At 44.8% G+C, this 69,635-nt stretch overlaps 3 protein-coding genes and 1 long non-coding RNA gene across 4 annotated transcripts in view; 2 read left to right on the top strand and 2 right to left on the bottom strand.

Annotated features, from left to right (window-relative positions):
- The window catches only part of KLHL17 (kelch like family member 17), a 20,702-nt gene extending 15,772 nt beyond the window's left edge, over nt 1-4,930 (top strand). The window contains exons 8-12 of the mRNA XM_087914922.1: nt 615-782; nt 1,589-1,677; nt 1,988-2,061; nt 2,634-2,815; nt 3,219-4,930. Coding sequence (XP_087771048.1) covers nt 615-782; nt 1,589-1,677; nt 1,988-2,061; nt 2,634-2,815; nt 3,219-3,447 — 742 coding nt within the window. The 3' untranslated portion in view covers nt 3,448-4,930. The remainder of the gene's footprint in view (nt 1-614; nt 783-1,588; nt 1,678-1,987; nt 2,062-2,633; nt 2,816-3,218) is intronic.
- A 6,964-nt stretch (nt 4,931-11,894) lies between these two features.
- On the top strand, nt 11,895-51,628 carry PLEKHN1 (pleckstrin homology domain containing N1). The gene is made up of 16 exons (XM_087914919.1): nt 11,895-12,156; nt 16,673-16,772; nt 28,393-28,539; nt 28,728-28,808; nt 29,970-30,057; nt 32,742-32,866; nt 34,044-34,193; nt 35,058-35,138; nt 41,563-41,632; nt 42,329-42,483; nt 43,434-43,619; nt 45,039-45,299; nt 46,070-46,222; nt 46,689-46,910; nt 47,678-47,726; nt 49,300-51,628. The coding sequence occupies exons 1-16, from the start codon at nt 11,945-11,947 to the stop codon at nt 49,473-49,475; spliced, it is 2,256 nt and encodes a 751-aa protein (XP_087771045.1). The 5' UTR covers nt 11,895-11,944; the 3' UTR covers nt 49,476-51,628.
- LOC148124470 (uncharacterized) lies at nt 18,871-42,333 on the bottom strand. Its single transcript, XR_015739837.1, has 3 exons — nt 42,162-42,333; nt 26,098-26,201; nt 18,871-19,039 (listed from the first exon to the last, which is right to left on the bottom strand). It is a non-coding gene; the product is annotated as an uncharacterized LOC148124470 (long non-coding RNA).
- A 5,192-nt stretch (nt 51,629-56,820) lies between the features above and the next one.
- PERM1 (PPARGC1 and ESRR induced regulator, muscle 1) lies at nt 56,821-68,754 on the bottom strand. The gene is made up of 5 exons (XM_026715705.2): nt 68,458-68,754; nt 66,899-67,322; nt 64,697-66,055; nt 59,325-59,438; nt 56,821-58,131 (listed from the first exon to the last, which is right to left on the bottom strand). The coding sequence occupies exons 2-5, from the start codon at nt 67,320-67,322 to the stop codon at nt 58,049-58,051; spliced, it is 1,980 nt and encodes a 659-aa protein (XP_026571490.1). The 5' UTR covers nt 68,458-68,754; the 3' UTR covers nt 56,821-58,048.
- Between the last annotated feature and the right edge of the window lie 881 nt (nt 68,755-69,635).

The raw sequence follows: 69,635 nt of genomic DNA, 5'->3' as shown, positions 1-69,635 counted from the left end.
CTCCTTCTCCTTCTCTCCCCACTCTCTCCCTCCCTCTCTCCCTCCCTCCTCCTCCTTCTCTCCCCACTCTCTCCCTCTCTCCCTCCCTCCACTCTCTCCCTCTCTCCTCCCTCTCCCCCTCCTTCTCCTTTTCTCCCCCTCTCTCCCTCCTTCCTTCTCTCCCTCTCTCCCTCCCTCCCTCCTTCTCTCCCTCTCTCCCTCCCTCTCTCCCTCCTTCTTCTCTTCCTCTCTCCCTCCCTCCTTCTCCTTCTCTCCCCACTCTCTCCCTCTCTCCCTCCCTCTCTCCCTCCCTCCTCCTCCTTCTCTCCCCACTCTCTCCCTCTCTCCCTCCCTCCACTCTCTCCCTCTCTCCCTCCCTCTCCCCCTCCTTCTCCTTTTCTCCCCACTCTCTCCCTCCTTCCTTCTCTCCCTCTCTCCCTCCCTCCCTCTCTCCCTCCCTCCTTCTCCTTCTCTCCCCACTCCCTCCCTCCTTCCTTCTCTCCCTCTCTCCCTCCCTCCACTCTCTCCCTCTTCCTCCGCTCTCCCCTCCACTCTCTTTCCCTCCCTTTTTTCACCCCCTCTCCCTTTCTTTTTCTCCCTCTCCCTCCCTCCCTCCCCTCTTTCTCTCCCTCTAGCTATGACGGAACGTCTGACTTGGCCACCGTTGAATCCTACGACCCCGTCACCAACTCATGGCAGACGGAGGTCTCCATGGGCACCAGACGGAGCTGCCTTGGGGTGGCAGCCCTGCACGGCCTCCTCTATGCTGCTGGGGGCTACGACGGAGCTTCGTGTCTGAACAGGTAAAGGGTCCTTCAGAGTTCAAGAAGGTCTACCAGGTTTCCCCATCCCAAGGAAGCTCTTAGACATTTGGAATGCTTTTACTTTTATTTATGTGTGTGTGTGTGTGTGTGTGTGTATATATAAATATATATATATGTATGTATGTATGTATGTATGTATGTATGTATATATATGGCATTCAGCTTTGTTCGGGTATTTTCCCACGTCATTGTAGTTGTGCTTTTAAAGTTGTAGCTCATTGTAGTTGTGCTTTTAAAGTTGCCGTGGAAAATACCGAACATGATCCATCACATTAATACCAGCGAAAACTTAAGAAAACATATATTTGTTTTCTGAGGTTCTGCGGGTATTTATATGTGGATCTTTGGTTATTCAGGTTTTCTCCCATGTAAGATTGGAAGTATCTAGGCAACGTTTCGATGAAGTCTCAGCACAGAGCCGAAGACACAAGCCTGAAGATGATGAATGAGACTTCATCGAAACGTTGCCTAGATACTTCCAATCTTACGCGGGAGAAAACCCGAATAACCAAAGATAGATAGATAGATAGATAGATAGATAGATAGATAGATAGATAAATAGACAGACATGCTTTTAGTCCAAAAGGCTGGTGACCCCTGGACTAGGGCAAGGGCGGGCAGGTGGGTGGGGCCAGAAGATTGCCAGAGCAACCGGTTCACCTGAACCGGTCCAAACCGGTACAATCCTACTCCTGGGTTTTTCTTTGTGGGGCATCTGTTTCTTGATTTTGTGAAGGCCAGGTCACAACATACTGATTGTGCTGCTTTCTTTTCATACGTCCCAGTGCTGAAAGATATGACCCCCTAACTGGCACCTGGACGAGTATCACGGCTATGAGCACCAGAAGGAGATATGTCCGCATAGCAACCTTAGGTAAGTCCAGCTCTGTCATGCCCCTGTTGGAATCTGATTCCGAGGGAGAGGTGGAACAGCTGACAGGGAGTGGTAGTGCGGCTCTGGAGATTGTGGAGGAAACTGGAGAAGGGCACAGTCCAGCTGGGCCTTCAGACGAAGACCCAGGCCCACCCCCTCTTCATCCTAGGGCACGCAGGGAAGAATGGATAAGGGAGCCACGTGGGTTACGGGGGAGAAAAAGGCCCTGATTCCCTTCATTAGCTGCAGCTGGGGGGACCACTGGGTGATCTATTACAAGTTGCTTTCCCCCCCTTCTTCTCCATCACAGATGGTAACCTCTACGCTGTGGGAGGATATGACAGTTCCTCACACTTGGCAACGGTGGAGAAGTACGAACCGCAGGTAAATGGTGTGGGGAGGCAAAACGTGGGCCAGGATTCTCACACCTTTTCTCCTGCTCCAATGGCATGAGCCCCAGGGGAGAGGTGGAGAGTTTAGACTAGAAAAGGAGGCACGTGAAGGAAGGAAGGAAGGAAGGAAGGAAGGAAGGAAGGAAGGAAGGAAGGAAGGAAGGAAGGAAGGAAGGAAGGAAGGAAGGAAGGAAACACAGGTCGGGAGGGAGGGAGGAAAAAAGAAAGGAAAGAATGAAAAGAAAGAATGAATGAATCAATGAAACAGAAAAAAAAAGAAAGGAAAGAAAGATAGAGGGAGGGAGGGAGGAAAGAAGGAAGGAAAGAAACACAGGGGGAGGGAGGGAGGAAAAAAGAAAAAAGAAGAAAGGAAAGAAAAAGAAAAGAAAGAAAGAAAGAAAGAAAGAAAGAAAGAAAGAAAGAAAGAAAGAAGAAAAAGAAAGGTCTGAAGAAACTCAGGGTCCTCAGATGTATCTCTTACAACTCTGAAAAAGGAGAAGAGGATTTTTTGGAAGCTGAGAGGTTTTTTCCTCTCTTAATTCTCCTTTCTCTCTCCTCTGCCAGATCAACACCTGGACCCCGATTGCCAACATGCTGAGCCGCCGGAGTAGCGCAGGGGTGGCCGTCCTGGAAGGGATGCTGTACGTGGCCGGAGGGAACGATGGGACCAGCTGCCTTAACTCGGTGGAGCGCTACAATCCCAAAACCAACACCTGGGAAAGCGTGGCCCCCATGAACATCCGTAGGTAGGGAGCAACGCCCCAAAGATCGTGGCACCCCAACCGTTGGGTCCTCTCTACTTCCCACCAGATCGGGGCTTCTTTCAATGCTGAAGCCCAACCACTTTAGCGGAAGGGAGTCATGAAACAAATAGAATTGGTTGTTCCCTTCCCACCAAAATGGTCCCTATTTTTCTACTTGCATTTTTTTTACATGCTTTCGAACTGCTCGGTTGGCAGAAGCTGAGACAAGGAACAGGAGCTCACTCTGTCATGCGGCGCTAGGGATTCGAACCGCCGAACTGCCAACCTTTCTGATCAACAAGCTCAGCGTCTTAGCCGCTAAGCCCACTGCCATAGCCAGGCGTTCTCCTGCTTCCGGGAATTCTGCAGTCCCTCCTAACTCCGTTCTTTTTTCTTCTTTTTATAGAAGCACCCATGATTTGGTGGCCATGGAAGGCTGGCTCTACGCCGTGGGCGGGAACGACGGCAGCTCCAGCCTCAACTCCATCGAGAAGTACAACCCGCGGACCAACAAGTGGGTGGCAGCCTCGTGCATGTTCACCCGGCGCAGCAGCGTCGGGGTGGCTGTGCTGGAACTCCTCAACTTCCCACCCCCGTCCTCGCCCACCCTGTCGGTGTCCTCGACGAGTCTTTGACGAAGGACCCTGCCGTTCCCCGCCTCGCCTGGACTGCAGCGTCTGTCGGAGCGCGAAGCCGGCTTGGTCCGGCCCCTCCGGAAGCCGATCTCTCTGAAGGAGGGGTGCTGCACCCAGAGACTTTCCCCGGGGAGGGCCAGCCTCCAGCTCAGCTCCAAAAGGGGAGTCTCCTCGAAAAAAGACCTACTCGAGAAGAAGACGAGCGATACTCTGCGCGTCCATTGTTGATCTCATCGCAACTAGACCAATGCTGCCTGGTTTCCCGTAGGCCAGACTCCACAACCTTAGAGTTCCACAATTGGACGTCGGATCGCCGGATCCATCTCATGCAAAGGACCGTGAGATTGGTTACGGGCAAAAATCAAGGTGCCACCACGAGCTCAGCCAACGACGCCAACCCCTGGAGTTCTTCACGTAGGCGGTGCGTGCCAACTTGCAGAACCTTAAGCGGTGAACATCACAATTAGCCAAAAACTTCTTACCAAAACTAACAGTATACGGTTGAAGGCGTGTGGGGCGGAAGCAGGCCTCTCACCTTGGTGTCTTGCGAAAGGATGCCTTATAACGCCAAAACAGGGCTGAGATGTTCCACAGGGCCTCTCCCATGTTCTCCACATCTCTAGGCCATCCATTCAGACATCCTCCTAGTATCTTTCCCGGCACGTGTCTGGAGCTGTCTCCACGGGGTGGCTTAGCTCTTCGTCTGAACCAGGAAGAATTCGGTCAAAGTTGTTTGGTGATTTGGGAAAAGTGCGGGGGGGTCTACTGTGGACTCCGTGGAGTTGATTTTAACAGATTAATCAGAGTTGGAAGGGACCTTGTAAGTCATCTAGTCCAAACCCCCACCCAAGCAGGAGACATTGCACCATTTCTGACAGACAGATGGCGGTCCAATCTCTTCTTGAAAGCTTCCAGTGATGAAGCTCCCATCACTTCCAAAGGCAACTTCTGTTCCATGGGTTGATTGTTCTCACTGTCAGAAAGTTTCTCCTTATTTCCAGGTTGAATCTCTCCTGGATCAGTTTCCATCCATTGTTCCTTGTCTGGCCTACAGATTTTATAGTTCACGGTGCGCCAGTAGCATTTCCTTCACTGCTTTCCCCTGTTCGAGTTGTTAAAGAGTTCTGATGAGGGGTGGGTAGGGGCTTTAATAATTTATTTTGCCAGCCAATCTGCTCCCTTCCAGCCTGCCTTCTCCCTATTTATTTCCTTTATTTATTATTATTTAAATCGGAGGGTTTTCAGGACAGAAAACGGCAGGGCGGAGCTTTGTTTAATCTACGGTGAGCCCAAACCGTGGCTGCAATCTACGGAAGGAAAACTTTTGTGGGGGAAAAAAAACTATCCTGGTGGATTAACCAAGAGTGGCCTAACCACAGCCTTCCTTTTGAATGGACCAACTTGGCATCTTGTCTTTTTGGCATCGCTACGGGCCAGACTTTTGTTCCAGAGCCTTGTCCCAACAATTCCTGTCTAAAAAGAATAATAATAATTCAGAGTATTGTCTGATTTCAGAGTATTATCCTGCCAAGCCCGTTCCTTGGAAGGGAGTGTGAAACTTACATAATATTAACTGCATTATGTTGGATTTTGTTCTCAAAGCGCTAAGAAGGCGGTCAAAAAGAAATAATTCTCGTGGAGGGTAACACGGCGGCACTTCAACGGGGAAGGATTATTTTGAAAGCAAGAAAATGCACTACGTTTGAGGGACTTGCCTTGAAAAGCTTCTAGCTGTTGTACGCTTCTCTCCCTTTGGATGGGGTTTGGACTACAAAGCCCAGCTTGGATGCCAGCTACTCTGCAGCAAAAAATATTGGTTGTGGGGGAGAGAGAGAGAGGAGGAAAGGAAGTATGGCTGATCTCTTTGTCTTTGCCATTTTGGGTGCAAAAAAAAAAGAGAATTCTGTAGGAGAGGCTACGACGTGAAGGCTCTTGTAAGTCAGCCAATGCTTCTTGTTGGTTTTATTCTACCAGTTACCACTTTGCTGCTTCTGTTTTCTGATTTATTTTGTTGGTTTGTGTGTTGGTTTATTTATTTTGTCACTGTGACGCTCACTGGCCAGTTTGCAACAATGCTGGATGAGGTTGGAGCAGGTTGAATTGATCGTCCCGACTCACAAGCTTCAGAGAGTCCTCATATGAATGTGCTTCAAATTGGCCCCAGGTTTGGGGAGGGTCAGAAGTGGGGTTTATGTATCAAGCCACGATTAAAACATGGCCTTCTATGGATCTGCTTTACGAACTGCAATCGGTGAACTAACTTCCCTAGCCGGATAAGCCACAATCAAACAGACTCTCCAATGCTTGGTGCCACATTTTGTGCAGCAAACCACAGTTATGGGTCCACTTCTTCGATACTCCAGCCCGTATGTCCGCGGCTGGGAATTCTGGGCGTTGAAGTCCCAATTCCCTCCTACCGTTCGTAAGCCATGATTTGAAAAAAATAAAACGAAAAATAAAAACAAACCGTGGCCTGCTTGCTACCAAGGATGAATCCAAAAGGCAGCTTTGCTGGGCTCCTCTGTATCCATGATTTAGATTTATATAGGCATCGTGGCTTCGCTTCGAAGGCGTTTTTGCAAAAAAAAAAGGACGTTTCCAACAGACGTTTTCTGTAAATCTGTATTTCTTCGCTCATCTGGCATTGTGCTCGGCCTTCCTAGCCAGAAACATCGTTTTGCAAATCCTGTGTGCTGTAACGGGGTGGGACTGAGAACCATGTATCAGGGTTCAACCCGCTGCATTCATTTTGGGAAATTTGTTTTCATAGTGTTTGTTTTGTTTTGTTTTGTTTTATAAGTGCCTTCACTTTGCTTTTTGGGGTCCTTCAGTGGGGCAGGTTCTCCACGGGGGCCTTCTCATCCGTTTGTGCCGGAGTGGGGTAGAAAACGTTTGCATCGGAAGATGTCGATAAAATTCCTTTTCATGCTGTTACAGCGGTGTTTGGTTGCTTTAAGACGCGTGGACTTCAACTCCCAGAATTCATAGCTGGCTGGAGAATTCTGGGAGTTGAAGTCCACGCGTCTCAAAGTGGCTAAGCCTTAGATATACTCAGCTAGGACTTTCTCCAAGCAATATTCATTTTAAAAATCTTTCTGGTCCACGGATCAGATATTCCCAATTTATCCTAATTAACAAGGGATTTTTGCCCTTCTGTAATTTATCCTTAAATACCTGCTTTTTCCCCAAGCAGCTTCTGAATTCCGGGAGTTGAAGTCCACAAGTCTTAAAGGCGCCATCCTTTTTGCTACACAGTTTCGGCGGCGTCTTTGGAAGAGAGACACTACAACTCTCAATGTGAGATTGGAAAGCAAGCGAAGATGCTGGGTTTTGCAATGATGCTGGGATAAGGTAGCCTTAACCACGAAGGAATTGGCAGTGGTTATCCTTTCACTCACCTCCTTGTTCCCACCCCCAACCCCAGTTTAATTCAAAACTAGCTTTCAACTTCCCACCTGAATTACATTACAGGTAGTCCTTCATTTAATGACCACAATTGAGCCCCGAATTACAGTCGTAAAACAGGTCGCTGTTTTTTTGGCAGCTGTGGGTGTTTTGGGGTTTTTGGGGGGGCTGGAAGTCAAAAGGAAAGATTGGAAACTGAAAATGATGGGTCATTTTGTGACGGTGGGATGCTGCAAACGGCCATAAATGTGAACCAGTTGTCAAGCGGGATGGATGAATGGATAGGGAAGGAAGGAATCCCATCGTCCTTGTCTCCGTTGAAATACAAACTCTTATCCATGGTGCAAATCCTCAGCTTATTCACCCTGGATTGGAGATGCCTTGAGGAGGGGTTTATGTGTTAATTTATCTGTATATGTGCGTCAGATTTATTTATGTGCCATTAAAAGGTCCACTTTATTTTGTGTTTCTCAATTTTTGCACTATAACAAAGATGGGAGGGGAATAGGAGCAATAGAAGCCAGTGTATAAAATAAAAAAATAAAAAAAAATAGATTTTTCTTGACTCTCTGACTCATTCTCCGTTTTATTTTTATTTAATTTTTTTTAAAACCTGCCCTAAGTTTGACCCTAGAGGTTTGCTATAAAGGTAACAGCTTCCAGCCAAGGGGACTCGGTCCAAAACAGGATTAGAGGCACGGATGACTTTCCAAACATGTATGCCAGGTATGTCTGTCTGTCTGTTCGGAATGGTAAGCATGGATTGGTGACCCTGGCTGGTTGTGTGTCAAAATGCCTTGCAGGCAGAAGGTTTCGGAGGTCAGGCAAGAATTTTAGCTCCTTCTAAGAGGGCTAATTTTATACAGGTAATCCTCAAGGTACAACCACGATCGAGCCCAACATTTATCTCGTGAAGTGAGAGATTTTGCGAAGTGAATTTTGCTCCGTTTTGCGACCTACCTTGCCTCAGACGGCCCATCGCGGGCTTTAAACAGACTCACCTGTCTGCAACATTTGTGTGTTTTTAGACGTCTCCAAACTCGGCCACTTTAAAGCTTGTGGACTTCAACTCCCAGAATTCTCCAGCCATCTGGCTGGAGAATTCTGGGAGTTGAAGTCAGTGGTGGGATTCAAAAAATTTTTACTACCGGTTCTGTGGGCCAGAGGTGGTATTCAGCCAGTTCTGATCAGTTCTGGAGAACCGGTAGTGGAAATTTTGAGTCGTTTGGAGAACCGGCGAATACCGCCTCTGGCTGGCCCCGCCCCATCTATTCTCCACCTCCCAAGTCCCAGGTGATTGGCTGACTCTTCTTTGGTTGCCCTGCACAGGAGAACAGAGCTGGAAAGCAGGTTAGTGGGGTGGGAAGGGAATAGAGATTTTGCAGTATCCTTCCCCTGGCACGCCCACCATGCCACGCCCACAGAACTGGTAGTAAAAAAAAACTGAATCCCACCACTGCTGTGGGTGTGGCTTGGTGGGCGTTGCATGGCTTGGTGGGTGTGGCAGGGGACGGATAGTGCAAAATCCCCCTTCCCTCCCCACCTCCCTAACCTGCTTTCCAGCTCCGTTCTCCTGTGCAGGGCAACCCAAGGAGACCCAGCCGATCAGCTGGGACTCAATGGGAGGCAGAGAAGAGATGGGGTTGGCGGGGGCCAGTCAGAGGCGGGATTGGCTGGTTCTCCAAACTACTCAAAATTTCCGCTACCAGTTCTCCAAAACTGGTCAGAATTGGCTGAATTACCACCTCCGGTCGAAGTCCACAAGATGCCAAGTTTGGGGACCCCTGCACTAAGGCCAATCGTTTTTGTTAATTTGGGGTGTTGTTGTTTTTTTTCAAAGCAAGATGAGGAAGAGCTCTGTGTGACTCAGACACTTTGCATTCCCGTTTCTGCTGGAAGATTCGCATGCGGAGGGGAAAATGTCGATGCAAATCACGCTGGAAAATCTTTTGGGGATCGGTTAACAGAATTCTTTCTCCACCTGCTCTGCATCGCTCCAGACTCAAAAAAACGGCTATAAATAATCACCCGTTGCATAAAGGGTGCGCAGAGAGAAGCTGTCTGGCCAACGGAGCCCTCTTTAAACAGACCCAGGAAACAGAAAGTGGGTTGCAGAAGACGGCCAGGGGTAACTTTCTCGTAGACTCTGCAGTTTCCACCGTGGGAAAATGCAGGAAACAGGTAGCACGATTTACCCCCCTTCTCCCCCCCCCACCCGAAGGAATCCAGAACATTCCGGTTTCAAAGCCAGAGCTCTGGCACGCATTTTGATGCCGTTTGCAAAAAAAAGTTCAAAGCAAACCATGAAACGGTGTGAGAAAGTGTCGTAATGACTTTGGCATCCTTCCTGCCCTTCACTTAAAAATCATGTTTGCTGGGTGGAGGACGATAGATGGATGGATGGATGGATGGATTAGATAGGTAGGTAGGTAAGTAAGTAGATAAATAGATAGGCAGCCAATAAATTTAATCTAGATTAGATAGATACACAACTGATAAATTTGATAGGTAGATTAGATAGATAAATTGATATTCTGGGAGTTGAAGTCCACAAGTCTTAAAGTTGTTGAGTTTGGAGACCTCTGGTTTAGTACATTATAACAGTGTTAGCGGTGAATTCATATAAATAGATATAGTGTCTTCCTTAACATTTGTGGGTCAGTCAAACACACTTTGTTGGTTCCTTCTCTTAAAACCCTTTGGAAGCACATTCTTCCCAATGCAAAGGAAAGGAAATTCAGGTGGGCAAGGCCCATGTTGGCACTAATTTTAGGAAGAGAGAGAGAGAGACGAACCTGAAATTTGGAATGCAGCCTGAGAGTGATGGTCATGAGCTCGTTTTCCTGCCCCCTCCCAGGCAGTATAAATACCATCTTGGATTTGGAAAAGAGAGGGAAGAGAAACTTTCATGGTTTTTAAAATTAAAAAGGCTTCTTACCGTAAAATGGTTGGAAGCAGAGCCGTGTTCCTCAACTTCGGTGATTTTAAGACAGGTGGCCATAAACTCCCAGAATCCCCCAACAAAGCGTGATTGGGATCAATGTAGTCTGAGAGGAAGCATCTGTTGGGAGAAAGGATGAAGTTTTCATTGATCTGCAGGTTATTCGATCAAGGAAGGAATGGATTTATTCTCTGGGACTGGATTTTTTAATTCCAGAAGGATTATCATCATTATTCTGTATTTTCCTTTCCCTTTATTATCAATTTCCCTTCCTTCTCACTGTTTCCTCCCTCTTCCTTTCTTCCTTTCCTTCCCTTCCCCCTTTCCTTTCCTTCTCTTCTCTTCCCTTCCTCATTCCTTTCCTTCCCTTCCCTCTTCCTCCTTTCCTTTCCCTTCCTTTCCCTTCCTTCCCTTTCCCTTCCTTCCCTTTCCCTTCCTTTCCCTCTTCCTCCTTTCCTTTCCTTTCCTTCTCTTTGCTTTCCCTTTCCTTTCCTTTCCTTTCCTCTCTCTTCCCTTCCCTTTCCAATGGGCTTCTTCCTGTCCTTAAAGAAGTATTCTGAAAAGCAGGGTGTTGCACGTGCAAAAGACACCACCAGCAGACTCCACCACCCCATCCGTGTTGTTTTTCTTGGCGTAAAAGGGGGTTCTGAAATTCCCTTCTGCTGGTGCTATTTTTTCCAGCTTTGTGGCTAGGATCTCCTGATGGTCCCCTTTTGAAAGGCGACACAGGCCCAACCTTGCCTGTCAAGGAGCAGAGCCCATTTATTGATTTACTTATATATTGGTAAAATGGATGAGTTGCCCATCTCGCAGCCCAATAACTCAATCCGTTGCCTGCAACCACTGGAAGGTCTTTTCAATGCTCTCGGGATAAAAAGGTTGTAATTCAGCCGATTCTGAGTGGTTCTGAAGAACCGGTAGCGGAAATTTTAAGTTTGGAGAACCAGCCAATACCGCCTCTGACTGGCCCTGCCAACCCCATCTCTTCTCTGCCTCCCACTGAGTCCCAGCTGATCGGCTGGGTCTCCTTGGGTTGCCCTGCCCAGGAGAACGGAGCTGGAAAGCAGGTTAGTGGGGTGGAGACTGGGGAGGGAAGGGGGATTTTGCAGTATCCTTCCCCTGCCAGGCCCACCAAGCCACACCCACCAAGCCATGCCACGCCCGCCAAATCACGCCCACAGAACCAGAAGTAAACAAAATGTTGAATTCCACCACCGCCCTAAGTGGGATTCATTAAAAAAAAAAAAATTAGGCACGATGATGGACACAACTTAACGTTGGCTCTGCATAGATGCCAAACCTAAGGCCACCCTTGGAGTATTGCATCCAGTTTTGATTGCCATGATATAAAAAAGAGGTTGAGACTCTGGGAAGAGTGCAGAGAAGAGCCCCAAAGAGGATGAAGCGACCAGAGGCTAAAACATACGAAGAAGAACGTTTGCAGGAACTGGGTACGTTTAATTTAACTGAAAGAAGAACCAGGGGAGACATGTTAGCAGTGTTCCGATATCTGAGGGGCTGCCCCAAAGAAGAGGGAGTCAAGCTATTCTCCAAAGCACCTGAGAAGGCAGGACAGGAAGCAATAAATGGATGGAAACTAATCAAGGAGAGGAGCAACTTAGAACTAAGGAGGAATTTCCTGACAGGGAGAACAATGGACCAGTGGAACAACTTGCCACCAGAAGTTGTGGGTCCTCCAACACTGGAGGTTTCTAAGAAGAGACCGGACAGCCATTTGTCTGAAATGGTACTATAGGGCTTCCTGCCTGGGCAGGGGGTTGGACTAGAAGACCTCCAAGTCCCTTCCAACTCTGCTAATGTGTTCAACCAGCCTCAGAGAAAACAAGAAATGTGGTCTTCCCTCAGGTTTCAATTTGTCTCTCTTGCAAGCAAAAAATTGGGGGCCTGGAGAGAGAATCCCCTCTAGTTCCCTGGCCACAAACAGCAAACCTGCTCAAGTGTGTGTGTGTGTGTGTGTGTGTGTGTGTGTGTTGGCACGCTCATTTGTGCTCCTGTGTGCGCCTGTTATCAGTTCTCAGGAAGCCAGCGCCCGAAAGGATCCCTCGGCCAAAAAACGGCTGAAGTTTTCTTCACCAAGCACACACGCCCCAGAGGATCATTCTCTCGGAGACGGAAGTGAGGAAGCCTCGCATGACACACGCACACCAACAAAGCACACACCTTCTCGGTTTTGCACACGGGAGCCCGGGGGCTCCCACACGGTCCGCCTGCCTCTCTCGCTGCTTCTTCCTGCGCCCTGAGACTCTTCGCCCCGACTTGGAGATGGGGAACATGGCTTGCGTTCCCCAAGCGCCCGGCCGATTCCGGTATTCCTTCTCTAGGAAGCCCTCCTTCAAGAAAGAGTGAGTCCCCCATTCAAACTCTTTCTTTCCGTCTTTCTCTCAGACAGTTTTTCTTCTCTCTCTCTCTCTCTCTTTCTCACCCCTTTCTGTCTCTTTCTCTCTCCCCCTTTCTCTGTCTCTCCCTCCTTCTCTCTTTCCCTTTCTTTCTCTTTCTCTCTCTCCCTTTCTGTCTCTTTCTCTCTCTCTCTCTCTCTCTCTCCCCCTTTCTCTGCTTCTCTTTCTCTCCCCCCTTTCTCTCTTTCTCTCCCTTTCTGTCTCTTTCTCTCTCCCCTTTCTCTGTCTCTTTCTCTCTTTCTCTCTCCCCACTTCTCTCTCTCTCTCTCTCCCCTTCTCTCTCTTTCTCTCTCTCTCTCCCTTTCTGTCTCTTTCTCTCTCTCTCCCTTTCTGTCTCTTTCTCTCTCTCTCCCTTTCTCTCTCTCTCTCTCTCCCCCTTTCTCTGCTTCTTTCTCTCTTTCTCCCTTTCTCTCTCTTTCTCTCTCTCCTCCTTTCTCTCTTTCTCTCTCCCCTTTCTCTCTTTCTCTCTCTCTTTTTCCCTTTCTCTCCCCCTTTCTCCCTCTCTCCCCCTCTCTCTTTCTCTCTCTCCCCCTCTCTCTTTCTCTCTCTCCCCTTTCTCCCTCTCTCCCCCTCTCTCTTTCTCTTTCTCTCCCTCCTCCCTCCCTCAAAGGGTTTCGGCTGCCCGTGTCATTTCCTCCCAAATGAGTTATATCTCCCAAATGTTCGCTGAATACGACCCCATCGGATCGGGAGGAACGTCGTTTGACTGCAAATTCTTTACTTTGGAAAAAAAAAAAAAGTTTTCTTCTGCAGAGAGAAGAAGGCGTGCAGGGTGGTGGTGAGGGGGGGGGAGTTTTATTTTAAGTTGTCTTTTCGTTTCTGTCGCTTCTGTGGGCATTGCCCCTTTTAGACTACGACCCTTTTAGTCGTTTCCAAAGGCTGCCCCACTGGGAAATCGGAGCCCCAACTCATTCAAAATGGACCATACCGATCTGTGGGGCTTTATGATCCCTTGTGTTCAGTGGAGGTTTATTCCTTCTTCGGGGCTTTAACTGTTGCCTAGGATGTTCGGTTCTGTTGTAACCGTGTTTTTTTCCTTAGGGGGAAAAAACCCAACAAGGTTCAAGTGAACCTAGAATGCAAAGTTTTGTGGTCCAAGCGCTTCTCTTGGCTTATAGAGACTGGCTAAAAATATACCGCTTTCTTCCCCAGATCCTTCTAAGTTATTTATAATCCCAAATATTTCCTGCAATTGCGAGAAGATTCAGAATTGCCTTAGCGGAGGGGAGGGAGGCTTACAAAAAGAAAATTTGTAGAAGAAAAGGCTTTCCAGAAATCTTGAAAAGTGTTTGGCTTTTCTCTTCCCTTTTAAACAGACTTGGGTTTTTTTTTTTCCTGTGTGTGTGTGTGTGTGTGCGTGCGTGCATACGCGCATAGCTACAAAGTTATGCTCACCGCCCAAAGTTGGGTGGCTTGTAAATGTAATACCTAATTATTATTTCAGAGCGTGTGTTTTTTGTATTTGCCTGCTTTTGCACAGCGTGGGAAAACACACACCTCGACCTGCATATTCCTTGCCATACCTGACTAATTTAATTGCACAGGGGACTGAGTGAAACGGGGAAGCCCCTTGCAATTCTGAAGCTGGTCCATTTCCACTGGAGGACCCTGTTCTGTTTTAGCAAACAGCAGGGCAGTGTTAAAAAGAGCAATATTGTCCGTTTTCTTATTTTCCTTTTACAAAAGTCCACTCGCTCCGCTAAAACCCCACAAAAACCTGCCAGTTGTCGTTGGGCCTTCTTGTTATTTCGTTCCACCACCCCAGAGGCCAGACTACAAATTTCATCATTCCCAGCTAGCACAACTCATGGCATGGCTAGTCATATAAAAATAGGATGGTTTTTTTTTTTTCCCCTCACCCGGTTTGAAAATTATGGGTGGCCGAATCCCTCTCAGCTTGCGTGAAGGGAACCGAGTGTCAGCTTCAAATTGTTAGACGCCTAAGTAACCAGACACTTGGGCTCTCTATCACTCTGGTGTGTGTGTGTGTGTGTGTGTGTGTGTGTGTGTGTGTGTGTGTGTGTGTAGGCATGCAACTGCTTTTAAAGGACAACATGAATTAGAATAGGCTGTGGGCACTGGAAAATATTTCACCATTTCTATGGAAAGTCCAGTTTCCCACATGTTCCTGATTGCAAAAAAATTGTGCACTCCGCGGGCCATGTGGATGTGCTTTTAAAAACACAGGTCAAATAGAAGACCCGGTTTAAATTGTACCCTGCTCAGCTGCAAGGCATGGGGACCGTGTGCTTATTTTATGTGACAGGGCTGCAAGGAATTGTGCAACTGTGTTTGAAGGAAAGCGGCAGGCTTTCAATTCCCTCTTTGCAAAACGGGATTAAAATAAGGATAGCTGTCTTGCAAACTTGGGGTGGGACTTGCTCCCCAAAACCATCTCAGAAAAGAATTGCTAAAATTGCAGGCGCAGGGAACGTGGAAAATTTTGTGTGTGTGTGTGTTTCAGTCTTCCTTTCTCAATCCATGGGTCCCTTTTCCAATTAGATGGTTGCATTTATCTTAGTTTCGTTTGTCAATATTATCTATCGCTCCCCGTGTTCTCTGGTGAACTGGATAGGGAAATGAGATGATGTCATACCGAAAGTTGGCTCATTTTGCTTGCTTTGTTAATGTTTTTGGTTGTGTAGTTTGAGTTCTTATTCTTTCTGATGGGCTAGGAAAGATTGACACAGACTGATAGGAATCAATCAGAAGCCTGATGGCTTTTAGGTGTGGTTCAGTTTCTCGAATTTCAAGGTTTAAAATCTTCCCCTGATCTCAAAGGAGTGGGAGATAATGCTCTTTTAATCCTGCCACGATCACCTAAAATTGACTCCTCCTAAGAACAAAGAGGGATGTTTAATAATTATTCGTAATATCAAGAGAAAGCCCATTGCCCTATATCATTTTTGATAGTTGTGATTTATTAAGATTCTCAGATCTGGGTTGCCAAAATCTCAATGGCCACTTGGGGGCAACTTAGAGAGGGGGAAAAAAAAACCCTGCCCCCTAGTGGTCAATAGGATTTAGGCAACCTGGATCTGATCACTCTCAATTTATGACATGTGGTGTTGTGTTCTTTGCTTTTCCCATGCTGTCACATTTTTAAAAATTGCATTTTACCACATGAAGTCTGCTATGACACTGATTTCAATGGTGGTGGTTAGAATATGGGGTGAAGTGCCTTTTTATTTTGCTGCTTATTAGTTGTCAGCCTCCCTGGTCTGGATTCAGGAACTAACCTGGGTCAGGAACTACTTGGAGGAAGTGGGGGAGACGACTAAGAATTGCCTACAGGAATATATATATAGCAGACTTCATGTGGTAAAATGCAATTTTTAAAAATGTGACAGCATGGGAAAAGCAAAGAACACAACACCACATGTCATAAATTGACAGTGATCAGATCCAGGTTGCCTAAATCCTATTGACCACTGGGGGCAGGTTCCCCCCCCCCTAAGTTACGTTATATATGTATATGTATATGTATATGTATATGTATATGTATATGTATATGTATATGTATTTTAGACATCGATTTGCATCAGGCCCATATCTAGGTTGGCTCAAAGCACAGTATATGCTTAAAGCTGGTTAGTTTTCACTTTAATTGAGGTATGTATGTTGGCCTAGTTGGGTTTTATGATTGAGTGAGTTACTACAAATCCAGAATGTAGGTTAATTTGGTAATCAGGAAACGTATATTATGCAATGCCTATTAGCATGTATGCAATAATTAAGCTATTGTTCTTCCCTGAGACCAATGTCACAACTTTGTCTTTAGACTTTCCTTCCTTCTTTCCTTCCTTCTTTCTTTCCTTCCTTCCTTCTTTCTTTCCTTTCTTCCCTTCCTTCCTTCCTCCCTTCCTTTCTTCTTCCTTCCTTCCTACCTTCCTTCCTTCTTTCTTCCCTCCCTTCCTTCTCATTTCCTCTTTTGCTTTTAGAGCTAGAAACAAGAAGTTGTTTTCTGACAGAACGATTAATCAATGGAACGACTTGCCTTCAGAAGTTGTGGATGCTCCATGATTGGAAGCATTTAAGAAGAGATTGGACTGTCATTGGTCTGGGATGGTATAGGATCTCTTGCTTGAGGAAAGGGTTGGACTAGATGGTCTCCAAGGTCTTGTGCAACTATGTTATTCTGTTATTTCCTTCCCTCCCCTCCTCTCCTCCTCCCTTCCCCCCTCTCTTCCCTTCCCCTCTCCTCTTCTTCTCCTTCTCCCTCTCCTTCTCCTCTCCCCCTTTCCCTCAAACTGGATAGACTCTCTCTAGTTTAACCTGAACAAGACAGTAAAGCAAAGCTGGGGCGATGCCCCTCATTCCTTTTCTTCGCATTTTTGACGGTTGGTGAGTTGCAAACGTTGATGAGCCTAGTGATAAAATAAATTGCTCCTTCCCCCCTTTTTTCCCCCTTTTGTTTGCTCTCCTTGATGTTTTTTTGTGGCCCTCTTTTATTGCCTTTCAGACAAGAGAGCAAGAAAAAACTGGCCGGGCTCTTTGGGTTTGAAGCAGAGCAGGAGAGAGATGTGACTTCAGACAAAATACTCCAATATATCCCTGCCAAAGTAAGTCATTTTTTTTGTGGGGACAGATGTGTAATTCTCCACCTCCTCCTTCGTCTGCAGTGTGTGAATCCCTGCACAATACGGTGCTAAGGCAAGGTGGGATGCTTTAGGGTTCAGCACCCGCCCGTTTCCAGACAACGTGTGGCAGAGGATAATGGAACCTGCATTCCTCACCACATGGAGGTTACAGAATGGGGGGAAAAAAACTTTTGCTTGGTCCCCAGAGATATAAACCCTGGAAAACTTGATCATTTTTGCTTCTGGATTACCTCCCCACAAAAAAAAAAACTGTTCTAATCTCCAGTCTCCTTCTGTTTTTGAAATGTTGGGAAAAGAAAAGAAAGAAACATACACAGAGAGAGAGAGAGAAAGAGAGAGAGGAGGAGGAAGAAGGAAGGAAGAAAGAAAAAGGAAGGAAGGAAGGAAGGAAGGATGGAAGGAAGGAAGGAAGGAAGGACAGAAGGAAGGAAGGAAGGGAGGGAGGGAGGGACCAACAGACATACAGAGAAAAAGAAAGAATGAAAGAAAAAGAAAAAGAGAGAGAGGCACACGGAGAGAGAAAGAAACAGAGACAGAGAAAAGGAGAGAGACAGAGAAAAAAGAAAGAACGAAAGAAAAAAATAAAAAATAAAAAGAGAGACAGGAACAGAGACAGAGAAAGAAAGAGAAAGAAAGAAAGAGAGAAAAGAAAAAAATGAAAGAAAAAAGAGAGAGAGACACACACAGAGAAAGAAACAGAAACAGAGAGAAAGAAAGAAAGAAAGAAAGAAAGAGAGAGAGAGAAAAGAAAAAAGAAAGAAAAAAAGAAAGAAAAAGAGAGAGAGACACACACAGAGGAAAAACAGAAACAGAGAGAAAAAAGAAAGAGACAGAGACAGAGAAAGAGAGAGAAAAACAGAGGTAGAGACAAAAAAAGAGAGAAAGAAAGAAAAAGAGAGAGAGAGAGAGAGAGAAAGATAAATGCACACCCATGGACAATTTTCTCTCTCTCCTATTTACTGTAATTTCCCAGGGAAAGTGCAACTCAATTGCTGCCCACACAAGGTGTTGCAGATGCACAACCTCAGCTCTTATCCTGAAACTATACTTATACAAATGAGCCAGCCCACAATCCGCCTCTTATAACAAAAATTCAGACTGGAGACCAGCACTCTTCTTCCTGGTTCTCACGCCAGGCTTTTTCCTGGGTGGCGACACAAAATACCTACTCCCTGATCCGTAGAACCGGAGTTCTTTGCCAAAGCCACACCAAAAAAAATACTTTATGGATTAGTTTGTCTCGTTTAACGCAGGGCTGCAGTCAGACGAGGCCTATTCTCAATCTTGGAACCTTTAACTGGGCCAAATAGCCCATCGCAGGGTAACAATTTTTGAACCAAAGTACCTCAAATGGGCTAAAATGCATCCAAAATGGATGGATGGATGGATAGAGATAGATAGGGGGGAGGGGGAATGGATGGAGGTTGGATAGACAGACAGACAGATAGATAAGGTAGGTAGGTAGGTAGATGATTGATTGATAAGAGATAGATAGATAGATAGATAGATAAGCGAGATGATAGATTGGTAAGGTAGGTAGAGATGAGAAAGCTTATTTCTTTCAATCACAAGCACAAAAATCAGGAGCCATGTCCAAGTTAAAAGCAGAATTAATATTTCTTTTGGATAAAGCAATTAATTTAACCATCTCTATCTTCCTTTTTTTGGCTGTGGGAAAGAGTATATATTTCTCTTTATACCTATTAAATCTTTATAAACTACCATCATTCATATGAATATAATTTACTATGCTCTCTCGAATTGCCATAGAGCTTGGAGAGGATTACAAAAAAGAAAAGAAAGTCAATTTCTTTTCACAATCCCATCCCGCCTTGCACACACCCTGAATCAGAAATAATCAGGGAAAGCACCCAACAAACAGCACCTTCCTATCCTTTGGTTATTATTATTATTATTTTCCCCGTCATCTTCATTTATGATGCAATGGACCGTCCAAAGGTGACATCCTCGCCTGGCGCCAATTCCCAGTGATTAAACCCTCAGTCACTCCAAAGCCATCGCATTCCTTTCCTGGAGTTTAACTTTTAACTTGCCTCACCTTTCTTCCTATGAACGAAGCCAAACATGTCTCTGCAAACCGCACCTGGTCAGCCTCAGCCAAGAGAGCAGATTTCGGAAGGGAAACCAAACTAAAAGCACGCGAAAAGTGTGTCCATTGATCCAAATACCGAATAAATTTAACGTATAGAATCCACCCCGACTGGATGCTGGAAAAAAAGAAAAGAAAAATCAAGAAATTCTCCTTGCCTTTTACACACACAAACACACACAGAGAGAGACAGGAGAGAGAGAAATGATAAGTAGGTAGGTAGGTAGGTAGATGATAGATGATAGAGAGAAGAGAGAGAGATGGTAGTTAGGTAGGGAGATGATAGAGATATATATATGATAGATAAATAGATAAAGTAGGTAGGTAGATAATAGATAGATGATAGATAGAGATAGATAGATAGAAGAGCGAGATGATAAATAGATATGGTAGGTTGGGAGATGATAGATGATAGAGAGAGAAGAGAGAGAGATGGTAGGTAGGTAGGGAGATGATAGATAGATGATAGAGATATATATGATAGACAGATAGATAAATAGAGATAGATAGATAGATAGATAGATAGATAGATAGATAGATAGATAGATAGATAGATAGATGGAAGAGCAGTCAACAGGTTAAGCTAAACATTATCGTAACCAAATCCCTCTGTTAACCATCTGTTATTGTATTTTGCTTGTAGAAAGTCCACAAACGGTTTCCAGTCTTTTATAAAACTGTTTTTGTTTTGTTTTGTGTTTTACCTTTTATAGTAAAATAAACATACTTAAAAGGAAAACGTTTATATTGAGAATGGTGTGGGGGGGCAGAGAGAATGTGGTGGAAAGAAAAAGGCCTAGCAGTGTACAAATAGGATGAGCTGACTTCACTACAAATCCCGGTTAAATGTGGTTGTAAAAACCAACAGTCTGTTATTCTCGGTTTTTTCTTGCTTTTGGTGCAGGGAGGGAGGATTGTTTGCAAAGTTTGAGCCCCCACCAAGCACCCCAGGTAGAGAGAGGCCAGGAATTTGGGGGCCGCAATTCCCCTTGGCAGGGAGGGAGGATGGGATTTGTAGTTGCAGGGGTGCATTGGTGTATCGAGAGCGTGGGGTGCCTGCTTCCACACACTCCTCCCCTCTTAGCCGCAGGTGAGGTCATAGATGTGAATTCTTGAGTAAGATACCGCTATAGTGTGTGAATGTTTTGCCATCATTAAAGCTTTCGGGGAGCCGAGTGGATAAATTGACGGAACCGATACCGGAAAATCCCTCTTTTGTTCTTGGCTTGATAAAAAAGGCAAGGAAAATGGGGCAAAATTACCCACTTTCCTGATCTTCTATATTGGGGTGGGAATTGCCCAGAGTCAGTTTTGATTTGAAGGAAAACTTGCAATATTTCTCTCTGTTCTTTCATCTTCCAGAGGTTGATGAGTCTGTCTGTCTCTCTCTCTCTCTCTCTGTCTCTCCCTCCCTCTCTCTCTGTGTCTCTCTCCTCCCCGCCACTCTCGGGAAATCTTTAATAGCGTTAAATTACTGTTGAAAAAAACGGCCTTTGAGGTACCCCAGGGCATACCTCGCAGGGCTGCTGTTTGTCTAGGAGTCAGAAGTTTCCCTCCCCTTCTGCAGGCGTATAAAACTCCGGGCTAAAATAATGTTTCAGTTCAGGACACGTGAGGGGTTTTTTGGTGCGTTTTATTTTTTTTTGAGTTTCCAGAATGAGTCATGCTGACTTCATGATCGTATGGAAAGACGGCTGAGGTGTGGGTATCATGCCCCTGCTCAATTTTGGGGCAGGCCTATTGTTTAAAGGAGAAAGACACCTCCAAGGGATGCTTGTTGTTATTATTATTATTATTATTTTAAAAAAAATCCATTTCTTTCCAGCAAACCCTCAAACTTGTAGGCGGCCGCAAAATGCAAAACCGAGCATTCCCTTGGCACATCCTTAATTGGATGCTTGGATTTTTGGATCGAGGCAGATATAATCCATTGCGTTTCAATCCTGCCCAACCAGGTTTAGTGAGCTAATGAGGTGACGTGGCTTCATGGATTAACTCAAAGCAGGTCTGTGCTGAATTTTACCTGCTCGAGAGCCTGGGAACCTGGTTGCCATTCGAAGAAGGAAGGGTGTCTCTAATTAGAGGTGGAGATGCGGCTGTCCTTGATGATGTATAAAAGGGCGGTGTGAGAGAAAGTGGAAAGGAGGAAAAATAACAATAATAAAAGGTTCCCAGGCCTTCCTTTCCACGGTCCTTCAAGCTAGCAACATCTGGAGTTATTCGCAGAGCGAGGCACGAATGCATTACGCAGCTTGCTAAATGCTACGTTGAATGGAGAAGATGAACAGAGTTGGAAAGGGACCCTGTAGGTCATCTAGCCCAACCCCCCCCTGCCCGAGTAGACCCTACACCATTTCTGACAGGTGGCAGCCCAGTCTCTTCTTGAAAGCCTCCAGTGATGGAGCTCCCACAACTTTTGAATACAAGCTGGTTGATTGTTCTCACCGTCAGGAAATTCTTCCTTATTTCCATAGCTGAATCTCTCCTTGTTCAGTTTCCATCATTGTTCCTTGTCTGGCCTTCGGGTGCTTTAGAAAATAGCTTGACCCCTGTCTTCCTCTCTGTGGCAGCCCCTCAGATATTGGAAGGCTGCTATGGTGTCTTGGTATGGCATTGATTGGTCGATGCAAGGCTTAAAGAGGGAGAGGATAACAGATATTCAGAATTGGAAGGGACTTTGTAGGTCATCTAGTCCAACCCCCTGCCCAAGCGGGTGACCAAGCGGGAGAAAGTGCCACTTGCTATTATAATTCATGTCTTATCTTCCTTAATTAGAAATAAAAACCTTTTTTTAAGGTGAAATGTTTCTAGTGTCTGCGGCTAGCCTAGGGAACAGGTTCCACGAACAGCAATTTCCCACTGCCTGAGCATCTTGTGGGGTGGAGGGTGTCAAGAAAAATCTTATTTTTAGCAATTTGCTAAGTGCAAATAACAGCTGGGTTCCCCCTATCATGCTAAGCCGCCAAGTATTTCAACCCAGGCCTTCCTTCCAAATCTGGGTAAAATCCCCCCTCTCCCCAAATTGTATAAAAGTGGTTTTTCTTTCCGTCATGACACACGAAGGCATATGTTTTTCTTGTGCAGCGAAGTAAGAAGGATTGTTTTAAAAGTTTGGAAAGCCCTGGCTGAAGCCAAAATTGGTGTTTGGTTATTTAAAGCGTTTATATCGCTGCCCATCTTGTAACAAACTTGGGACGGCTCCCAAGCCCCAAATTAAAAGTAATATAAAAAGCAGATGAAAACGACTCAAAAACTAAAATGGAAAGTTTGGCTTCAGACGCTAAATGAATCTCGGCTTAGTGTCGCGCGTAATCCTCGCCCTATCCTAAGCATTTTCGATTGATGAAAGTCAGACCAGGGATCTTTCAATCAGGACTTCCCTTGCAAGTCCACAGGTCTCGCATCACGCTTTTAATTTGGATGCCGGAACTGAGCCAGAGGGTTGGGCTTGATGACCTCTAGGTTACCTTCCAACCCTTGGATTCTAGGAACACAGCACCAGGCATTGGAATATATTATTGCCACACTTTTGTGACTTTGCTGTCATGGAGATAAGCTGGGCCTGTGTAGGTCGTCCTCAAATTATTAGCTCATTTAGTGACCATTTGAAGTTGCAAATGGCACCGGGAAAAGTGACTTATGGCCATTTCTCACACTTATGACCACTGCAGCATCCCCACGGTCACGGGAGCAAAAATCAAGACGCTTGGTCACTGACTTATATTTATGACCGTTGTCCCAGAATTATGTGATCCCCTTTTGTGACCTCCCAGCAAGCCAAATCAGATGGGGGAGCCAGATTTGTTTAACGACCAGGTTACTCACTTAGCAACTGCAAGTGATTCACTTCACAACAGTGGCAAGAAAGGTTGTAAAACGGAGCAAAATTCAACGATGTTTCACTTAGCAACGTTGTGGCTCAATTGTGGTCGTAAGTCGAGGCGCCTGCCGGTCTTTGCGGGGTGGGGGGGGGATGCTTTTGAAAGCGCAAGGAAAATCAGACAAGAGGGCAGGACGGAAATACATTTTCCCCCCTCTGGAATTTTTATCCAAGATTGTAATATTAGGAACGGCAATAAATTAGGATCAGGTCTAATATTCCAAAATGCAAGCAGGAATTGCTCTTATACAGGATGTCCCTTCCTATCTCTGCAGGTAGAAAGCTAGTTCCTTTTTCGCCCTGTCGGAATCTGATTCTGAGGGGGCGGCCGAGTAGCTGACAGGGAGTGGGAGTGTGGCTCCATTGGCTGTGGAAGAAACTGGGGAAGGGCAAAATCCGGCTGGGCAGAGCAGGGGAGAGGTAGAACAAGGCAGAGGGAATTCGGAGGAAAACCCAGGCACACCCCCTCTTCATCCTAGGGCATGCAGGGAGGGACGAAGAAGGGAGCAACGTGAGTTGCCTGGCTTACGGGGAAGGAAAGGGCCCTGATTCCCTTCATTAGCCGCAGCTGTGTTTAAAAATGGAGGTTGTGCACAGCAACTTGTTAGAAGCAAGCCATGAGTTTTCTGTTATTGTCGAGGCTTATCTGGGTTCCTGGCGTCTTCCCAACTGTGTGGCCTTTCAAGTCTGCAATTCCTTCTCCTGCCCTGTCCAGTTAATTACCACAGCATGGTTTGTGTGGATTTTTAGTTACAGTTTGTATGTATGTACTTTGTTTTTGGACTGAATTTTCTCCACTTAAAGACTTCTTGGGAGAGTTTTTTTCTCCAGCCGAAGGTAACCTGGACATTGGGGGCAAAGTTGGGGGTATTAAAGGGATTCTTCTGGCTCATTTGACTGTGTTGCCTTTGTGCCACACCCCGGGTCATCCCACCCTGATAGGCTGGTTTTCTGCATTCAGGGATTTCTTTTTACCCGATCTGGAGAAAGACCCAATATTTTCCCCACGTTGTGTTGTGACTTGCCGGCTGTAATTTCACTTTATCTTCCCCAACAGTGGCAGCCGATCAGTAGAACTCAACTTAATCTCTGCTCTTGGATTGCAGTTTAATTATCCTTTTGGGGGAAACAGATTAATGGCTGCTTTGGCAGCTTCTATCTCCACCGAGATGGGAATTTACCGATGTCGTGGGAAAGCTGACCGCTTGCCCATACAACAGTTTCAGTGGACCCAAAATAGGGAAGGTGGCTGCGGGCTGAGTTTTTGAGTGGCCGGTTGGAGACGGGAGAAACTCGACGAAGCGTTCTGTGCCATTCGAAAACTTTGCACGGCTTTTGCAGGGACCGGCCCGCGGCTAAAAGCAGACGATCCCTTTGCAATGTTCAATATCGAAACCTTCCCTCCGCTACCGTATCCTGTTTCAGCGACAGACAGCCTGCTGTGCTAAATTGAGCGCTAGAGAAGGGAAGGAGCGGGGTTTGCAACGGGTCTCGAAGCATCGGAGGCAGGGGTGCAACCGGTTCTGTGCCCAGTTGCGGGGTGGGCGTGGCCATGGTGGGCGTGACCTAGTCGGCCTCCTGCGCCATGGAGGGGCAGTTTCACCCTTCCCGGGCTCCGGAGGCTTTCCTTGAGCCTCCGGGAGGGTGAAAACGGCCTCCCTTGGGCTCTGGAGCCTCTGGGAGGCCCGTTTTTCGCCCTCCGTGAGACTCCACAAGCGCCCTGCATTTACCTGCTTCCAAAACGGGCCACGTGGAAACTCCTGGGAGGGAAAAGGTGGGCATGGCCAGCCAGGCGATGGGATTTGCCAGTTCACCAAACCGGCTATAAAACTAGCAGCCAGTTCGCCCCAAAGCTTCCCAAAACCAGCCAGGTTCTCGCACTTAACTTCTTCAATGAAATCAGTCTGTATTTAACCACTTGCATCCGAGTTCCGGCGTTGTAGAAGAGACGAGGAACTCCGTCACGCTCCAAAATCTGCTTCCTTTCAGCCATCTAAAATCTAATTCCGTCCTGAAAACTTGTCCTTGTGGCATTCAGACTTTGGTTAAGGTTCAGTAGCCAGACACGCTTTGCCAACATGTTTCCTGTAAGCCAGGCTGCGCTTTTAAAACAACCCTCTCATTGCTGTGGTTTTCTTCCTTTTTTTTTTTCCTCTTTCTCTCTTTTTCCTGCGGTTTCATGAAATGCTATTTAGAATAGAATAGAATAACAGAGTCGGAAGAGACCTTGGAGGTCTTCTAGTCCAACCCCCTGCTTAGGCAGGAAACCCTACACCACTTCAGGCAAAGGGTTATCCAACATCTTTTTCAAAACTCCCAGTGTTGAAGCCTTCACAACTTCTGGAGGCAGGTTGTTCCACGGATTCATTGTTCTGACTGTCAAGAAATTCCTCCTGAATATCTGCCGTGTCTCAAAACGGGCTTGTGTGAATTTGGACCTGTGGATGCTGCCCAGATGGTGGGTTTTTTTTTTTTCAGCCTGCCACCTGATCCTGTTCAGTCCCCCGCCTGGGACGAGTCGGCCTTGTGATGGGAAAAGAGCGAAGACAGCTGGGAGAGGCACTTCCCTGGCTAATTACGGGAGGTTTTGTTTTCGGTTATTTTGGGTACGGCTGTTTCCCTGGAATCAAAGTGGGGAGGGGGGGGCAGGAGGAGGAGTGAGGGAGAGGACAATGAGTAGCCAAAAATAGATCTGTACAGATAGTCCTCGAGTTACGATCACAATTACCCCGGGTACTTATTATCATATGTGGCGGACATGCGTGAAAGCAAGATAGATAGATAGAATTCTTTATTGGCGACAAGAGAAGAGAAGAGAAGAGAAGAGAAGAGAAGAGAAGAGAAGAGAAAGAATAGAATAAAGAAAAGAGAAAAGAATAGAAGGAAAAGAATAAAATAGAATAGTAATAGAATTCTTTATTGGACAAGCGTGATTGGACACACAAGGAATTTGTCTTTGGTGCAAATGCTCTCAGTGTACATAAAAAGAAAAGATACATTCATCAAGAAGATTATTACGTGTATTAAAATCCCCCTCCCCTCCTCCCCTCCACGAACCTGCTTTCCAGCTCCGTTCTCCTGGGCAGGGCAACCCAAGGAGACCCAGCCAATCCGCTGGGATTCAATGGGAGGCAGAGAATAGATGGGGTTGGCGGGGCCAGTCAGAGGTGGCATCTGCCGGTCCTCTGAACTATTCAAAATTTCCGCTACCGGTTCTCCAGAACCAATCAGAACCGGCTGAATTACCACCTCTGGTTAATATGCAGCATTGTGCGCCAAACCGAATTAAAACTCACCCTTTTGCTGGAGGCATCATTTCTGTTTGGCAACATGTGTGTTTTCACGCAGTAATGGTCAGCTGTTTTGGGGAGTCTTGACTTGAGGGCTATGCAAGTTGTGCCTGCATTTTTTAAAAAAAGAGAGAAATTGACCGAATCTTACTAAATACATGGGTTGCAGCTGGGGAAGTGCGGACAAGTATCTTAACAAAATAACAGACTTAGAAGGGCCCTTGGAGGTCTTCTAGTCCACCCACTGCTCAAGCAGGAAACCCTATACCATTTCAGACAAATGGTTGTCCAATCTCTTCTTAAAAACCTCCAGTGATGGAGCATCCACAACTTCTGGTGGCAAGTTGTTCCACTGGTTAATTTTTCTAACTGTCAGGAAATTCCTCCTTAGTTCTAAGTTGCTTCTCTCCTTGATGAGTTTCCACCCGTGACTTCTTGTCCTGCCCTCAGGTGCTTTGGAGAATAGCTTGACTCCCTCTTCTTTGGGGCAGCCCCTGAGATATTGAAACACTGCTATCATGTCTCCCCTAGTCCTTCTTTTCATTAGACTAGACATACCCAGTTCCTGCAATCGTTCTTTATATGTTTTAGCCTCCAGTCCCTTAATCCTCTTGGATCATTTGTGCTGGGCCTCAGATCAATGGAAAGGCTTATAACAAGATAGGCAGCGATCCAGAGTCCATTAACTGAACTCAGTGTCCCAGTGATATCATTACATTTTTTCATTTTTCGTGGGATTTCAACTTTCCCAGCTGAGATAAGACCTGCGTGGGTTGGAGGGCTTCACCGTTTAATCGGGAAGGCTGAGGTTTAAAAACTTTTGGCCGAGAATGTAGCAGGCTTGATGTTTTAGTCAACCTCCCTTCAGCCTATCTTATCTCCGAAAACTTTAAAAAAAAGTGTTGTTTTTTTTCCTTTGCGCCAGGACATTAGGATACACCTTAATGAGGAAATAAAGAATTTAGACTCAGAAAGAATTTGCTCATATCAAGCGATGTTGATCTGGAGCGTAATATTGATGTAGGAATTAAGCATTGGGGGGAAATTAAAACAACAGAGGTTTGGAAGAAAATGTCTTTGCAGAGATACAGAAGCATAAATAAATAGGTGAAGTTTATAGGCTTGTAATGATGTTTATGGAGAGGGAATCAAAACTGTCCACTATTAAAAGCAGCCGAATTTGGAAAATTGGCCAGTCGGCATTTGAAAGTTCTGATTTTGACTCTTCCTGGACGGGTAACTTTTCATTTTGGGTGAAATGAAGAGAGCGAGACTGATTAATCGCCATATAGAAGAGATTAAAGCTATTATGGAGAAGTCAACAACTGAACGGTTGGGCAAATGGTAAAGATGCCGTTATTTAAAAAACAAAAAATCAAATTTAAAATCGTCAGCTGGCACAGAGATCCATCAACGAATGCTTTTCCCATGGCATTTGACCTTTGGGGAACAGCATCTCGGCTGAATTTAGAGTTGCCAACTTTTTGATCTGGGGAAAAATTGCCTCGGGGCGGTGAATCTGGGCAGGATGAGAAGAGCCACAGAGGGAGTTTCTGCCAGGAAGAGTTTTGCCAGAGCTTCTGGTTTTGGGGAAGGCATGTCTGTCTTTTGGTCTTTTGATAAAGAAATGGTGTTTTTAGCCCCGGGAATTGTGCAAAGTTGGGTTTTATTTACCTTTGGTTATCCTGGTAATGCTGGTGATAAGAAGTACATTATATTTAGAGAGAGAGAGAGACAGAGAGAGAGAGAAAGGGAGAGGGAGGGAGGGAAGGAGGGAGGAGAGTGCATGTGTATCTATCTATCTATCTATCTATCTATCTATCTATCTATCTATCTATCTATCTATCTATCTATCTAATCTTCCTTCATTTCATTTCTCCCTTCCCTCCCTCCATCACTTCTACCTTCCTTCCTTCCATCTATCCCTTCCTTACCTCCATCTCCTTCCTTCCTCCCTCCCTTCCTCCCTATTTATCTATTTATCTCTTCCTTCCATCATCTATTCTTCCCTTTCTTCCATTATCATTCATTTCTTTCTTTCCTCCTTCCCTCCCATCCTCCTGCCTTCCTTGCTTCCTTCCTCTCTGTCATCTCTCCCTTCCACCCATCCATCATCTATCCCTCTATTCATTCCTTCCATTTATCCCTCCCTCCCTTCCATCTTTCTTTCCTCCCTCCCTCTTTCCTTCCCTCCTTCCTTCCTGACATCTCTCCTATCCATTGATCCATCCATCCATCCATCCATCCCTTCCTTCCTTCCTTCTTTCCTTTTTCTAAGAGCGTTTTTCATTTTTGGTACAGAACTTTGCCAGCCAGGAGAACGAAAAGGAAAACTTTGACCAGCGCTTCTCCAGCCTATTCAAGAAAGGACGGAGGAAGACGGTGGTGCGGAATCTGGGAAAAATAATCCACTATTCCAAACTCAAATTTAAGTTTCAGCACTGCCAGGTGAGATTCCCCCATGCCATGTCAGATGCCCGAAGCTTCTGAAGGCCTCTGGGTCGGTGCGTTTGCGACCCATTGGTTTCTTCTGCTTTTCATAGCGTTCAATTCTTCATCTTTATTCGGCGCGCCAGCATCCCGAAGACTGACTGAAATGAATAAAAAAGATCTCCATGTCTTTTTTTCTTTGGCAGGAAGCCAATGACTGCTATTTGGAGCTTTTTCAAGAGTTCCTCTATTTTCAGGCACTCGGCCCCAACGGACACAAGTATCAGGTAAATGAGGATTTGGTTACCCATAATTTTGAAACAACCACTACCTCTGGTTCCTGCTTCCATTCTTAGCGTTTCTGACCATAGTATGGGAAGCTTCCCGTTAGAAAACCCCAAAGCCATGATGGCGAACCTATGGCACATGTGCCACAGGTGGCACGCAAAGTCATTTGTGCCGGCACACAAGCTGCAGGGAAATTTACCTCACTGTGCATGAGCGCGCCTCAAAGCTGATTTTCGGCTGGTTTGAGGCCTTTATTCGCCTCTCAGGGGCTTGAGGAAGGCTTCTGCAGAGTTTTCAGGCCAAAAACTAGCCCCGTTTCATCACTTCCTGTTTTTCCAAAAATACCGGAAGTGGACGAAACGGGCCTAGTTTTCGGCCTGCAAACCTGCAGAAGCCTGCAGAAGCCTTCCTCAAGCCTCTGGGAGGCTGAAAAAGGCCTCAAACTGGCTGAAAATCAGCTGTGAGGCGAGTGCAGGTAAGGGGAGGCGGGGAGTGGGTGGGTAGGAATTGCGATGCGCAGGGGGGATGGGGGGCGCGCATTGCCTTCTGGGTGCTGGCACGTGAGCACGAGCATGCAAGCACGCGCCCAACTTTTAGCACAAGAGCCCAAAAAGGTTAGCCACCACTGCCCCAAAGCAAGTCATGGTGGACCATAATTTGCTCAAACAAGCCATCCCAAACCTTTGTGAGACAATCTCTGACGCTTTAAAGCAACCCTGTTTTTCCATAAGTTTTGGGTTCATCATCCCCTCTTTTTGGCCTCTACCTTTCAGGAAACTGACTGAAGTTTCACATTTGTGATTCATTTCAGTGACACAGGCTGCAGAACGAAATGCTTCTGTTTGTTGATGCTTTTTAAGGGTATTTTTGAAAGTCAGAACTGAACACTTCCATAGCCTCTTTGCTGCGTCTTTTCCATGTAGGAAGTGGGTTCCCAATCCACCAATTTTAGACCAAGTAGACTTTGAATAATGTCCCCCTCTGGGACACCTTCTTGGCAAAAGTCAGATCCATCCTTAGAGATTATAGTCTGAGGTCTTTTCGTTGCCAGTGAACTGTATTTTTGCTATCCAGAAAATGAAAAGTGCCTTCATCAACTTGATAAAAGACAATTTGACCATGGAGATGAGGTCAACTGCTGACTTTTTATCCTCCTGCAGGGTTTGCTACCCCTGACCGAACTGCAGCTGACCAAACTTGAAAACGAAAACGGAATTCAGGAAGATCTCCACGCTTTTCAAATTGCAGGTGAGGACAAGTTACAGGTCAGGACAGAATAAGTCTGAATCCTTCGCAAGCCGTCCACAGCCTGTTCTGGCCTAGGCTTTCCCCAACAGAACGAAGCCCATTCCTCATCTCGATAAACCCCTTTTATTTAGTTTACAGTAAATTCCTCTCCAGCAAAGTCCTGGTCAACAGTCTTTCAAGATTTTCCACAATTGCAGACCTTTATCAGGCTTGGAGAATTGCCAGGCTGATATCTTTCAGATGCCACAGTGTAGCAGACAATATTTGGCAAGAATGCAGGAACAGATCTGCACCCTAATAAACCAATTGTCTCCTTCAAAACCCCACTCCTCTTTCGCTCCTCTTTTATTCCCTTTGGAAAGGGCTATTCATTGTCCACCTGTGGCTTTACTCCCAAGTCGACCCTTGTTCCTTAGCTGTTTCCTTCTTCTGGCAGCTCTGTGTAGGCGCACACTGGGAACAGGCTCCAGCTGCTCTTCTGCCCCACTGATGTCCGACTCTGAAGGCAGCTGATGTCAGAAGGCCCTGGCCTCACCTCTGCCTCCAACACTCTAGAGGACTTGTCAGAATCTTCCCCAAACTCCAGGACTGGCACATGTTCCTCCCCAACCTCCTCACTGTCCGAATATTTGAAGACAAGCTATCATGCCTCTTGCAACCTTCTCTTCTGCTTCTAACCTCGCCTGGGTTCTTCAACCCACTCCTCATAGGACTTGGTTTCCATGTCGGGTCCCAAAATATTTGAGCGTAATCTGTTGCTTTAGTTTTCATCTAGTCCAGAAGCACGTAGGCTGAGCGCATAGGCGAGCACATTCGTAGGTGTTCAAGAGAATCCACAATCTTTTTCTACGTCACGCCCTTTAAACTATTATTCATAGCGGCAGCAGAAACACTGATCTCAGCATGACTAAGGAACCAGTCTTATTCTCCCAGGAAACAGTTTCTGCTAAGGATCATGATTCAGAACAAGGCGAAGCAGAGAGAGAGAGAGAGAAAAAAGAGGGGAATTTGACAGACTAAAATAACTGCAGAGTTGCAAGCAGTCGCTCAAAGATGTATTGGGTCCAGAACTCTTTCTTGGAAAGAAGAATGGAGCTCTTGAATTCAGTTGTCATATAAATAGCATGTTTGGAAACAGTCTCAGACTTGTGGGAGAAACTTTTATGGGAAAAAGGTAACTAAATTCTGAATCGGCTCTGCACTTTGTTTAGATGGGAAGAAGATGCCCGTTCTCTAGTCAATTTCACACTGGGGCTTGTCAATTTCAAAATTCCTTCTAGAACTGGTAAAAAAAAACAACAAAACCACAACCTGGCTTGATTTACCTGTATTTTTTTTCCCCACCTGGTGGATTTTATAAATTCTATTAGCATTGCCCATTCACAAGTAAACTCAAAACAGCTTCCAAAGAGGGTTGAAAACCTACACCAAAAAGGCAGTAGTAAAACTGCAAATCGACAACCTTTCAAAGTTTTTAAATGTTTTCCCTCCAGTTTTTTTAAAGTCTAAAAGACAGCAGAGTTAGGGCTGCACAAACTGAACCAACACTTTCCCTTAATAGTATTATAATGAATAAAATAGCGAGTACTACAACTTTGAAATGCAATTTGCTCCCTGGTAGGACTGAATCCGTTGTTGTGCTAACACAGGCAGACTGCTCTGGTCTTTACTAGTCCTCTTCCTCCTTTATAAACTGAATGACTACTATGATATTTATCAGGGTGTAGTTTGATAAGGGTGGTTGTTTTTCTCTCCTGGAAATTAAAGACGGATTGAACGGGGTTGCTAAGGAAAGGGCCTGACAGCTTCACCAGAAAAATAAACAGAAGGATGCTATGTTGTCCTGTTATGACAAAGTGACCATTTGTGGGTGCCTCTAACGGTCAATGAGTGGGAAATATATCTCACCCTCCCCCCTGTTCTCTGCCTCAGTTTCCCCAAATTGGCACAATATGTGTGCAGGGGGGGGGGAGTTGCAGAACAGGGAAGGCGTTTAATTATTCTCTTGTTTGTCTTCAAACACCAAGGGGCAATGCCAGGCCAAAGTACTCATTCTGGCGATAATGGCTTGTTATGACGGCTTGTGGCGGGTCTGGGCTTATCCTGGCGTCCAAGCAGCACCGGTTATGGCCCGTAATTTGTTTGGTTAAGAGGGCAAGGCAGGAAATGATTCAGGTCTGAGCTGAGGTTTGGACGGGGATCGGCGTGCACGCCACTAAGCAGAGTTTCTCTGTTTACCATTGGAGCTGGGTAAGGGGACCAAGAGGTGATCCAGCTCTTTTTCCAAACAGCCCTCAACTCTCTCACACACTGACAGGACACTAGCCAGATGGATACCGACGGATGCTAGTAGGCAGAGGCAGAATTTTTTCCCCCCTTATTTTCCCCCCCCCCCCAAAACTAAACCCAATTACATAGTTTCGTATCGAAGCACGGGTATCGAGTAAATTGATAAGATGAAAAGTTTTGGTCGTGTTTGTCTTCTGGTTGCACGGACAAGGACTCCCTTCCTGTGGATAATTCCTAAGGATAATTCATTTTCCTTTCCAGCTATCGGGATGTGCTCCTAGTCAGTTTGTTCCTTTGCACACACACAAAAAATCAACTGTGTAAAAACTCACAAATGAAAAACTGTGTAAAAACTGTGCAAATGAACTCAACACCTCCCTCTCTTGCTCTCCAAGGTCCCTTGCTCTCCCCGATGACCCTCTACTGCCCTAGCCAGGCAGAGCTGAAGCACTGGCTCTACTACCTGGACAAACAGATCAACTTGAGTGGAGGACGGCCAGATTTGACCCTGGAGACTCAGGTGAAGATCTAGACGAGGCGACTGGGAGACCAGGCCAAATGGTGGCGCCGATGCCAGAGCTCTGCACAAGATGGGATGGTTGGGCCAGGCAGTGCGCCCTCCATCTAGGTTAAAGAGGGAGGGAGGGAGGGAGGAAGAGTGAGAAGGGAAGGAAGAGGAAGAGAAAGAGGGAGGGAGGGGAAAAGGAGAAGAGAGGGAGGGAAGGAAGGAAGGAAGGAGGGAGGGGGAAGAAAGATATAAGGGAAGAAGGGAGAGAGGGAGGGAGGAAGAGTGAGAAGGGAAGGAAAAGGAAGAGAAAGAGAGGAGGAAGGGGAAAAGAGAAGAGAGGGAGGGAGGGAAGGAGGGAGAGGGGAAGAAGGATATAAGGGAAGAAGGGAGAGAGGGAGGAAGGGAGGAAGAATGAGAAAGGAGAGAAGAAGGAAGGGAAAGAGGGAGGAAATGAGGAAGGGAAGAAGGTGAAGAGAGGGAGGGAAGGAGGGCAGAAAGAAGGAAGGCGTTAGGGAGACAGGGAGGGAGGAAGAAGAAAAGATGGAAAGCGGGAAGGAAGGAAGGGAAGGAGAAGAGAGGGAGGGAAGGAAGGCAGAAAGAAGGAAGGCGTTAGGGAGAGAGGGAGGGAGGAAGAAGAAAGAAAAGACAGAAAGGGGAAAGGAGGAAGGAGGGAAGGGAAGAAGGAGAAGAGAGGAAGATAGGGAGGAAGGAGGACAGAAAGAAGGAAGGAGTTAGGGAGGGAGGGAGGAAGAAGAAATGAAAGAAGGATGGGGAGGGAGGGAAGGAGGAAGGAAGGGAAGAAGTAAGGGAGGGAAGGGGGATAGAAGGGAAGGAGAGGAAGGAAGGAAGAAATCGATGGGAAAGTTGGAGAGAGCGCTCAGTGGATGCCATGCAAGGGAAGGCCCTTCTATCCCTTTGCCAAAAGTTCAGCTGGAGGTGGAAACTGGCACGGCCGGTTTTTCCGGCAGCCTTTATCCACCGGCGGGCACCCTGGGGGTAGAGGCCCTTGGAGAGCTGCGTGCCACGAAAATTTCGGTTTTCTCGTTGGCCGATGAGTGTACGGGTCCGTCCAAAGTGACGGTAAAGTTAGCCTAAGCCTAAGCGGAGGAGGGAAGCGATGGGATGGATGCTGTGATGAACGAGGTTTGCTCTCTCCCCCACCCCCGCCCCCCTCTGCCTTGTCTTTTAGAGAGCCTGGACTCAGGGCTTGCTGGGCAAGGAACAGCTGCGGTGGTCGATGCAAAACGCCCACGTGCAGGAGTGGAAGGGCACCCAGCGCAAGTCCCTGGGCGACATCCTTTGCGTCTCCAAAGTCAAGTTGCAGCATTTACCTTTCCAGGTGCAGCATCCTTGATAGGAGGAGGGGGGGGAGTGCGGGGGTGGGGGTGGGGTCATCCTGGGAGGGAATGAATTAATCTCAAGGGGGAGGAACGGAAATGCCGTTTTCTTTTGGGACAAAAACAATAGTTGAGGTATCTATAGCTCTGTCCTATTTCTATTCTGATTTCTATCCTATCCTATCCTATCGTAACCTAATTTTAATTCTATTTAATTCTATTTCTATTCCTCTTCTTTTCCTATTCCTATTCTAGTCTAGTCCATTGTCTAGTCTATTCTGATCTCTATCCTATCCTAATTTTATTTTGCATTCAATTCCTATTCCTATTCTATTCTGATTTCTATCCTATCCAAATTTTATTTTGCATTCTATCCTATCCTATCCTATCCTATCCTATCCCATCCCATCCCATCCCTATCTATCTATCTATCTATCTATCTATCTATCTATATTTCCTCCCCAAAAACTAAGCCCGACCACATAGTTTAATAGCAGAGCATGGGTGTCGAGCTAGTAGTCTAATATTTCTGTAGTTTTCACTGAACAAGAAAATAATAACAATCATAAATCCATAAATAAACAAATCCAGTCAAAACATCTTCTAATCTAGATGATTGTGCAGCCAATAGTAATAATAATATTCTTCTTTTTAATCAACATCTGCCTATCCTAGGTCCTTTGGAAGGACATGATAGTTAGACCAAAATGCCAAACCCAGTCTAAAAATCTGGCTAGTGCTATGCATACCCAAGTGTAAATAATCCCATTTTTTGCTTCTTTTTGCATAAAGTTTCACCAAGTAATAGGTATGCAGATGGTGTATCTCTTTTTTATATGTAATACGGTCTTCTTGGGTACCAACAGGAACAACATCATCGCCTGTTGGTGCTTTATCCTTCCACGCTGGTTATTGTATCTGAAGAACGCAACGGCCTCTACTTCAAGGTAAGACAAATTCCTTGCTGGCGTTTTCTTTTTCTCGTGAGGTCATTTGGGTTGATAAAAGTATATATAGAATTCAGAATAGAATAGAACAGAACAGAACAGAATAGGAGAAAGAGAAGAGAATGGAACAGAATAGTATAGAATAGGAATTCTTTACTAAATGCAGATTATAAAATTTTTGCTTCAATATTAGCAGAAAGACTTAAAAAGTACTTGAATAATTTTATTCACCCAGACCAAAATGGGTTTTTGCCAAAGCGACAAATCAGAGACAATATGAGAGTAATTCTGGACACCCTGGAATACTATGAGGCACATCCTGAAAAGCAAATGGCTTTGATATTTTTAGATGCTCAAAAGGCATTTGATAACGTGAATTGGAGATTTATGTTACTTTTAATGGAACAGATGGGCTTTGCTAGAAGATTTATTCAGGCAATAGAAGCAATTTATAATGAACAAACAGCTAAGGTAATGATGGAGGGAGAATTTACAGATCCTATTAATATAAGAAAAGGCACAAGACAAGGTTGTCCTCTTTCTCCCTTGATATTTGTATTGACTTTGGAAGTGTTGAATAGAAATATCAGAGAAGATAAAACTATAAAAGGAATGAAAATTAAAAAGGAAGAATTTAAACTACAAGCCTTTGCAGATGACCTAGTCTTTATCTTGGAAGACCCTATAGAAACAGCCTCGAAACTGTTGGAAAAGATAGAGGTCTATGGGGAGGTGGCTGGTTTGAAAATAAATAGAGATAAAACAAAGATTTTGTCAAAGAATATGTTGCTGAAACAAAGGGAAGAGTTGGCAGAACTGTTAAAAATTCAAGTTACAAACAAGGTTAAGTATCTGGGGATATATTTGACATCAAGATGTAGTACATTGAAGGAGAATAATTATATTAAACTTAAACAACAGATAGCTCAAGACTTGAAAAAATGGGAGAACTTACAATTGTCATTAATAGGAAGGATTTCAACAATTAAGATGAACATTTTACCCAGAGTCTTATTTTTGTTTCAAACAATACCAATTAGGCTTGGAAAAGAATATTTTGAGGATTTAAATAAAATTGTTTTGAAGTATATATGGCAAGGTAAGAAAGCAAGAATAAAGTTAAAGCTTTTACAGGATGCTAGATTTAGAGGAGGTTTGGACTGCCTAATTGGGAGTTGTACTACCAAGCTGCAAACTTGACGTGGGTTAAAGAATGGATAACATTAAGGAAAACCAGATTGTTGACATTAGAAGGTCATGATTTGTTGTTGGGCTGGCATGCTTTTTTATGGTACAAGGGAACTAAAACACAGGGGTATTTTAGAAGGCATTATATACGGGAGTCTCTGTGGTTGAATTGGGAGAAGATAAAAAACAGTGTTATTTGAAAATTCCAGTTTGGTTATCGACGATAGAAGCGTTTTCTTATCCTATAATCTATAAAAAGGAACAAACAGTTAACTATGGGGAATTATTAGATGAAAAGGGTGAACTTAAATCGATGCAAAAATTGGAAGAACAAGGTATACGGATGAATTGGTTTTCATATTTGCAAATATATTCAAAGTACTATGAGGATTCCAAAGCAGAGGGATTTTATGATAAGCAAACTGACTTGGATAAGATTTTGATGGGTACTGATGAAAAGGTGATTAAAAAATTGTATGGTTATTTATTGCAAATTAAGCTTGAGGAAGAACAAGTTAAAGAAACTATGATTGCGTGGGGAGGAATTTTGGATATGGGATTGATTTAGAGAAATGGCAGAAATTATGGTCGCAAAATTATAAAATGACAATGTCTACAGCCTATAAAGAAAACTTGTATAAGATGTTTTACAGGTGGCATTTTCCCCGACAAGGATAGCAAGAATGTTTAAGAACAAATCCGAAAAATGCTGGAAATGTCATCAGAAACCTGGTTCATACTATCACATGTGGTGGACTTGTGAGGATGCTAGAAAATATTGGACTAAAATCCACATGTGGCTGGAAAAAATGACAAAGAAGCATATAGACTTGAAACCGGAGTTTTTCTATTGGGAATACTACCAGATACTTATAGTAAAGAGTTGAAATATTTGATTGTAAATGTATTGACTGCTGCTAGGATTGTATTTGCAAAAATTGGAAAAATGAGAAAATTCCATTGCAAGAAGAAGTTGTAAAGAAAATTTTGGAATGTGCTGAGATGAGTAGATTGACTTTTGAAATTAGAGAGCAAGAAGATAAACAATTTTATTTAGTTTGGGATCTTTTCTATCAATGGTTGAATGATGAAATATTAAAATATAAAAGTTAGATAATAAGGAATAATAATGACTTTATTTTCCCTTTCCTTTTATTGGTTTTTGATACTATATTTATATAATAGTTTTCTTTGTTTCTTTCTTTTTTCATATTTGGGATAGAATTGGTATGATTATAAGATTTGTTTTAGAATAAAATATTTAAAATATAGTTATCTCATAAAGGCATGACCGAATAAAAGTTTAGTCAAATTTTTTTTTTTTTTCTCTTTAATAGAGATACTAGGATTTATAAATTTGTATTGATAAGAGTATTATATAAAGTAACTGTAATTGTGACTATGAGGTGAATGCACAAAACCGATGGACCAACCGACTTACGGTGTGTACAAAAATATGGGGGAGCTGATACTTTTATGTTTTGTTGTTGTGTTTTTTATGTTAAAAAAATAATAAAAATTTATATAAAAAAAAAAAAAGAATAGTATAGAATAGGAATAGGAATCCAATCTCTGCTTAAAAACTTCCAGGGTTGGAGCATTTATAACCTCTGGAGACAAGTTGTTCCACTGGTTAATTGTTCTCACTGTCAGGAAATTCCTCCTTAGTTCTAAATTGCTCCTCTCCTTGATTAGTTTCCATCCATTTATTGCTTCCTGTCCTGCCTTCTCAGGTGCTTTGGAGAATAGCTTGACTCCCTCTTCTTTGGGGCAGCCCCTGAGACATCGGAAGACTGCTAACATGTCTCCCCTAGTTCTTCTTTTCATCAAACTAGACATACCCATTGTTCTCACTGTCAGGAAATTCCTCCTTAGTTCTAAGTTGCTTTTCTCCCTCATGAGTTTCCACCCCATTGCTTCTCGTCCTATACCCCTATGGAGGTTTTTCCAGCTCTACCCCCTCATATAAGACAAAAAAGCAGATGAGATTGCAGGTTGCAGAGATAAACCTTCAAAAGTTCACTTGGACTTTTGTACTCTATAACAAGCGATGAAATCTAAACCGGCTTGTTCTGGCTTATTTCATTTTCTGCCTCGCCTCGCGTAATTTCAGGAGCGTTGTTGCACTGATCCCATCTCAGCCACTTCCTCCAGCGGGCACGGGGTGCCCTGGCAAGGGGGTACAAAGGATCTCCAAGGGATGCAGGAGGCTGGAGCACCCTGTCCCTTTAAAAAGAAAAAAAAGGTGTGTGGGGGAAGAGAAAAATAAAAGGAGCACCCGGCTTTCGTTCTCCTAAGAAAGCCGACGGGTGTCTGAATAGTTGTGGTTACGGCCGCCGTCAGCAAGGGTGGTGCAGCCACATTCCTTGAGCGGTGGCGCAAGACGGCCAAGCCCGTACGGTAGCCGAGTTCTCACGGAGCCAGCCAACCTATTTTAAGAGTTGCAAGGTTGCAAGTGGGGCCTTTGGGTGACTCAGCAGCCCACCCACCCGCAACCCCCAGCATCCTGGCAGAACCGAGGCAGGCATCTCTGAGGAGGCAATGGATAATTGTGGGGCGGGGTGAGGAACATGGCCACTTCCTTAGCCCTGGTGGAAAAAGCGGGCCAGTTTTGCTTTCCTTCCCTGCTGCTTCGCTGGCGCTATTTGGACTCATCCCAGATGTGGGAGGCGAGCTCTTGTTGTCTAAGGTAGAAGCAATCCAGTGCTTGTCCTTTAAAATGGATGTCTGTAGAGGACGTTTTAAAATTCCCCAAAGGGAGAAGGGGGGGCGGCTTTGGATCTGACAATCAGAACATCTCCACACACACCCCACCCCGGGACCTGTGAGTTTCTTTCTCCCGACCAGCCCCGTGACTCTGATTCTGCCACAAGGACGCAGAAGCAACTCTGCCCCGCGACGGTTTTGGGATGCCTTTTAAAAATAGGCACAGGAGTGTGGGTCGGCCAACATGTGTTGCAGAAAAACCGCCTGTGGCTTTGGCAGGGGGTTGAGGAGTATGCGCTAGGAGCCAGCTGTTGGCGAGAGCTGGCTGAATAGGGGCTTTTTCAAAGGACATTTGGCCTCTGGTAGCCGCGGTGGCGCAGTGGTTCTATTCTATTCTATTCTATTCTATTCTATTCTATTCTATTCTATTCTATCTTATTCTATTCTTATTCTATTCTATTCTTTCTCATTCTATTCTATTCTATTCTTATTCTATTCTATTCTATTCTTCTATTCTATTCTTTCTCATTCAATCTTATTCTATTCTTATTCTATTCTATTCTTTCTCATTCTATTCTATTCTTTCTTGTTCTATTCTATTCTATTCTATTCTATTCCTTAAAGTTGGGCCCCTCTTCTTTTGATTCTTCTCTTGTATTAACCCTTCTTCAGCCTTCTGCACATACACAATTTGTTCAGTTTTGGGGGAGCAGAAGAGAACTTTGCTCCTTCTAACTGAAAATATATATATCTCTCTCTCTCTTACACACACACACACACACACACCTGAAAATCAGCCTCAACCCCTCTGCAAATTGCTGGAGAAGGGGAAAACAGCCTCGGTGACTTTTGAAAGGATTTTGTGATTGGTAAACTCCTGCAGGTATAAAGTCCTTTAGGTCATGGAATTTTTTTTTTTTCAAACCGGAGCCTTAACTCTAAAAGGGTTGACTTCAAACACAAGGATTTTAAGTCAACAATCATAAAAAAAAAGAAAAAAAAGGAAAAACAAGAATCTCTGCAGAGCACTTTTTTGAGAGTGACCGGTTTTTAACTTAAAAACAAAAGAGGGTCGTGGAAGAAAACGTCACAACGTGAGTTTTTTTCTTTAGATCCTGCCCAAATCCCTCCGGTGGATGTACCGTTTTATTTAGTCCTCAGCTTACGGCCATATCCGGGGACAGAATTCCCACTGCTAAGCAAAGCGATATGGGGATCACACGAATCCAGGAACCTACAACCAGTTGTAAATAACAAATGCTGGCTACTAAGCACCCGAATTTTGATTGTGTAACTCATGGGGATGTTGTAATATTTGTAAACATGAGGGCTGATTGGGAGCAACTTCTCTCTCTCTCTTTTTGTAATTCTGAACAGTCGCTAAACAGGTGATCCTCAACCTACGACCTAAAACTCCCACTGCTAGGCAAGCTAGGCAACTATTGCCCCCTTTTTATGACCTTTATAGCCATGGTCGTTGAGTTAGTAATGTGGTTGTTAAGTGAATGAGGCTTCCCCCCTCCATTGGTCAGACGGTCGCAAAAGGGGATCCCCGGGACACAGCGGGTGTCGTAAGTACAGTACATGCCAGTTGCCAAGCATCCAAATTTTGATCACGTGACCCTAAGGGGGAGGCAATGCTGGGTCATAAGTGAGAAAAACGGTCCCACATCACTTTTTTTCAGCCCCGTTGAACGTCATTAAACAAATGGTTGTAAGTTGAGAACTATCTGTATGTTCGCCATCTGGCTTCTGTTAAGTTAGGAAGTTTGTCAGGCCAACTTTTTTTTAATCACTTTTGCAGTCTAGAACTGATTGGCCTGGCTAGACTAGGGAAGAGAAGGACCAGGGGAGACAGGAGAGCAGCCTTCCAATATTTGAGGGGCTGCCACAGAGAGGAGGAAGGGGGTCAAGCTATTCTCCAAAGCACCTGAAGGCCAGACAAGGAATAATGGATGGAAACTGAACAAGGAGGGATTTAACCTGAAAATAAAGAGGAATTTTCTGACAGGGAGAACAATCAACCCATGGAACAGAGGTTGCCTTTGGATGTTGTGGGAGCTTCATCAGTACCGGTTCTGTGGGCGTGGCTTGGTGGACATGGCTTGGTGGGCGTGGCAGGGGAAGGATACTTCGCAATTCCCATTCCTTCCCCACCCCACTAACCTGCTTTCCAGCTCCGTTCTCCTGGGCAGGGCAACCAAAGAAGAACCAGCCGATCAGCTGGGAGGCAGAGAATAGATGGGGTTGGCAGGGCCAGTCAGAGGTGGGATTGGCCGGTTCTCTGAACGACTCAAAATTTCCGCTACCCGGTCAGAACCATCTGAAGACCACCTCTGCTTCCAGCTCGGTTAATATGATAAGTCCAATACTTGTTTAATCAGGCTGCAAAATGGGATTTGATTTTAGCTTGAAAAGTTGAGTGTGTTTGTTTACACTTGGACAAGGAAGAATCGTGTAAAATCCATCTGGGTGGGGTTTTGGTATTTTAAATGATGTCTGAATTTTTTTTTTCCCCCTCTACAAACAGGGTGAATTGCCTTTGAATGCCATCCAAGTACAATTTGAGGAAAACCAGAAGACTGCATTTTTAATAGAAGGTAGGTCCCTTACTTACGTGTAAACTTTGGGGCTTGTTTGTGTGTGTGTGAGTGTGTGTGTGTGTGTGTGTGTTATCAAGAAGAAAAGACTACAGGACATTTGGGATCACACTTTCCATGGAGATGGTTAAAAATAAGGCACAGTTTTACTACCCTTGTTTTCGCCATGGTTGTTGCAGTCACTAAGTGAATCACGGGGTCATTAAAGCAAATCCCTTATTGACTTTTCTTGTCGGAATCCAGCTGGGAAGGCCGCTAAACACAGCAAACAGGTGTTGCCTTTTAACAGTGGTTGTATACATACATATAAGTGGTAGGCAAATACCTGACACGCAATCAATCTTCTTAACTCTGCATGGAGAACAATGGAGATAGAACAGGAGGAGAGAGAGAGAGAGAGAGAGAAGCCCTCTCATGGCCACCCCTATATAGACAGCTTCTTAAAGCAGTATCCAGCTAATTCATTCCCCAGTTCATCATCTTGGCTTACACCCCTACAGCACCTGGTCAGCTCTTAAATCTTCATTACCTTAACATGTCCTGTCACAGAGAATCCAGCCACGGACATCTCCTCCCTTAAAAAGAGACGACGGGTGGGGAAGATTCTCTGAAGGATCGCTTCCTGTTCAAAGATCAGGATCAAAAAAAAACCCTCCGTTTGGTTAGGGACTAGACGTGATCTCTATTTATTCCTAGGTCGGCTAATCAACTCCATCCGGGTGATTTGCTCCAGCTACGAAGATTACCAAGAGTGGTTATATTGCCTTAAAACCGCTCAGTTCCGCCATGCAGATTCCTCCCTTTCTGGATCGGAGAGCTTCTCTGGGTTGAAGCCTTCTCACCTGACACAGGTAAGGCACTGTTTCCTGCCTGGTTTATTAACACAATTCTGCATTATGCGTACCAGGAGAACGGCTCTTTGTTTCCTCGCTTAAATCCTCTTCCTGGCATAACTCTGCCCAATTGTTCTGACCTAGGCTTCCCAAAAATCACAAGGCAGACTCCTTCTCCCGACAAAACCCCCTTGTTATTAGGCCGGTGTGAATTCCTCTCATTCACATCCAGCAAAGTCCCTGTAAAAAAGTCTTTCAAGGGTGAATTGCAGACACAGATCTTATCAGGCTTGGAGAGTTGCCAGGCCGATAGCTTCCAAGCGCAACACTGTACCAGAAAATACTTGGCAAGGAGTCTCTGTGAGTCACGAACAAATCTTCACACTAATTAAACGAACAAATTGTCTCCTGCAAACACCCCTCCACTTTCACTCCTCTTTATTCCCTTATGGGAGTGGCATGGATTGCTGGGTGTGGCTTGTTGGGCGTGGCAGGGGAAGGCTCCTACAAAATCCCCATTCCCTCTCCACCCCCACCTCCAACCTGCTTTCCAGCTCCGTTCTCCTGTGCAGGGCAACCAAAGGAGACCCAGCTGATCAGCTGAGACTCAGGAGGCAGAGAATAGATGGAGGCGGGGCTAGTCAGAGGTGGGATTTGCCGGTTCTCCCAACTACTCAAAATTTCTGCTACCGGTTCTCCAGAACTGGTCAGAACCTGCTGGATACCACTTCTGGTCATAACTCATTTTTTTCTATGCCATGGTAACTTTGGTCAGTAAAGGAATTGTTGTAAATCAAGGACCGCTGTAATCTCTTCATGAACTACCCGCTTAACATCTCACTCTTCTTCCCCATTCTTTGAAGGCCAGGATTGCATTCCTTTTGCCATGCCAATCGTTCAAGTGTATTCGATCAGCTTCTCTGCCCGCGGCCCAAATTCCATGCATTTTAATTTCTCGCTTGGTTTAGTTTTCAGGAAGCGGAAGAGGGTCACTCACCTCGGAGGGCAGAACGAATTCCTGGGCTTCTGCTGGGAAGGGGCCTACGTCCACCCACCACTCCCAAACTAGCACAGCCTCTCTGTCCGAGAGACCATCGGTCGACGCGTTGCCCCAGAATTGGTTAGCTGAAAACCCTGTGCCGCAACCAGTCTGCGTAAGTTGGAGGTTCAAAAATCGTTCGGTTTGTTTTTTGAATGTCACAAAGGAGTTTTTTTTTTCCCCAAGAGGCAACTAGACTTTCTGGTTTTTCTTCAGCTCTGACTGGGTGGCAAGGAACGGAAGGATTTATGGGCTGAAGAAGCTTCTGGGAGAAGCGAAAGCCTTCAAAGAAAAACCAGACAGTCCAGTTGCCTCTTGAAAAACAAAAAAAAGCACCTAAAAGCAAAGAAATTTTGGAATAAAATAAGGATCTGGTTGCAAGAAGTAATTGGTTCAAAAACAGAACTTAAGCCTGAAATGTTCTTACTAGGTATATTCAGAGGTGAATATAAGAAAGACATTGAATATATACGGTAATAATACATATACTAACAGCAGCTAGAATAATGTATGCCCTAAATTGGAAATTAGAGAGTAGCCCCACAGATAATATGATTATAAAGAAAATTATGGATTGGGCAGAAATGAATAAACTTATAATGGAATTGCAGGAGAAAGAAAACAAAGAATATTATATGGTTTGGGGAAAATGGTATGTTTGGTTAGATAACAGGAATAAAAGATAATGCAAAATGTAAATGTAAATGGGGGTGTGTGTGTGTGTGTGTGTGTGTATGTAAATGAAAATGAAAATGGAAAAGTCGATGCCACAACTCACTGCAAAAACTATATATATGATTTGTTTTTAAAGCTGAAAAAAATTAATAAAAAATATTTAATATTTTAAAAAGCACCTTTGGGACAACCATTACCTGGAGGACTGAGAATCTCCATAAACTTTTGAACGAATGTTCCTTAGAAGACAATATTTGTAGCATGGGGTTGAACTGTGTGGTCCTTTGTGCTCCCTTGAGTTCGGTGCTCTTCTTCCAGGCGTTTCATGACCACACTAGGTAACATCATCAGGGCCTCTGTCTCCCTTTTTTGCATTTATTTTAACAATAAATAGGAGCTTTATTATGGAGCTTTTGCAAAAGGGAATTCTGTGCTCACGGGTGGAGCCACAGAAGACATTTCCCCCAGGAAGGCTGGGGTTTATATACCGTTTCAAATATACAGTCTCTGCCCCTTTCCGGGTTCACAATCTATCCAGCTACACCTCACCCTACGCAACACCGCTATTATTGTAGTGTAACATCAGTTTCCTTAACCTGTTTACCCATTTCCATTTCCAGTAATCTCCTTCATTAACATGTTACTGGACAGCGTGACCCACCAAATATATGACCTTCATACAAAACAATAGAGAATTCTTACATAATATTCCAGTAAATTATCTTAGGTTAATACCGAAGTTAAAAATGGCGTTACCATTGCTTCATATTTCCACAGGTATAATTTTACATATCACACCATGTAATTTTTCTGCTCAGGGATGGTGTAGAGACATAAATGGTGTCTCCTCTTGTTGCAGTGCTCAGGAAAGCAAGGGGCAGGAATGCCGAAAGCCGAGCTGAAAAGAAAAGGGAGTTCTCGAAAGTCCAAAGGGAAGGGGGTCCCGCCATCTCAGCCCCCCCAGGGCCACTGGGAGGACTCCGAAAAGAAAAGCCCCTTCCCGCTCATCTCAAAGCACCCCCATGGAGAAGGAGTCTCTGCCGTGTACAATGAGCCGTACTCAGCCCTGGCCCAACAGGAGCATCCTGCCGTCCGCCCGCTGCACCTGGACTTAAACCATGTACGGGTTGAGGATAATCGGAGAATTTGGGGAGTGGGCAGAGCTCTGGGATTGTTCTGACCTAGGCTTCCCAAGAGCATGAAGCAGACTCCTCGTCCTGATAAAACCCCTTTTATTTAGGTTAAAGTGAATTCCTCTCCAGCAAAGTCCCCGCCAACAGTCTTTCATAAGCTTTCACAACTACAGACTTTTATCAGGCTTGGAGAGCTGCCAGGCCGATATCTTCCAAACGTCATGCTGTAGCACCAATTACTTGGCAAGAAGTCAGGAACAGATCTTCACTCTAATGAATGGAACTAATTGTCTCCTGCAAACTCCACTCCCCTTTCATTCCTCTTTATTCCCTGTGGGAGGAGCCATTCACCGTTCACCTGTGGTTTTACTCCCGAGTCGACCCTTGTTCCTTAGCTGTTCCCTTCTCCTGGCAGCTCTGTGCATGCACATATCGGGGACAGGCTCCAGCTGCTCTTCTTCCCAACTGATCTCCAATAGCTGATAACTGTCGGACGGCCCTGGCCTCATCTCTGCCTCCGATGCAGAGCCCTTGTCAGAGCCTTCCCCAGACTCCAGGACTGGCCCATGTTCCTCCACAACCTCCTCACTGTCCGAGTCTGCCACCAGCTCTGCTGGCCACTTGTGGGCCACAACAGGGATCAAAGCCCTGCTTTGTGGGCTTGGGAGGACGAGGATCTGGAATGGCCCTGCAAACGTCCCTCTGCAGCTGGATTTCTCATGCAATGAGCCTTTTTTTTTTTTTGTCTCCTCTGCAGCTGAAACAGTGGAACGTGCCACGGAGTCAGACTTGTCCAGCTCCCCAAACCTTGGAAAATATCTCTCTGTCGTCTTCCCCCATGTATGCGGATCCCTACACGCCCAATTCCCCCTCCTCGCACGGGGCCGCAGGCTCGTACTTCCTCGACGAGGTGAGTGGGGCCAAGTAAGCAGAGGGTACAAGGGGGATCTCAAAATGATTGTACAGGTAGTCTTCAACTTACAATAGTTTCTTCTCCTTCTTCCCCCCTCTCTCCCTCCTCTTCTTTCTCTTCCTCCACTTCCTCCTCCTTCTCCCCCCTTCTCTCCATCTTTCTCTTCCTCTTCTTGCTTCTCTTTTTCTTCTCCCTCTCCTTCCTTTTCTTTCTCCTCCTCCGCTTCCTTTCTCCTTTCTTCTTCTTCCTCTTCTCTCCCTCTTCCTCCTCTTTTCTCTTCCTCTTCTTTCTCCTCCTCTTCCTCCTCCTCCTTCTTCCCCCTCCCTCCTTTCTCCTCTTCTTTCTCCTCCTCTTCCCTCCTCCCTCCTTCTTCTTCTCCCACTCTCTCTCCCTCTTCTTCTTTCTCCTTCCTTCCTTCTTCCTCCCTCTTCCTCCCCCCCTTCCTTCTTCATCTCTTTCGCAGCTTGGGAGGTGTCATGGGCCATCCACTGTGGAGCACCAGAATGGCTACCCGGCCATGCCAGTGTCCGTTCCCATCTGCCACCATCCTCTTGGCTGGAGGAGCTTTCAACCTTCCTGCGGAAATCCCTGGCGAGAACCCAGCCTTGCACAGAGAGGCAATGCCTCGGTCCCGGCCTTCCATTTTGCCACAGAACCTGCACCAGATGTCCATTACTTGACCACGGTAAGTGCTGTGCAACATTTCCTGAAGAGATTTGATCCTCCTTACCCACTTCTGGGTGGGGTAGGGGTGGAATCGGGAGACAAAACTGTCCTGTGGGTGTCATGCCCTTGTCGGAGTCTGATTCCGAAGGGGAGATTGAGCAACTGACAGGGAGTGGGAGTGTGGATCCGGTGGCTGTGGGGAAAATAGGGGAAGGGCACAGTCTGGCTGGGCATTCAGAGGAAGACCCAGGGCCACCCCCTCTTCATCTTAGGGCACGCATGGAGGAATGGAGAAGGGAGCAACATGGCTTATGGGAGAGAAAAGGGCCCTGATCCCTTTCATTAGTTGCAGCTGGGAGAACAGGATATAAGTGGGGCGTTTGCACACAGCACATTGCTGGAATCAAAGCATGCATTATCTTTGTCAGGCTTATCTGGGTTTTGGCGTCCTCCCAACTGTGTGTGCCTCGTTATCTTTTGGAAGTCTGCAATTTATTATCCTGGTCTGTCGTGTTAATTACCTCAGCGTGGTTTGTGTTGGTTTTTTTATTTCTACTTTATCTGTACTTTGGGTTCGGACTGCACTTCTTCCCTTCGTAGACGGTTTTTGGAAGAGTTTGATCTCCTGCCGAGGATAACTGGACGTTAGGGGACAAGTTGGCGGCATTAAAGGGAATTTATCTACTTTTGTGACTTTGTTGTTCTTGTGCCACGCCCCTGGTCATTGCAGTGGGCTTCACAGCTCTCAACTCCTTTTTTTTTTGGTCTTTCCTCACCTGCAAACAGAGCACCTCGTCCGGAGATGGCCTTCGGATGCGTTCCTTGCCGACTTCAGGTGAGTGCTTGGGAAACCTTGAGTCTTGGCTTTGAATGAGTCTTCTGGATTAGAATTCACAGTCACGTAGGAGAAGAACAGCCAAATATATGGGCCATCTCTTATTAACTGGGAAAGCTTAGAGCAATTGCCTCCTCACTCAACATTGTCAAAACTGCAAAACTCCGTAGTTTACTCCACCGGAAAAGTCCGAGTTCTAAAGTAAATGTTGAGGTGTATTCTATTTCTTTAAAGATATGCTCCCATTGTCTCAGTTTAAAAAATGGTTTTGATTCCTCTATCTCCATGCAACATACTGCTAAATGTACATTTAGAAGCATTCTCCCCCCGACACCCAAATCTTAACCTATTACTTTAAAATATTACATTAAAATAATTTCTACAAGTGTCTTGTCAGGAAAACGTTAAAAATTTAGAACGACCAGGAAAATTAGTTCTAATTTGAATAGCCATACCTTGAAACTTGATTAATCAAAATTAACTAATTTTTGGAACTGCCTCCAGGCTTACTTGGACCTATTTCCTTCTAAGCGATTGACAAAATCAAATAAATAAAGAAGACTGGACAATTCAGAGGGGATCCAAACGAAAGCAACTATCAGGTTGCAATGATTGCACTCATTAAATCATGAGCAATGCAACTCCAGAAGGAGCGTTCAATGGTCCTTACCGGGGAAGGGATTGCGGCCTGCTTGGCTGCCCCAGGCTTCAAATCCTTAACTTAAAGAATAGCAGAGTTGGAAGGGACCTTGGAGGTCTTCTAGTCCAACCCCCTACTCAAGCAGGGAACCCTATGCCATTCCAGGCAAATGCCTGTCCAATCTCTCCATAAAAGCCTCCAGTGTTGGAGCATTCACAACTTTGCTTCCATTGATTAATTGTTCTCACGGTCAGGAAATTCATCCTTAGTTCTAGGTTGCTTCTCTCCTCGATTAATTTCCATCCATCGCTTTTTCTCCTGCCTTCTTGTTCTGACCCAAACCTTGTTCCAAGGAAACAAATACAAAACAGAGGTAACACCTTTTCATGATTTGTTACGAATTCCGTTCCTTCCCGGTTAAAAGGCTGTTTCAAAAACATCTTTGCTTCCTGCAAAGAACTCCAGTTTCTCAGCTGGCTTTTATCTCTTAAGGGAGGGGCCTTTACTTTGCAGCCTTACTCCTGAGTTGCCTGTGCTGCTGCAGCTGCTCTTTCCTTCAAGCAGCCCTGCACACATGTGCACTGGGCCCAGGCTCCTCGGGGACCTCTTCCTCACTGCTGCCAGCCTCCACAAGCTCCACTCCCTGATGGTCCTGGCCCCATCCCTGCATCACATGCAGGCCCCTCACCTGAGTCCGCGCTCTCTGAGACCTCAGCCATCCACACCTGCTGTTGGTGAACCACAACACTTCTGGTGCTTTGGAGAATAGCTTGACTCCCTCTTCTTTGGAACAGCCCCTGAGATATTAGGACACTGCTATCCTGTCACCTCTGGTCCTTCTTTTCACTAGACTATAACAATTCCTGTAATTATTCTTCGTATGTTTTGTCTTCTAGACCACTAATCCTCTTGGTTGCTCTTGATCTCTTCTAGATGAAAACCTTCAGGCTTACAACCCCCCTGAAACAGGAGGGGAATCGCTCGACTCGACAACGTATCACGACTACGCTGAGCTGCAAAGCTTCCACGAGGACTATAGCTACGACAACATCTGGGAGACAGAGGTGAGGAAGCCGCTCTCCTCCGACCATGAGATCTACGATTGCTAAGGGAAGCGTCCATCCACTGAAGCAGGAAGAACGGAAGGGAGGAATGAGAAAATTGGATGGTGGACTTCTGGAGGCCAGGAACCCTTTGCCCCATTCCCGTTCCTCTACTTTGGCTTGTGGTGCTATGAAAAATAAAAAATACTTCTGAGAAAAGGATGTGGAATTCTTCCCATCCGCTAATCCACTGGGTACCAACACAGCGGTGGACCCTGGTTAGATGGTTGTTATGAAGAAATAACTGTGTCTGTGGGGTTAGAACCAGTCTGGATTTTTGTGTGCCATTGATAGATCTTGCAATTCACCCCCAAACAGCAAAAACAAACAAACAAAACCCACACCCTATCTGCTAACCGTTACGCCAAGGAACAAATGCAACGCTGGTTTTTTTCAAAGTCGCCATTCAATCGGTTGAAGACCTGAGCTGTAAAAATAGATTTTGATGCTCCTGCAGGATTAGGAATTTTGAGATGGCTTGTAGCAACAAACCACCCCCACTCCCCAAAGCAAACAAGTATAAGACATATTTCCCTGGCTGCAACAAAAACAAAAACAACAACAACAAAAAGCACAGCTGTTATGAAGGTTTGCAAAGAGACAGCATTGCTGGCAATTCTGACCCGGGATAAAATGAGGGTATCCTTAGTCAAGTATATAATAAACGGCTCGATCAATACACACAGTGTGATTGCGTGCGCATAAATGTGCCCAGGAAGGACAGCCAGTTTTTACGCCCAGTACATTGCTTCAAGGGAACTTATTTTTCCCAGCGAATCCTCTGCCTTTTGGTGTATGTCATAAAGAAGGACCTTTTTTGCACTCTCTCCGATGGAGAAATATTTTGCTTTGTGAAAGCTGGCTAGGGCTACTTCCTGTGTGCAACTGTTATTCCCAGGGCCTAACACAACCTTGCTTGCTTGCTCTTGGGGACAGTTGTGTTCTCCACGGTTGATAGTTATCCTTTTTTGAAACATGCTGCTTTGTTGATTACCCTTTAAATAATAATAATAAAGCTGCTTGCAAACTATTTGGGGCAGAAGTAGAATGCTTCCTGTTGGGCACATGGAATAGAAGAGAAGACTGTAAGAAGAACAGAGGAGAAGTGAAGAACTGGTGGATCGTTTCAAGAATTGGGAATGTTGCAAAGATTCCCTAAGACCCATATTATGTTGTATGTATGCATTATGTTGTGTTTGTTGTTATTTATTCTTCTTCGCTTTTATAGCCCATTGTTCCTTGAAGAAACCAATTGGATAGCATCTTCCATCTCCTCCTTCCTTCCTTCCTTCCTTCTTCCCCTCTCCCTTCCTTCCTTCTTACTTTCCTCCCTCCCTCTTTCCCTCCCTCCTTCTTTCTTTCTTTCTTTCTTTCTTTCTTTCTTTCTTTCTTTCTTTCTTTCTTTCTTTCTTTCTTTCTTTCTTTCTTTTCTTTCTTTCTCTTTCTTTCTCTCTCTTTCTTTTTTTTCCTTCTTTCTTTCCTCCCTCCCTCCCTCCTTTCCTTTTCTCTTCCGAATAAACTCATCTGGTCAGTCAGGCAATGGGATGGCAGCAGACACAATTCTAGTTCACACTTTCGGTGTTGCTATGGGCCGGGATAACCCATGGTCTACTTTTGTTACTTGAATTTAAAATATAAAAATAGATACTGTTCAACCGCCAACGTTTAGTAAAGTTTACAGGAGGGCCTTTGTTGGCTTGTCTGATATTCTATTTAATAAGCAATTAAATGTGTTTGCTTGCAGCAAGGGGAGAGGTAATTTTTCTAAAGAAATTATTTAATTTAGTAAAAATGATCCCAGCTGTTTTGACACCAGCTGCTTCTGGATGGCTGTTGAAGTAAAGGGTGGAGGTGTTGGTTGGTTATGGCTGTAATTTCAATTCCAGTTGTTGTTTTTTTTGTACTTTTGAGGTGTGTGTTTGTGTCCGAGTCGGTGTGTTGTTGGCTTTAATGTGAGTGCAAACTGTAAAGTGATATTGGATCTCAAATCTTGCAGTTCAGGTTGCGATTGTGTTGTAGCAATGCTAGAGGATACTTGATGCAAATTTTGTGTGCATGGGAGTGTGGGTCGGTGTGTAAGTGTGTGGAGGAGTTGTACAGCTCTGACAATGTTCCTTTGGCTATTTCTTTGAAGACCTCTAATAAAGTTAATATAATTACGCATGCCTTGTTTTTGCTTTCTAACGGAGATATGTCTGTCTTTAATGAAAAACAAAACTTAATTTTTTTCCCAGGCTAGCTAAGTCAGCTGAACTCAAACAAGAAGCAAATTGAGGAAGAGACAGCTGTTGAAGGGGGCTCTAAGCCAGATGTTCTCAGGATTCCTGATGTGCTAGCATGAAAAAGGTTTCCAAGTTATAAAAGTTCCACTCATTTGTGCTACTGCTTCTTCTTCCTTGGAGTGTACATCTCTAGAAAGGTGTACAGATGTGCAATTTCCAACCACAGCTTGGTAGTTTTCTTGCAGACGTTTCATTACCCAACTAGCTAACAGAATCAGTGCTAGAAAGGAGTGTTGTGTGTGTGGAGAAGAGGAGGAAGAGGAAAAGGAGGAGGAGGAAGAGGACTGTGGGGTCCTTGGTGCCCTCCGAGCTTGGTGGTTTTCTTGCAGACGTTTCATTACCCTACTAAGCAACATCGTCAGTGCTAGTAGGAAGTAGGTTTTCACTGAAGATGTTGCTTAGTTTGATCATGCAACATCTGCCAAGCTCAGAGAGCTCCAAGGCCACAGCAGAAAAAGAGAAATTAGGGTTTGCTGTTAGAAGAAGCCAGGATCTTGTCAACTTGGTTCTGACGGAGTGGGGGAGCATTTCAAACGAGGTTGAGTATCCCCGTTGTTGTTGTTTTTTTTGCAGCTGATTCCTAAATTTGCAGTGGGGAACTCCTGACCACCTGTGAGCAGGTGAAGCCTCCGAGTTTCAAAGGTGCAGAAAATAAAAATAGGCAGGATCTCGGGGGAAAAGCTTAAGGGAGATCCCCCCCGCCCCCCAAAAAATCTCCTCATTCAAACACATCCCTTTTGTAAAATGAACCTTGTGAAAACAGAGGGAGGGAATTCAGAAATTGACCGTAATGAATACATTTTTCAGAGCAACCATCCCCTTTAGCCTTCAAAGGCAGGAGGTGGTGATCCCCATGCAAAGACACCCCCTCTTATTATTTTTTGGGGGGTGGGTGGGAATGCATTGTGCTCTGCAGCCCTTCTTCAACCAGATGCAACAGATCCGTAAATGGAGGGGCAAGAAACGATAACAGGCAGCTAGCAAATTGTTTGTAAACAAGGTTCCCCTTTTAAATACGATTGCACAAGGAGAGAAGCCCTTAACTGAGCACTGATGTGAATTACAAGTCTGCTCCTGATGTTTTGTTAACGCTCTGAAGCAACTGGTTTTATTTATTTAGTGCATGGCAAATACATGAACGTATAACAAGTCGCAGCTGGACTGCATTGGAGCAACTGCAAAAAAGCGACACTGTAAGTCAGCAAAATTGCCTCGGGTCAAACTTAATTTGCGGCGACTTACACATCCACGTACCCAAGATCACCCTGAATTGTTTTTCTCTCTCTCTCTCTCTCTTTTTTTGCTGTTGTGAAGACAACTGGGGAGTCCTGCTTAGTCAGGTGCGCCCCTCTTTGAGTCACATGCTTGTGTTCTTTTTTTATGCGCACACTTCCTTAGGCGAAGGAGGTGGCGGTGGGAACAGAGCTGTGTGTAACCATAACAGGTGTTCTCCACCTTTCCCGGAATATCCTGATTGTTTCATTTATTTTTGGGAACGAGTCCCCTTCAGGCTGCCAATGAATTCATTCTTGTTTCAATATTTATTTCTTGAATGTTAGATAGTAATTCTGTTGACATCCCTATCATATCTATTCTGGACCATGATAAATGTCTATTTGAATAAAAGGTGTATTGTTTAGTTTTGGCATTACTTTCTCTCCGTGTATCTTTTAGATTTAATTCATCAGCCATTTTAAAGTGGCCGATGAATTAATTCTTCTGCAGGAAGTCCTCGACTTACCACCACAACCGGGCCAATAAATTTCCGTTGCTAAGCGAGGCAGCTGTTAAGTGAATTTTGGCCCCCGTTTTTCCGACCTTTCTCGCTGCATTTGTTAAGCGCATCCCTGCGATCGTGAAGTCCCACGGTTGTTAAGTGAATTGGGCTTCCCCGTTTGAATTGGCTTGTCCGACGGTCACAAAAGGGGAATTACAACTGTACTGAGTACACGCCAGTTGCCAACTGTCCGAGTTTTGATCATGGGACCATGGGAGGCTGAAGTTGTTCATAAGTGTGAAGAAGGGTCATCAATAGGCCACTTTTTTCAGGATCGTCATAACTTTAAAACCATCACTAAAGAAATGACTGTAAAGCCGAGGGCTACAGAGGTGGTATTCAGTCGGTTCTGACCCGTTCTGGAGAACCGGTAGCGGAAATTTTGGGTCGTTTGGAGAACCAGCAAATACTGCCCCTGACTGGCCCCGCCCCCATCTATTATCTGCCTCCTGAGTCCCAGCTGATTGGCTGGCTCTTCTTGGGTTGCCCTGCACAGGAGAACGGAGCTGGAAAGCAGGTTAGGGGGGCAGGAAGGAAGGGGGATTTTGTATATGTAATGACACTGCGACCGTCATAAATATGAACCCGTGGCCGAGCATCTGAATGTTCATCATGTGACCACAGGGAATGTTACAACAGTCAGTAAGCGGGGGAAAATATTCCAAAGTCCTTTTTTTTTTCCCCAGTGCTGTTGTAACTTAACCTGTTTTAGTCACATATCCCTTTTTTTTTCCCCCAGTGCCGGTCACTAAAGAAAACATTTGAATTCTACCTGCTTTTAGCTGGTCAGAGGACCGGTGCAGGTGGAAAGGGTTAGGAGGCTGCAAAGGTTCTCCTGACATCTGATTTTCTAAGCGGGGCCTTTTCAACGCCAGGTTCCTAGAGAGAGCGTAAATGAACAGAACGGACACCTGTCTGACCTTTTTCACTCCCTCGGCAAGGAGATAGCTGGGGGAGACAGTCTTCCGAAATGCCAGCCAACTGCCCTCGCCGAGGGAGAGCTGAGCAGGAAGAGAAAGGGAGAAACACTGAGAAGAGCATCTGTACCGAAGACAGATTCCTCGTGTGTCCAATCACACTTGGCCAATAAAGGATTCTGTTCTATTCTATTCTATTCTATTCTATTCTATTCTATTCTATTCTACTCTACTCTATTCTATTCTATGCTGTTCTCTTCTCTTCCTTCTCTTCTCTTTCTTCCATTCTGTTCTTCATTCCTCTATCCTATCCTATCCTATCCTATCCTATCCTATCCTATCCTATCCTATCCTATCCTATCCTCTTCTAGTCTATTTCTATTTCTATTCTATTCTACGTACACTGAGAGCATTTGCACCAAGACAAATTCCTTGTGTGTCCAATCCCACTCGGCCAATAAAGAATTCTATTCTATTCTATTCTATTCTATTCTATTCTATTCTATTCTATTCTATTCTATTCTATTCTATTCTATTCCTTCTCTTCTCTTTCTTCCATTCTGTTCTTCATTCCTCTATCCTATCCTATCCTATCCTATCCTATCCTATCCTATCCTATCCTATCCTATCCTATCCTGTTCTAGTCTATTTCTATTTCTATTTCTATTTCTATTCTACGTACACTGAGAGCATTTGCACCAAGACAAATTCCTTGTGTGTCCAATCCCACTCGGCCGATAAAGAGTTCTATTCTATTCTTCCTTGAAGAGAGGCCAAAAAAAAAAGGAGTTAAATCCCACAGGCCAAAGTGGAGAGAGCGGAGGGCATTTATACAAAGCCTCCTGCTAACTTCCCGGCTTGTGTTTCAGGTCCTTCCCGGGCCAAAGACCGATCAATACTGCATCAAGTCCAGATTCAGCCACCAAAGGTCAAGGCAAGAGACCAACTGTTTCCAAGAAAGTCAGAAATGGATTTGGACTGTGCCAGTAGGAACTCAGGGAAGGTTTATCTAAAAAACAGCTTAGTGGTGGCTTCTGAAATTCCCCTCCTCTCGCCCCCCACTCCTCTCCATTTGCCTGGGTCTCTCATCCAGGGAAGGGGAGTCACCATGTTGTCCCTAATAGAGTTTTATTTCACCTGCCTGCCATCCCCTGTCGAGGACAAAGCAGCTGTGCAAACAGGTGACTGGCCTGCTAAGATGTCCATTAAAATACCTCCATTGCCTTCTTCAGAACAGGGGAGGTCGTGTGGACCATACTTCCAACCCTTATTCCAAGAAGTTTAATTTAATTCAGATTAACAGGGTTGGAAGGGACCTTGTAGGTCATCTAGTCCAACCCCCTGCCCAAAGCAGTTTAAAGACAGAAGCGAGCCCTGGCACTAAACCCTAAATCTCTCAAGATGAACTAGGTTTCCGGTGATTTGATGGACACATCTAGATCATGTTTTCAGCAGCTTTTACGCAAGCCGTTGCCCCGCCTTGCTGGGAAAGTTTATTTTAGCTTCGTAGCTTAATCTTCAAAGAGGCATTTCCGAGCGGTGCTGCATCCAGGTTTAACCAGCTTTAGATCTGGTTGGGGTTTGTTTTTTTTGAAGCTGGATTGAGTCTCTTTGCTGGGTTTCCTGCACTGTAAAGGCGATTACAAGGATCGTGTGCCTCTGAGTGCCTGAAAACATTCTTTTGTTAACTTATTGCAATTATATTTGCCTACAGAAGTTGTGGATGCTCCAATACTGGAAAATTTTAAGAAGAGATTGGACAACTATTTGGTATAGGGCAGGTTTTCCTGCCTAGGCAGGGGGTTGGACTAGAAGACCTCCAAGGTCTTTTCCAACTCTGCTATTCTGTTCTATTCTGTTTTGTTCTGTTCTGTTCCGTTCCATTCCAAATTTATTCTATTCTACATTTATTCTATTCTATTCTATTCCTAAGTTATTCTATTCTATTCCAAAGTTATGCTATTCTATTCCATTCCATTCCCAATTTATTCTATTTTTCATTTATTCTGTTCTATTCCTAGTTTATTCTATTCTATTCCTAGTTTATTCTATTCTATTCTATTCTGTATTCTTTTCTGTGTTCTGTTCTATTCTATTCTTATTCCTATTCCTATTCTATTCTGTTATCTTGTCTTTTCTTCTCTTCTCTTTCTCCTATTCTATTTTACTCTATTCTTATTCCTATTCTGTTCTACTGTATTTTATTCTATTTTACCCATTTGTCTGAAATAGTATTTTCTACTCTCCTAATGAATGTTGGAGAATCAGGGAGACAGAGAGTAGGAGTGGAAAAGAGATTTGAAGCAACAGATGAAGTCAAAGTGCTGGTTTAGTTCAGAGGCTACAAGAATGAGAAAATAGAAAAGGAAAATCTGTCATGTGAATCTCCATTTAATTTCAGGCTGAGTTTTCCAGTGTTGGGGAAGTTAAACTGATCTATGTATACAATATAAACATCACAGCAAAGTAATATAAGATATGATAGATAGATAGATGCCTGTGCCCCAAAGACTGAGTTGAGTAACGTTTCTTTCTAAGCCATAGGTGGCTGGGTTGAAAAAGCACAAAAATAAGTCAAGTATTTGTGTGTGTTTGCAATCAACCTGTTGGGTAAGAATTGACACAACTTTCTAAAGTACATAGAAAGACTCACTGGATAGCTTTGTAATATTTGCAGCATCCTACAAACTCATTACTTGATGCTCATCAGCAAAGATTTATAGGCTTCGATATAGAAGCAGTTCCTAGAAAATTTCCCCACTGAACACGCCCTCCTGCCAACTTCCCAAAATCAGTTCATCATGTTGTAAATTGAGGATTGCCTGTAGGCTAAAATATCAAAGTCTCCTCCCACGTTCTGTAGTTGAAAGGTCTAAACATCCTTATAGAAGGATCTTGTCTTTCAGTTATTCTTTTTCTTAAACCTAGCTGTTTTTGTTTTTTTAAAAAAACACGAGCCTTTTTGTTCCTTTTATTGATTCCTCTGTGAAAGTCCTCTCTAAATTCTTCTGATAACTTACTTCAAGCGTGCTTTGGTTGCTGTGCCTGCTGAGTAATTCATTTTATAGCTTACCACCCCTTGTAAGTTTAAGATAAATTCCCAACTGGGAGATAAAGAAAGAAAGAGAGACAGAGAGAGAGAGAGAAAGAGAGAGTGAAAAAAAGAAAGAGAGAAAGAGAGAGAGTGAAAGAAAGAAAGAGAGAGAGAGAGAGACAGACAGACAGAAAGAGAGAGAAAGAGAGAGAGAGAGAGAGAGAGAGGGAGAAGAGAGAAAGAAAGAAAGAAAGAAAGAAAGAAAGAAAGAAAGAAAGAAAGAAAGAAAGAAAGAAGGAAGGAAGGAAGGAAGGAAGGAAGGAAGGAAGGAAGGAAGGAAGGAAGGAAGGAAAGAAGGAAGGATGGATTTGAGGCTTGAGTTGGGCAGATCCCAACAGGAATGGTAACTAAAACTGATTTTTAGGGACGGTTTAATCATCTTTCTCACCTCATTCCCTGCCAGTAAAGTTTGACCATTCAAGAGGCCCCAAATCTTGCTTCCTTGCTCAGCAGGAAACGACCTTGAAAGCACAACCTTCAGGAAGTGAATGGGACTGACTTGCATCTCCTTAAGAGCCATGATGGCTTTCCATGACAACCTGCCTCCTGAAGCAACGGATGGCCGAGAGGGTACCAAAATTTGCCAGCAGCACTGGAGAAAGAGAAAAACAACAACGTGTCCAGATAAATGAATGTGATCAAGACCTTTAAATTTTTTTTCCTTAGGAAGAACACCAAGCCAGGATGAAGCATTTCTTGCACAGTGTCTTTGCCCCTTTTCAATATTCCAATCTTTCCTGCAATTTGCACCAAGTTCTTCCTTTCTGCAACTGCTTTCTGCTGTCTTTTACTATGTTTTTAGCTAAAGGAGGGGAGGAGAAAAGGAAGTCTTTTCTTTCCACTTTTTAAAAACCTTCTAGGTTTCCCCAAGCATCGCTGCATCCCAACCACGAGGACAAGGAGTTTTAGAAAAACAAAAGGAAAGTGAACTCTGTTTAAAACTGTCTTCCTGGCAGACTTGGGAATCTTGTTGGATTTTTGAAACGGGGAGGGGACAGATAGGGAGGGGCGGGGAGGGAAGGGAAGGAGATAAAAGAAGAAGGAAAGGAGGAAGAGAAAAGGGAAAGGGAAGGAAGAAGAAAAGGAGGAGGAAAGGAAAGGAAGAAAGAGAGGAAGAAAGGAAGAAAAGAGAGGAGGAAAGGAAAAGAAGAAAGGAAAGGAAGAAAGAAAAGGAAGAAAAGAAAGAGGAGGAAAGGAAAGGAAGAAAAAAGAGAGGAAGAAAGGAAGAAAAGAGAGGAGGAAAGGAAAGGAAGAAAGAAAAGGAAGAAAAGAAAGAGGAGGAAAGGAAAGGAAGAAAAGAGAGGAGGAAAGGAAAGGAAGAAGAAAGGAAAGGAAGAAAAGAGAGAGAAGGAAATGAATGGAAGAAAGGAAAGGAAAGACCATTTTCTCTTTGTATGAATTGCCCCTCTAAATTTGCTTCTTTCTCAAAAAGTAGGAAGGAATGGGAGAAATGGGGGTGGGCAGGCCTAGGAATTATGTTCTTACATTCTTTAAAAATAAACTTTCTTTTAAGATCTAAAGGGAGAAACAGGCCTCCCTCTCTGCGGCTGGTTTGAAACACGCAAAATGTTGCTTTGGAAAAGAAAAATGGAATAGAGAAAAGATAAGGAAGTTAAGAGAGAGCATGAAATAGGGTGAGAAAATCAAAAGCGCTCTCTTCCTGCCTCATTTCAGACAAGGGGAACGAGTTGGTCAGCATTCCTGGGTAATCTTTTTAGCTCTGGCCCTCCCACCCACCACCCCAAATCTCATTTCTCCCCACACAGGAGCCCTGGGAAGCATTACCAATCTTCCAAGCATCCGGAGAGTGGAGGTTGGAGGTTTTCACAGCCCAAGAAGCCAACGCCACAAATCCCAGACACAGATCTCTGGGCGTGAGGACCAGCTGAAGAGGCCTCTCTGAATTAAAAAGAAGAAGAACCAAGGTGGTTAAGAAAGGAGGAGCTTTGGAATCAGTGGTGCTCAGAGGACATCTAGCCTGACCCCACCCCACCCCGCTTAGCGCAGGATCCGGGCATCCAAAAGTATGGTCCTAGGACCCTTCGATCTCCCTCAAAACCCTCCACAGGGGTTCAGGAATCAAAATTATTTGCCAGCCTAGGTTGAAAAATAATATCCTATTTCCCCCCAAAATATGACCTACCTTGAAAGTAAGTCCTAGCTGGATTTTACACATGCGCCAATATAAGCCCTACACCCAAAATAAGCCCTAATTAAGACCCCGCCCACTCCAAAGACCACGGTGAAAATTAAGCTAGGGTGGGGATGCAGGGTGGTGGAGCTGCCCTACTACTTACCTTTGGACAGTTGTAGCCAGGCCTCGCACACCCCGACACCTGCCTTGCAGGCCCATTTCTTCTGCAGCCAGCAAGTCTGGCCAGGCTTTCCTGAAGGCCTCTGTAGCTGGTAATAAAGCTCTGGATCGATCCAGAGCTCAGTTATCGGCTGCAGAGGCCTTCAGGAAAGCCTTGTCGGTTGCAGAAGAAGTTCCTGAAGGCCTCTGACAGCGAAAAAGAGGCAGGGGCCGATGTGCGCAAGTGAGGTTAGCCAGTGGATGACTTCCCCCGAAAATAAGACCTGGTGCCTTTTTGGTGGCAAAAAAAATATAAGACAGGGCCTTATTTTCGGGGAAACAGGGTACAATACACAAAGTCTTCAGCTTATGATCACAACTGGGGACTGGGAACTTCCATCGCTAAGCGATCACACAGTAGTGCACAATTTGACAAGTGTTTTTCCCATGCTTGTTAAACGAACCACGTGGATGTTAAATGAGTCAGGTTTCCCATGGGGATTTCAACTTGTCAGAAACCAGCTGATCAGGGGATTCCAAGACGCCGCAACTATTGTAAATAGATGCCGGGTGCCAAGGCCCCAATTTTTGCGCAGGTGATTGTGGGCAGTGATGTACGAACCATTAAACAGACTAAGTACATGCTTAGGACACCAGGGCCAAAGTGGGCACCACAAAGTTGAGAATATGGCTTCCTTTGTACCGTAATGTACAAAGGAGGGGAGAGCGCCAAGATTTGTCAGTGCTCAGGGCACCAGTGAGCCTTAATCCGCCACTGATTGTGGGGACACTGTTTCCATTACACAATGGTTAATTATGCACAATACAAGAAAGAGGTTGAGACTCTAGAAAGAGTGCAGAGAAGAGCAACAGAGAGTATTATGGGGCTGGAGGTTAAAACATACAATGAACGGTTGCTGGAACTGGGTCTGGCTAGTCTAGGGAAGAAAAGGACCAGGGGAGATAGGAGAGCAGCCTTCCAAGATTTGAGGGGCTGCCCCAGAGAGGAGGAGGGGGTCAAGCTATTCTCCAAAGCACCCGAAGGCCAGACAAGAAACAATGGGTGGAAACTCATCAAGGAGAGAAGCAACTTAGAACTAAGGAGAAATTTCCTGACAGCGAGGAACAATTAACCGGTGGAATGACTTGCCACTAGAATTTGTGGGTGTTCCATCCCTGGAGAGGAAGAGACTGAAAAACCATTTGTCTCAAATGGCCTGAGATCTCCTGCTTGAGCAGGGAGGGGTTGGACTAGAAGACCTCCAAGGTCCCTTTCAACTCTGTTATTCTGCAAAATATTCATTAAATGTCACTTTTTTCCACCACTGTAAGAAATAAGTACATTCAAAAATAAAAATGGTATATAAGATTTCACCCGTGGGGGTTGGACTAGATGACCTGCAGGGTCCCTTGCCTCTCTGTTAACCTCTTATCAAATGAAATATATCTCCCTGTATATACATGCTTTGCTTTTATATTTTTGACATGATCCATTGTTAAGCCTTTTTATATTTTTTATCTAAATCCTCTTTGTTTTCAAGGATCCAAGGTTTTTTGTTGTTGTTGTTGGCTTTGAGTTATTTCCAACACCGCAAAAAATTCTCAGTCTAGCCCTCGTTCTGGTAATTTTCCAACCAAGCCCTGATTCTGCTTAATTTTGTATTGAAATCAGCCAAGACTGTTCTAGGTGGTTGTCTGTTTCACAGGAACTGTTTCCAGGGGGATGACCTTCGAAAGGAGATGGGTGCCAGATTTGATAATCCATAAATCTGCAGCTCAGGATAGATGGCTGTTTGTCCCGCAGACGTTCGGTCACCAGAACTGAATTGAACAAATACAACAGCCTGGTACACGAACGACTGCAGGAAAACAACCCAATTCGGAGGGGATTGGTTTGGTTTTGCAACCCAACAAGACAGGCACAGACTTCAGAGAGTAATTAGGACTGCAGAAAAAGTAGCAATTGCTACCAACCTGCCTTCCATGGAGGACCTGTATCCTGCACGAGTCAAAAAGAGGGCTGGGAAAATATCTACTGACCCCTCACACATCCTGGACATAAACTGTTTCAATTCCTTCCCTCAAAATGACGCTCTAGAGCACTGCACACCAGAACAAGGACAGTTTTTTTCGTCCATGCCATCACTCTGCTAAACAAATAATTCCCTCAACACTATCCAACTATTTACCAAGTCTGCACTACTGTTACTATTCATCTTCTCATCACTCCTTATTACCCACTTGTGACTGTAGGACTAACTTTGTCGTTTGCATCCTTACGATCTATATCAACTGTTTCCTAGTATGATTTAATTGTTTATTGTATCCTATGACTATATTCTATTTACTATATACCCTATGACTATATAACCCTGTGACTACTATTAAGTGTGGTACCTTATGATTCTTGACTCTGGACAAATGTATCTTTTCTTTTATGGACACTGAGAGCATTTGCACCAAGACAAATTCCTTGTGTGTCCAATCACACTTGGCCAATAAAGAATATTCTATTCTATTCTATTCTATTCTATTCTATTCTATTCTATTCTATTCTATTCTATTCTATTCTATTCTATTCCAACATTCCATTATTTAATTCGTGCAATGTATTTGTGGAACAGGGCTCTGGGATTTATTCTGCCTGCTGGAGAAATTGTGACTATTTTTCTTCTTTCTTTTTCACCTAATGATAAAAAACTCCAGGTTGTTGCCACAATAAGAAATAAGAAAAACACAGCCCATCTTCAGACCCCATGATCACAGCCAGCCAAATAAAAATCCCCTTTTCTCAAAGACCTCAATCTTAATCTCCACTTGGCCGAGAGGTCGAGGCTGCGATAGATAAACCACCATCGTGGGTTTAAAAAAAAAAACATTCAAAGGTCATTCTTGGCTTAAGTTCCAGAGAGAGAGAGGGGGGGGCCCCTTTTCATCTACTGGGTTTGTTTGTGTCTCTCAAGTGCCGCTGAAGTACAAAATTTTCCTTTGGTGTCCCAGATCTCTTTTCTATCCAAGGTCAGGAGCCCAATTTAGAGTTGGAAATAACTCAAAGGGGGAGAGAGAGAGAGAGAGAAAGAGAGAGACGTTCTCTAACTCAACACCTCTTGGCCAATTCTGCAAAAGGGTGTTTAGCCTTCAACGGGGGTTGCAAAAACAAAAAATAAAAGATTGCTAGAGCTGTGTATTCATTCAGCCCCACAACAGACACGTTTCTCCTTAATGGGTTACGAAGCAGAAAAACCTCTCCGGTATCTACAAAAACAGCATCGTTTCAGCTACTGCCCTGCCTCGTTCACAGATTTTAATGTTCGTAATATTTCCCTTGCAAGCAACATTCCTGCACTTTCCCACAGTTTCTTTGGTCCAGACAAAACCCAACCTTTTGAAAGCTGTGTGCAATGTCTTGCAACGCACAATCCTGGGATTCTGCTAATATGGCCAAGCCAAATGCTGGGTTCATTTTTGGAGGATTGGAAGAGCCGGTCTACGATAGCGGTCTTCCAATATTTAAGGGGCTGTTGCAGAAAGGTAGGACTTTCTACAAAGCACCTGAGGGCAGGACAAGAAGGAAGAGAGAACCAACCTAGAACTTAAGGAAATATTTCCTGACGGCAAGAATGATTCATCGGTGGAATAATTGGCCTACAGAATTGGTGGCTTTTCCGTTACTCGGAGCTGACATGGTTATAGGCTAGAGGTCTCCAAACTTGGTTGTTTGTCTGGAGTGGCCTGGGATCTCTTGAACAAACAAGGGTTGTTCTCTAGTCTTTCCTGTTTAAAATATTGATTTTGTCCAGACAGGCTAAGCTAGACTGCCAGTTAAGACTGACAAATTGGTTAGGCCACTAAAGTAGGAAGGATTCGGCAAATAATGCCATATGTGATCTTTTCAAGTCTTGCATTGACGGGGGTACAAAAGATCTCACATGAAAAACTGTATTTTAGGTGGGCATGAATTTATAAGTTCCCCAGGAAAGATAGTCCACAGATTTCCGAAGCCTGATTTAGCAATGATACTTAGGAATGTTATTATTAGAGAATGCAGGTTAAGGCAGAACCTCAATTAAGGATGGGTTAGGATTAGGTCATACTGGAGGAAAATACATACTTGGGAGGAAAAAAGTGATAAAGGAACATATAGATTTAAAACCAGAAATATTTCTGTTGGGTATCACACCCCAAAAATATAATAAAGGGACTATGCATCTAATACTACATGTGTTAACAGTAGCTAGAATTGTATTTGCACAACATTGGAAAGGTGTGGAGATCCCTACAGAAGAGAAAATAATAAGAAAAAAAATAGTAGAATGTGCAGAAATGGGTAGATTAACACTTGAAATTAAAGAGAAGGAAGATAAGGAATATTTTGAAATATGGGATTTGTTTTATTAATGGTTAACTAACAGAAACAGAAGTTAGAATACTTAAAATGATAAGGGGATTCATTTTACTATGAGGGCTTATGTTGGTATGTTTATTATTAACATGATTTAGTATTAACAAATAATAAGTCTTACTATTATGTCGAGAAAATACTGTTACTATATGACCACTACTGATGAACATTATTGCTGTTAGGATGCTGACCATGGCTCAAATTAACTGTAACCAGACAACACACTGTTTATATCAGGGGTCTTCAAACTTGACAGCTTTAAGACTTGTGGACTTCAACTCCCAGAATTCCTCCTACAGTCAGGTTAGCTCAGGAAGTCTGGGAGTTGAAGCCTGCAAGTCCTAAAGTTGCCAAGTTTGAAGACCCTTGGTTTATATAGATATTGAAGCGGTTGCTCTTTCTTTATATAGTAAAAATAAAAAAAAAACTATTTTTTTTAGAAGGCTAGGAAAGAATGAATACCTGGTTTAAAGACAGCTACCCCGAGGTTTTCTGGTCTTGGGGATGTTCTGTCCAGAAGCGTTGGAGATATGAGCATCACTCTTGGTTGAGATCCTCTCCGCTTTGGCCGCGATCTGAGAAAGCGAACTGGCCTGCTTGCAAGGGATGTTAAAGTTCTCACGGCCTTCTTTAACTCTGAAGCTGGCACAGCCAAGAGGTTGGGCCTATGGTGGCTCTTGGCTTGTGGTTGGTGCACAAAGAAGTGCTCATACACCTCTGGGAATCCCATGGGGTCGGTGCTCGTGTTGGATGGTGGCTCTTCCAAGTCAGTGGATGGAACCAAACCATGGGCAGAGCTGAAGGTTGTCTCAGATTTGCTCCGAGTCTCCTCTTCAATCATAGGCTCACCTACATCCTGGAAGAAATATTCGTACATTTCAGGACCTGACATGGCTGGTAGCTCTGATGGACGGCCGTGGCTGGTCTTCCACGAAGTTCCCTCCTGCAACGGCGGCCTCTCTACTTCATGGAGATCATCCAAGAAGAAGTAGTCGTAGACCTCGGGCCACGTCACGTTGGTTGAAACTTCTTCTGGACAGCCATGGGATTTCAGTTGGTAGGGAACGAGTCTCGGGTTTTCTGGAGTCCTAGTTGGGGACTCTCCTTCAGGTGGGATGGCCAGGTCAAGAGGGAGACAAGGTTCTCCATTATTCTGCCTTTCCATCTTTCCTGACGAAGCGGCAGGCCCTCTGTGGTCAACCTCCAAAGATGCGTCTGGAGACCCATCTTCTTCCAGGGCTTCTGGGCATCCTTCCACCCCGTTGTCCTTGGCTTGATTTCCCTCTTGAGAGGTATTAGGGCTTAAGTTCCTGCTGTGGTCTTCTGCTGCCTTCTCTGTTTCCGGGACATCCTCTTCTTTTTTTCCAGAAGTCCTTGACCTACTGCTGACCAACAGTGGTCTTAGCTGGACCGAATGTTCTTGAGAAGAAGGGGAATGTGTTTCCTGGAAGGAGGCCCTCAAGGCAACCTGGAGACACTTGACTTCCTTCTCTGGATCCTCAGCTTCTCCAGAGGTTGGAGAAAGAACGGAAGAAACCCCGAGAGAACTGGGATCTAGAGCTACGTCTCTCAGCTTGGGAAATCCAAGTTTTTCAGAAACGGCGGTGTGGCTCGTTGACCCTGGAGAAGCAGTCAGGGAAGTATGGTCTTGGGGATACTTTGCTTCCAAGCCATTTGCTCCCTCTGGACTCTCCGTTGTCGAAGTGAGGGGCAGTACCACCAAAGGTTTTTCTCCCGTCTCTGGCCTCGGATGTGGTTCCTGTGAATCTTTCTCTTGGGTGATGTGGGCTTCTGTCTTAGTTTTGGGATCCATGAGCCAACCTAGAATAGAATAGAATAAAACAACAGAGTTGGAAGGGACCTTGGAGGTCTTCTAGTCCAACCCCCTGCCTAGGCAGGAAACCCTACACCACTTCAGACAAATGGCTGTCCAATCTCTTGTTTAAAACATCCAGTGTTGCAGCATTCACAACTTCTGGAGGCAGGTTGTTCCACTGACTAATTGTTCTAACTGTCAGGGAATTTCTCCTTAGTCCTAAGGTGCTTCTCTCCTTGGTTAGTTTCCACCCATTTCTTCTTGTCCTCCCCTCAGGTGCTTTGGAGAATAGCGTGACTCCCTCTTCTTTGGGGCCGCCCCTGAGATATTAGAAGACTGCTATCATGTCTCCCCTAGTCCTTCTTTTCATTAGACATACTCAGTTCCTGCAACCGTTCTTCCTATGATTTAGCCTCCAGACCCCTCATCCTCTTTGTGGCTCTTCTCTGCACTCTTTCCAGAGTCTCAACATCTTTTTTACATCGTGGTGACCAAAACTGGATGCAGTATTCCAAGTGTGGTTTTACCAAGGCCTTATAAAGGGATATTAACACTTCACATGACCTTGATTGTATCCCTTTGTGTATGCAGCCTAGAACTGTGTTGGCTTTTTTGGCTGCTGCTGCACACGGCTGGCTCCTATTTATGTGATTTGTCCACTAGGACTTCAAGATCCCTCTCACAGTTACTATTGAGCAAGGTAGCACCTACATTGTCCCTGTGCATTTGGTTTTTCTTGCCTGAATGTAGAACCTTACTTTTTTCACCCTTGAATTTCGTTTTTGTTAGATAGCGCCCAAGGTTCAAGTCTATCAAGATCCTTCTGTATCTGATGTTACCTAACTTACCTACTGTTCCTGCGCTGTCTTCTTTGGCAACAGAGAGAGGGACAGAGCTGGTGGCCGGCCTTGGTAGATGAGGGTTCAAAGGGAGGCTGGAGAGCGGGCTTGGGAAGGCCTGGGAAGGCCGGAAGGCTTGCTGACTTCTGCAGAGAAACCTACTGACGGAGCCTAAATCGCTTTCATCTTCGCTGCCAGAGAAAGCATCTTCCGCAAGCAGGTGCCCACCTGGGACATCGCAGGGGAGACGGCTAGCTTTGGGGTGGGCTGCTGAGCCCTTCTTGCCTTCAGCCTCCCCTTCCTCGAGATCACCCAGGAGCTGGTCTTCAGCAGTGGCCAAAGCTGGGGGGATCAAACGGCACTCTTCGGAGACGAAGTAAAATTCAGCCCAATCGCGGTCGTTCAGCTGGATGCTGTATTCAAAATTTTCCATCTGGAGAGAGAAATTTTGGTGGAGTTTGGAGGGGAAGAGAGAGGGGACGGGGTGGAGAGTGAGATGCTCTGTGAGAACAGAAAAGGAAGGTCCTTTTGGTAGCGGAAGATCTTAATATGTGTTATGTATATAGGGCTACCCGTCTTAAAAACATAACTCTGGAGGGCAGACAATCTATCTATCTATCTATCTATCTATCTATCTATCTATCTATCTATCTATCTATCTATCTATCTATCTATCTATCATCTAAAAAGCAAAATACCACTCACACATCATCACAAAATCTCCAGAACTGTAAAGCCTACAAACTTGAAATTTGGTACATATGTTCCTCTTAGCTTATAGATGCTCACTAAGAGAGGATTTTTCAATATGACCCTCAGAGCATTAGTATTTCCTGTATTATTATTATTAAAACGCTCTGATGCTCAGGAGCCTTATGTCCCCTTTCCACCCCAAAAAAAGAAACCTCTTCCAAATGCAAAGCTACAAGCAGAGGAGAGGAGTTTCAGTTTCAGTTTCGGGGCACCAAGCAGCTTTAGTACAGAACAGTTGAGCTAAGCCACACCTAGGCTCCTCGCTGTCTCCTTCTTGCTCGCCCTGCAAATACTGTTTCAGTTTTCAAACAGCCCTCAACTGTCGGGCTTAGTTTTTGGAGAGGAAAATAAACGGGGGGTGGGGGCGGGATGTGCCTCTGCCTACCAGCATCCATTGGTATTATTCTGGCTAGTGTCCTGTCATTCACCTCAATAGGTGAATCAAGGAGAAAAGCAACTTAGAACTTAGGAGAAATTCCCCGACAGTGAGAACAATCAACGGGTGGAACAAAAGTTGTGTGTGCTTCCATCACTGGAGGCTTTTAAGCAGAGACTGGACAATAACGTAGGGCCTCCTGTTTGAGCAGAGGGTGGGGTTGGACTAGAAGACCTCCAAGGTCCCTTTCAACTCTGTTATTCGGTTCTGACCTTCCAGGCTGATTCAAAAGTCCTTGGGGTGTCCCAATCCAACAGGGCTGTTTGTTCCTTCAGCGTCTGAAGGAGTTTTGTTTGTATCTTCCGACAGCAAATGAAGGTGCCAAGGGGGTCAGGGGGGAGGAAACCTCTCCCAACTCAGAAGATTTTGTAGATCCTACCTTGCAAACAGCTTATGCCAGGGATGGGGCCATGCTGGGAAGTGCCCGTGAAGTCTCTCCCAGGAAGGCATGATGCAGTGCCCGGTGCCCTTCAGACTGGGAACAGGGGTAACGCCTGCCCGGAAGAGGACAGCTTTGCAGGCCCAAAATAGTTCTCTCTCTCTCTCTCTCTCTCTGACCAGTCACGTGAAACTCTGCAAAGGCGAAAAAGGCCGATCTAAAATAGCAAGTAAGATGCTCCGATGCGGTCATGCCACTCCTCCCAGCTTACCAGGAAGACAGTTTCTTTTTCAGAACTTTGGCCTCAGCTGGCTAATTTGCTGCCAAGGGGTAAACAGCACGCGGGTTTTGCAGCAGGCTGGTGGTAGTTGATATACAACGTGTGTGTGCGCGCGTGCTCCTCTGCACTTCTATAACTGTCTGGTTTGGTTGTGCAACCCAACAGGACAGACACAGACTCCAGAGATTAACTAGGACTGCAGAAAAACTAATGGCTACCAACCTGCCTTCCATGGGGGACTTATATACTGCATGAGTGAAAAAAGAGGGTTGTGAAAATATCTACAGACCCCTCACATCCCGGACATAAACTGTTTCAACTTCTTCTCTCAAAATGACGCTATGGAGCCCTGCACACCAGAACAACTAGACACAAGGACGGTTTTTTCCTCCATGCCATCACTCTGCTAAACAAATAATTCCCTCAACATTGTCCAACTAGTTACAAAGTATGTACTACTATTACTATTAACCTTCTCATCACTCCTTATCACCCCTCCCTTCCCACTTGTATGACTGTAACTTTCTTGCTTGTATCCTTACGATTTATATCGACTGTTTCCTAGTATGATTGGATTGCTTATTGTACCCTATGACTATTATTAAGTGTTGGACCTGATGATTCCTGACTCTTGATGAATGTCTCTTTTCCCTTAAGGACACTGAGAGCATTTGCACCAAGACCAATTCCTTGTGTGTCCAATCACACTTGGCCAATAAAGAATTCCATCTATTTGCATTCTCCTTTTCACGCTGTTTCCAAGCTCTGTCTTGGAGAGTTAAAGGGGTGTAGTAGCTTTCCAGACTGGGTGTGGGATGAGGTGCCCTTGAGCGTGGAAGCTGGGATCGAATGTCCAGATGCCTGCTGGAGTGCTCCGTGATAGGAATTAAATAACAAC

This window comes from Pseudonaja textilis, chromosome 18 (genome assembly GCF_049901715.1).
Source record: "Pseudonaja textilis isolate UNSWEBS1 chromosome 18, rPseTex1.2, whole genome shotgun sequence".
Lineage (NCBI taxonomy): Eukaryota > Metazoa > Chordata > Lepidosauria > Squamata > Elapidae > Pseudonaja > Pseudonaja textilis.
This window is presented reverse-complemented; position numbering and strand designations above follow the sequence as displayed.

What these genes read in the sequence shown, in the direction of transcription:
- PLEKHN1 (XM_087914919.1), top strand. Translation starts at nt 11,945, where the DNA reads ATGACACACGCACACCAACAAAGCACACACCTTCTCGGTTTTGCACAC. An exon ending in TCCAATATATCCCTGCCAAA is followed by an intron (nt 16,773 to 28,392) that starts GTAAGTCATTTT and finishes TTTTTGGTACAG; the next exon opens with AACTTTGCCAGCCAGGAGAA. An exon ending in TGCACCTGGACTTAAACCAT is followed by an intron (nt 45,300 to 46,069) that starts GTACGGGTTGAG and finishes TCTCCTCTGCAG; the next exon opens with CTGAAACAGTGGAACGTGCC.
- PERM1 (XM_026715705.2), bottom strand. Translation starts at nt 67,322, where the DNA reads ATGGAAAATTTTGAATACAGCATCCAGCTGAACGACCGCGATTGGGCT. An exon ending in AGACAGCGCAGGAACAGTAG is followed by an intron (nt 66,056 to 66,898) that starts GTAAGTTAGGTA and finishes ATTCTATTCTAG; the next exon opens with GTTGGCTCATGGATCCCAAA. An exon ending in GGTAGCTGTCTTTAAACCAG is followed by an intron (nt 59,439 to 64,696) that starts GTATTCATTCTT and finishes TTTTTAATTCAG; the next exon opens with AGAGGCCTCTTCAGCTGGTC.